The 72,089-nt window shown below is 41.6% G+C and overlaps 2 protein-coding genes across 3 annotated transcripts; both read left to right on the top strand.

The window, feature by feature from the left end:
- Positions 1-370: 370 nt before the first annotated feature.
- LOC106605028 (glial fibrillary acidic protein) lies at positions 371-7,905 on the top strand. 2 transcript variants are annotated; one of them, XM_014200252.2, is made up of 11 exons: positions 371-679; positions 3,514-3,673; positions 4,180-4,329; positions 4,566-4,685; positions 4,784-4,879; positions 5,753-5,887; positions 5,985-6,095; positions 6,273-6,383; positions 6,554-6,678; positions 6,830-7,384; positions 7,571-7,905. In XM_014200252.2, the coding sequence occupies exons 1-11, from the start codon at positions 459-461 to the stop codon at positions 7,662-7,664; spliced, it is 1,878 nt and encodes a 625-aa protein (XP_014055727.2). In that variant the 5' UTR covers positions 371-458; the 3' UTR covers positions 7,665-7,905. The 2 variants fall into 2 exon arrangements, with proteins under 2 accessions (XP_014055727.2, XP_014055728.2); XM_014200253.2 differs by having other exon boundaries at positions 7,576-7,905.
- A 9,465-nt stretch (positions 7,906-17,370) lies between these two features.
- Positions 17,371-24,107, top strand: LOC106605027 (PR domain zinc finger protein 13-like). Its single transcript, XM_014200251.2, has 4 exons — positions 17,371-17,789; positions 19,404-19,535; positions 19,647-19,767; positions 21,890-24,107. Exons 1-4 carry the CDS (start codon positions 17,616-17,618, stop codon positions 23,356-23,358), a joined length of 1,896 nt encoding a protein of 631 aa, XP_014055726.1. The 5' UTR covers positions 17,371-17,615; the 3' UTR covers positions 23,359-24,107.
- The last annotated feature ends 47,982 nt before the right edge of the window (positions 24,108-72,089 follow it).

Below are 72,089 nucleotides of genomic sequence, written 5' to 3' on the forward strand. Positions count from 1 at the left end.
GCCCCTTGTCCTGTCCCTCTGAAGCCAGCCTGACCTCATCGGGTCACCCCCCTGTGCTCTGCGTGCAATTAAAGCCCCCTGCCCCATCAGAGCAGATTACATCAGTGACTGCTGCTGCACGCGCCTACTGCCTAATGGGCCCTGCTAGTGCTGCCTCTGTTCTATCTGCCTTTCTGTTCCATAGCCCCTATTCAGATCCTCGCAGGTTGCTGGCAGATGTCTGAATGTCATGGCAGGTCTGGCCCAGTGTGGTGCTGAGGTTAGAGATTCCAGAGTTCTTGGCTCATGAGTTGGGTTGGGCCAGGCCATGTCTTTGGGTTGGGCTAAGCCAGGCCGTGTGGAGTATAAAGAGCCTCGGCGATGGAGCTAGTGTACAACAAAAGCAGCAGAGGTCCCATAGGTGAAGACTGACCACCTCCAGAGAACCCAGACATAGGCAAACCCGAGCAGCCGCCAACATGAGTCGCAGCCCTGAGAGGATTTCGTCCTACCGACGCCGCTTTGAGGACATCAGCAGCTCATCCTCCTACCAGGTTAGGGTGTCCAGCCCAACCCCAACCCTGAGAGTTAACCGCCACCAGTCAGCCAACTACTCGCGCAATGCCGGAGCCAGCAGAACGCAGGCCCAGACCATAGGTAGAAGGACCGTCTCCACCTCACGCAACGCCCACATGGCTGGGTAAGACGCTCACTCCACCCTGTACACCTAGTACACTAACAGCCTTTTCACACAACTAAGCCAAGCTGAGCTGTACTGAGCTGGCCTGGTTCTGCATCCACCATAGTTGCAAGGGCTATACCAAAGATCTTTATAACTAACCCAAGATAGACCAGAGCCTGCCGTTTCCAATGGGAGCAAATTAATCATAGTGGACAGAACAAGCATGAGCTAGCGAGATCCTACTGGTGCATTTTAGCATTTATTTCAGTTGGGGAACGCCTACTCTCTGAAGTCCCTATGTGTAATAACTCAAATGGCCCTTGCACTCCTTCTAAACAATGCAATTCTTAGAACCTTTGGCAAAGGATAAAGTCTACCAAACGTGGTCCACTCTGTTTGTTACAGATTCTAGTTTTGGAAACAGAAAACTATATTAAGATCAAATGTTTCATCAAGGAGAAAATTAGCGGAATGTCTGCCAAAATCCATCTCTCCATCTTCTCCCAGGTAGCCTAGTGGTTAGAGTGTTGGGCCAGTAACGGAAAGGTTGCTGGACCGAATCCCCGAGCTGACAAGGTAAAAATCTGTCGTTCTGCCCCTGAGCAAGGCAGTTAACCCACTGTTCCCTGGGCGCCAAAGACGTAGATGTCGATTAAGGCAGCCCCCCACACCTCTCTGATTCAATGGGGTTGGGTTAAATGCAGAAGACACATTCAGTTGTACAACTGACAAGGTTTCCCTTTCATCACCACATTTGGAAGTGAGTGGAAACGCCAACTGGATGCTACACATTTATACATCCAGTGAAATATCTGGTTCATTGTTCCATCTGTGGCTATACTCAAATGTTCAAGCCCAGTATGGTTCGGTTTGGCATAGTAGTGGGTAATAGAGGTTATATAGATACAGTTGATAAAATATAGGTAACATCTTAAATAGACAATGTGAGATTACACACTGCTGATACACAAGCATTGTATTTGTGAATTTACAGAAAACTACACATTACATTACCACCAAAATACATGCAATTATTACAGTACAAGATAGATGATATGTTGCTGTAAACAGTGTATGTACCTCCCCTGCCCTTACCGCTCTTCTGAGGCTATAGGCCAATTTGTCTCCTTACTGGCAGATGACTCAAAGACTTGCCACAATTCTTCCTGACAGACAAAACAAGTCGAATTCTCCTTCACTCTGTGAAATAGATTTTCCCATCTCATTGCACTAGAGATGAGCATGGCTTTCAGAGCTGATAGGCTACCTTTATTGTAATCAAGCATTAATAACACCCTCAAGCAAATTAACTCTTAGATAGTGGAAACACAGACAATTTATAATCCACCACCTCCCCGTCTCTTACACAAACCACAGTTTTAATTGTTTCTTATTGTGCAGCTTTAGCCTATTTCTAAATGTATTTTGATGCAATTCGAAGGCATCAATTGATTAAAACGAATAGAGAAACTATTAGTTGTCAAAAAAAGTAAGGCCTATGTCAATTTTCCACATAAAGCTTAGCCTACAGGCCTAGCATCTAAATAATTTACAACTCTTTATATTATTGTGAATTTTAGGTTTTAGGTATCAATAAATACATAAGTAGGTAGGCCTAAACATTGTAAGAGACTAAATTTGATACATTTCAAAAACTGCAAAATAGCAAATAGCTCATATCCATGAGAACAACATTCATTTTATTAAAATGTATTATTTTAATTTGTAACAGCTGTAGGCCATAGCTGTGGGATTTATAGGTGCTGAAAAGTTAGAATTAACAAAAATATATATATATAAATTATGCTTTGTAAAAAAAAAAAAGAGGGTCATATAATTAAGAACAGTATTTTGAAGGATTCAAACAGTTGGAATTGTAAGAGTTGTTGCCCTTTCCCTTTCTCTGCGATTTGTCATTCTAATGGAATCAATAAAGAACAAAACCCTGTCCTCAAACACTTACATCAAAAGGTGCAAAGTTATGGGCAAAGGCACAAAACATCCACATCAAATAAAATATTTTTCTTGGTCATATAACATGGAAAACAACCACTTTTTGAGAAGTATTAAATTACCATCCTTACAAACCAGTTTATGTCAATGTACATTACTGTATTGGCTGGTCATCTAGGTTTGTACCTGTAGATTTTCCATCACCACAAAGGAAAACAATGCACAATACAGTAATTGAGTACATTGAGACATCAAGTGGTTTGTGATGATGAGGCTCAGTTGGTACAGCATGTTCTTGCAACGCTAGGGTTGTGGGTTTGATTTCCACGGGGGACCAATACAAAAAAGTATGAATAGGTATGCACTCACTATAGTAAGTTGCTCTGGATAAGCGTGACTAGTAAAATTAATGAATAGACCATTTCAATTTTCACATAGAATTAAGTTACATTTGCAAAGTATTTCAAGAAACTGCAAACCATACTTTATATCAAGCAAGTATTAGGCTATCAGATTAATTGTCAGATAATTATCAGACTCAAGTTACACATGCTATTAAACACTCAAATACATATACATTTAGTTTTTTTTAAATCACAGAAGTAGTGCACTGGGCCTTTACTAGTACTGTATTAGCGGACGGATATAGATTTCTTCAGCGCAGCCAAAACCTTATTTTGCATCTGACATCAGAGTAGGAACAAATGTGGCACCTGGAAATTAATAAAATATTATTTGACAGGCCATCGATCAACCATGTGGCTGTGATATGACATGCAACTGACAATAACCTTTAAAACATTTCATGTTTACGTTATGTCTTGATATTCACAGAATAACAAAGTGATGTCAGTTATCTCTAGGTCAAGCGGTGAGTGTTGAACTGTCTGTCATTTTAGCGGGAATGTGGGAACCATGGCATGTGTGGGCTATGGCAATGGGGCCCCGGTGGACCTGGACGCATCTGCTGCCGAGAACAAAGAATTCCTCAGCACGCGCAGTGGTGAGCGGCAGGAAATGGTCGTATTGAACGACAGACTTGCTGTTTACATTGAGAAGGTAAGCACTCACCAGGCTTGCTCACACACAAGGCGCCAAGGCTAGTGCACACGAACAGCTTATTGGATAGGTGTGCGTGCACAGACTACTTCACACAACATATGGGGATGAGCTTGTTGTTTTGTGCCTTTTCATATTAGAGAGAGCCAACTTTCTAGTAAGCTATAGCCTATACATAGCTGTTCTTCACACATGCATGTGCTATTGTGTGTAGATTCTGGCCGGATACATTGCCTCAGTGCCACTGCCAATATTCTTTAACATCTGTGCGATATTCTGCCGCCCTTAACGTAGAGGAACAATGTTTATTTGATGGAATTTGTCTGATTAGACTACGCATGCTTGAGTGTGCCATACAGGCCTGAAGTGGAGAAACGCGCCTTCTGGCTGTGGAGACTGAGGCGCTCATTATTCTCACTTATTTGGGCAGCGAGCATATTCAAGTGGGGGGGCCCTGGCGAACTTGATGATAATTCATACCCTGCCATTGTCATTCTCTTAAAAAGGTTCGGTCCCTGGAGCAGCAGAACAAGCTGTTGGAGATGGAGATTGACGGCATCCAGAACCGGTTCGTGAAGCCGTCGGGCCTGCGCAAACTCTATGAGGATCAGCTGAGAGATCTGAAGAGGATTGCAGATCAGATGAGAAGGCAGCGGGTGAGACGGAATGGCTTAATCCACACGTCATCACTATCCCCGTTTTTCTTGTTTACCTCGCAGAAAACAGAAATCACACACACACACACACACACAGGAGGAGAGGGAGAAAGAATGAAAGAGAGCGAGAATTAGAATGTGTCCAATATGGTGACACGGCTGACACAGCCTATAATTTATTATCGGCTTGTTACCTTTATACCCCAATAAAGGTTAATCTGTGTTTTGGTTTACAGGACCAAGCCTTAGCCGGTAAAGAGGCTATGGCCGGTCAACTGGAGATAACCAAAGTCAAATACGAGGAGGCAGTTGAGCTGAGGAGGCGTGCCGAGATGGAGATAGAAGCATTCCGTCCGGTGAGAGGTTGTTTAATCACTATATAGTCTTAGCCAAAATTGCCTAATAAACATTAAAGTGCCATTGACGCCATTGTGTGCCGCTATGTGGTTTTCAGGATGTGGACAGAGCCACCTCTCAGCGCATCGCCCTGGAGAAACAGCTCGAGCAGTTGGAAGTGGAGTTAGAATTCCTTCAGAGGGTGCACAAAGCGGTAGGTCCCGTATAGCGTGCACTGATTGATTTGGACCGACCTGTACCAACACTAGCTAATGGACGAAATGCTAAACAGTAAATCAAGGATTGTTGTAATCACAGTGTTAAACATTTTTTGGGTTAAATTCACTCTTAGGAGTTATCTTAACCCTCAAGAGAGTGATATGCTTCCTGTGTTGATAACTGGAGTTCATTGGGATGGAGTACTTTTAACTCCATTAAGAGTAACCAGAGACAGGCAGTTAAATCTATGGAGTTATCCACAGATGTGGGAGGGGCCTCTGTCATATTTCCCAGCATGCTATGTTGCAGGTAGATTTTTTATATTGTTTCAATATGTGTTTTTGCATGTACATTGATTGTTTTTTATCTTATGCTACACAAAGATAACAAACGTAAATTTATCTTAACAAATCCAATCTGTAAGTGGTTGGATTTATAGCAACTGTTAGTGAGATAGTTGTTATAGTTTACATGGTGTAGGTAGTCTTCATGTAATGTGTTTTCTTTCCTACTTTGACAAGCATTTTAAATGCAAGTTGTGAGTGATGTAAAAGTGCTGGATATATTCCTGCAAATTGGCTTCCAACAGAGATTGGATATCATATTGCAAACCACCATAATGTGACACATTAAGAAATATTCAAGGGAATTGATTAAAAAAAAAACATCACTGAAAAGGGTAAAATGGCAATTGGAATTTAATTTAAGCAACTCTGAGATTTTGATATTTACTCCATATAGTGTCGTTTTAACTCCAAAAATATAAACACCATGACCAGAGTAGTTTTAAAACAAACTGGTGGTGGGACCATATAAACCCCAAAATAGTACTACATTGGACTTAATTGAACCTTTTTTTCTTTCTCAGGAAATTGAAGAGCTACTGAAAATGATATATGCTGCCCATTCCTCAGCCCAGAGCGCTTATGACCTCCCCGACCTCTCAGGCGCACTCAAACAAATCCAAGCTCAGTATGACGAAATTGCGGCAAATAATCTACAGGTAGGCCTAGGCCTATTTATAATTAACTGGAGTGTATACATACAGCAGTCATTAAATTCAAGGTGTGAATGCGTTTCATGGCCCCTATATGTTCTAGGAAATGGATTCCTGGTATAAAAGTAAATTTGAAGACCTGAACAACAAAACGACAAAACATGTGGATATGGTTCGAAGTGTCAGGGAAGAAGTTGCTGGCGCCAAGAAGGATGTAAGTTAGGCTATTTGATAAAGATATTACTACATGGTTGTAAAATGTGACACATTAACTATTATTATCGAGGCTATATCTAAATAAGAGTTGGAGCCTATGGCAATGGAAATTTTTCGTCAATCAAAATATGAATGAAAAATTCATTTTTATTGTATTTTTCCTAACCTTTTGAAGATCCTAAACAAAGAGCGTGGCCTGGAAGCTCTGAAGACCAAGAATGAGGCTCTGGAGGCACAAATTCGTGAAGCACAGGAAAAGTACAAGAAAGAGCTGGACGACCTTCAGGTGAGCATGTTAGATCAGTCCGGTTTTCTACAGAACGCAACCATTAAATATATCTGAATTGATTGTACACAGTTCAAATCCAAGTAGGCTGCATATGTAAGGTTGGTGTTGAACCTTTCACCTGTAGCCTACTAAGGTGCAAACTCAAGCTGGTTCTTTTGACGTCACAGGCAAGAATTGAGGCCCTGAAGGAAGAGCTGAAATCCACCAAGTCGAAAATCGCTCTGCACCTGCGTGAATACCAGGACCTTCTGAACATGAAGATGGCTCTGGAGATTGAGATCACAACTTACAGGTGAGGTACCACTCAGGTGGTGCCAGGTTTAGTGCAATAGATTTAGATAGGATCATATAGAGCATGTAAATAACCTTTAGAAGAGTGAATTTGTGGTAATGTCATATTCTTGATTCTGATCCATTGATACGGCTTTTCTCTGTTTCCATAGGAAGCTGATTGAGGGCGAGGACATGCGACTCACAACCATGGTTGGGACCATGTCCATAATGAGTAGCAGCTCGAGCTCCATGAGCGCTGGGATGAGTGTGGGCATGGCTAGAGGCATCGGACCTGGAGGCAGTGGTGGAGGAATGGGTGGAGCTGGAGGGATGGGTGCAGGAGGGGTGGGTGCAGGAGGCATAGGAGCTGGAGGCATGGGTGCCGGAAGCAATGGCCCTGGAGGCAGGGGTGGAGCTGGAATCATGGGTGGTGGAGGAATGGGAGCTGGAGGAATTGGAGCCAAAGGCGTGGGTGCTGGAGGCCTAGGAGCTGGAAGCACAGGTGCTGGAGGAATGGGTGGAGGCATGGATGGTGGAGGAATTGGTGCTATAGGCAATGGTGCTATAGACATGGGTGCTGGAGCCATGGGTCCTGGAGGCAATGTTGGAGGCATGGGCGGAGGCATGGGAAAAGGTGCAGGTGAATATGGGTACGGCGCCTCCATGGACTACTCCCACGAGGAGCAGGCGGTGGAGATGACTGAGAGGAGGACGGTGCTCATCAGGTAAAAGTAACCTGCACTTAAACAATAATGAGAGTAATGTAGGCTTATCATTGACCATTGTTAGGACACAACATTGTTAGGTCAGAATGTTTAACACAGTTTAACACAGAGGAGAAAACATTTTCTTCACATTGTGTCTTTGTAAAGAAACTTATTCAACCAGTTAATTTTTAAAAACTCCCTTAGAACAGTTAAATCAGAGAATGAGACACTGGAAAGCGACACAACGGAGCAAACCTACATAATCTCTGGCGCTGCCGATGACTCGGACGAGGAATAGGCATGAATGACCATGTGACCTCCTCTCACCCCTTAACCCCTCACGCCCCTGGAGCTTTGCACTGACGGCTCATGTCTGGTCTCTGACCTTTGACCAAGACATGAGACCATGAATGACCCTGCCACCTAGTCAAGTAGTACCCTTTTTGCTCTAGTGATGTGCCTTTGAACCACATATTCAGAACCTCTGTGTGCATTACACAGCTACTCAACAAGCAGCAAATAAAGCTCTCAGCAATCAATTCCTGCTGTGTCTGCTGTTTCATTCATTACATTATGTCTAGTTTGGTTTAGTTATTAGGCTACATAATGTTTTTGTGCACGATGAATCATAGAAGATGTTATCCTGAAACGCATTTCTATGTAAGCTTTTGTGACATCCCCCTAAGGCACAATGAAAACCACAATCAATATGGTACCATGGAGAGGTTAAATTACACACATTCCATGTTACACAAATTCACACTCGTTCTCCCACTCACATTCAATATATGAGGTGGTCCTTGCTCTGCACACTAGGCCTACAGGTTGTACGAGCGTGTGGAGAGGTAGGGTGCAATAGAGCAAAAAGAGAGTGAAGGAGAGGTAAAGTGAGGATTGAGTGAAGAAAGAGAGTCACCTGAGGGGTCCTTCACCCTGACATCCTCTCGAGGGGCCATCATACAGCTTCAGTCTTGCAGCGAAGCGATGGCACACAGGCGTTCCATGTCCCCATTCCATCCATATCCACACCTTTTCTATCTACCACTGATCGGGAGTGATTGGGTCTCGTCAGCACATGCCAAACACAGTCCGCGTCCCATGATGGAGAGGACCAACAGCACAGAGGACATGAGGCAGATCAGAGCATCTAAAGGTCATGCAACACTAATCCACTCAAATACAACACAACTGAGATTAGAATACCGGTAGTACTATATCAGAATAGTATCATGATTCTAGTCATATATGCGAATGCACCTGCGCTCTTGTGTTATTGAATTGAATTGTAGCATCAGTGGATCTGGAAGACCTCACTCACCTACTATTAGTTGTGTTCAAGATAAACTGAGACCCATTGCTGGTTTGGCTACAGGCCTACATTGACAGGGAGTGTTTTGACATTGCCATTCCCTGAAGCCTATAAAATATAAATGTGGGAGTGAATGAAAAGAAACACTTGCTGCTGTTTGTGGACAATAAAGAGTATTTTGCCATGAATTTAGGTCAAATACAAAAGAGAAATATAAGTAAAATGTTGAGGAAGATTTTTGAGAAGGTGAAAAGGTTTTCAGGCCTATGGGTATAGAAGACAACCTATAATATATGGTGTTTACCTCTCAATGCATCTCTCTCATTCTGTTTCTCTAATGTGATGTATTTTATGACACCGTTTGTGAATGTAGTGACTTGTAATCATGAACGAAAATATGTAGCATTTTTGGATCACTTAGGGGAGCGTCTAATTGTATTTATATTTTTGTAAATACAATTTCAGAGTTGGGGGTATGTTACTTAATATGTAGTCAAGCGCAACAACAAAAAACCTGCTGGGTCTACAGTAAGATGCAAATGCATTTGTAAAATACGAATGTATGTTATGTGTAGGCTATAGGTTCCAATTCAGCTCAAATCATTTTAATGCAGCAATTATCCGGATGATTCAGGAGCATACACGAGATAATGTAGGCATATATTGAATTAATCAATAGCCGCCATTGTCCCTGGGTCATCATTTCCACAAGCTCATCCCATCGAAACACAGGCGCAATTAATATCCAGTATACAGGACTCTCACTCTCTTGCTGTTTCTCGTTAGAAGCGCACAGGAGATTATTTGAACCTAGAACTGTCAATCCCGCGCTCTAATGAGGAAGAGCCAGACTGACGTTCTCTCGACTTTGATTGGCCTTGATTCATGTCATTAGATTATATTTTGTTCGCTACTTAATGTGCATCCAACCTAAAGGAGACTCGGATCTTGTAGGACTACTTGCGAAATAGAAAAACAGCGAACAATAGCCTTCATCTAAATGATGGGATGCAGTGTATTATCAATATAATTAAGACATAAGAAAGAGCCAGAGGCCTGCGAGTGACCTCTGCGTCGAGATGCGTTGATGTGGCGTAGGCATAACCCGGAGCTAGCCGTGTTTCTGTCAAGCACATTCCATCGTCTGCTGGAAATCGAACATATTAAACAGGCAGAATATATATTGAACAAAAATATAAAATATATATATCAGCATTCCTGCAGTCCACCAGAGTTGTTGCCAGAGAATTGAATGTTAATTTCTCTACCATAAGCCAATGTCGTTTTAGAGAATTTAGCAGTACATCTAACCCGCCTCACAACCACTAATCACGTGTATGGCGACGTGTGGGAGAGCGGTTTGATGACGTCAAAGTCGGTGGGGATATGGTATGGGCAGGCATAAACTACGGACAACGAACACAATTGCATTGTGTCGATGGCAATTTGAATGCACAGAGATACCCTGACGAGATCCCAATGTCGTGCCATTCATCCATCTCCATCACCTCATATGTTTCACCATGATAATGCACGGCGGCATGGTGCAAGGATCTGAACACAATTCCTCGAAGCTGAAAATGTCCCAGTTCTTCCATGGCCTGCATACTCACCAGGCAGGACACCCATTGAGCATGTTTGAGAAGCTCTGGATTGACGTTTAAGACAACCTGTTCCAGTGCCCGCCAATATGCAGCAACTTCGCACAGCTATTGAAGAGGAATTTGACAACATTCCACAGGCAATAATCAACAACTTGATCAACTCTATGCGAAGGAGCTGTGTAGCACTGCATGAGGCAAATGGTGGTCACACTAGATACTGACTGGTTTTCTGATCCACGCCCCTACCTTTTTTAAGGTTTCTGTGACCATACAGATCCTTATCTGTATTCCCATTCATGTGAAATCCATAGATTAATTAAGGCCTAATGAATTAAGTTAAACTGACTGATTTCCTTATATGAACTGTAACTCAGTAAAATCTTTTAAATTGTTGCATGTTGCTTTTATAGCTTTGTTCAGTATAAATAGCACAAAAACAAATATTAGTCCACTAACAACCAGTTATTGTGTAGAATGGCAATGAAAACGTAGAACTAAATCTAGTCAATTGAAGTAGCCTATACGTATGCAGAGTTCCTGCACTAACTTTGTTATAGGCCTATAAATCATGCTCTTGGAATAAAGCCCCCCAAATTTGACCTGCTTTGAGAAATGTCTGAAAAATAGAAAAATAAAAGCAAAAGCACTTTGACATTTATCGAATTTCTCTGAAGTAGACAAAATACTTGAAGTATCCTAAAATTAGGCCTTGTTACATCCCTTATATTGACACATGCATGTTCAACTGAAATATATAATATTCCATGTAGGCCTAATGCATTTAATAGAGAAAAGGTCAGCTATTGACGTTTATCAAAATGTAGCCGAGTTGTTACTCGAGCATGGAAGATCATCCTCATTGTGAATGAAAAATAAAGATCCCACTTATATTTGTGTAAATACTCATATTTCTCCCTAAATGATGCCTTAACAATTGACTTCATGGATTTTCCATTGATTAATTAATTTAGACTAAAAGCTTGACAAGACACAACATGAAAACGGTTGTTAATAGTTCTGTACGATAAATTAAGAAATGAATGTCAGTCAAATCAGTCAAATGTAGGCCTATGGAAACTAAACTAACAATTAGGCCTATGAGAATACAATAATAACATATAATACCTGTAGGCTACTGAAACGCACGTTCCTTGTTGATTTACAATTCCAAGAATATATGATACTATTTTGACTTCCTCTATACCTTCATTGAGAGCCTTTAGTATTTCCTCAATAAGAAAATCTTGAAAATATATACATGGAAACATTTTATTTTCCTAATATAATTTGTGGTGTGATTTTTTAAATTAGCAGACATTCATTTATTAAGGTGTTTTAGTCCTACCTTTGATAAGCAGCCAATGTCTAATTCAAATGATTTACATATAGTGCATACGAGAAGCAAGAAAGCTAAAACACACATTACTCATCATGCATCCAGCGAAAAACGTGCATACGCAACATAGGCAATTCCACACAAAACATTTAAAAATGCCATCAAATATTTCATAATTATTGCCTAAACATAAAGCTCTGAGTGTGCTGGAAGGACAAAAGTTTGACTTATTTGAAACCTGTGAATGTCTGTCATTTTTTTATGTTTTAAGTGCCTTAATCCCAATTAGGGGCGGCTGATACGCCGCGCTATTCATCTCGAGCGGACCCTGAATACATTTGCCTAGGAATGAACTTCACAAATAGAGCTCGTGCTAAATGCGCTCGACAGCAGAGAAAATCGAATAGAGTGACAGTTTCATTCTGAGGCGGTCGAGTGAGAAAAGGTATGAATTTATGAGGTACACCGAAACAAATTTTCAATTCAAACAACTTTACACCCCATTATCCGGGTCTCCTCAACCGAGGCAAGTGAGTTAAAGTCAGGGAAATGTGGTTCAAAACCCGGCGCAAACTTCGTTGAGGATTTTGAATGCTGAAATGGAGCAGCCCTTCTCTAAAAAGGGAGCGTTTAAAAATGAGAGCACGCATGAACAGCGTCGAATCAGTTGCCACTTATTTCGCCACTCTTTAATGCGATTTTGAATATTAGTCTGGGTTAACATCCGAATCAGTATGTCCCGCATCACCTACCTGCAAAGCAACTGGTCCAGCCTTTGTGCAGCATATATTTTCCACGTTTTAGGTGGAAAAGCAAATTTAAATAAAGCCTGTGGAATTTCCTAAAAGTGAAAAACATAATCATGGTAATATTATCATTAAAAGGGATAGGCTATGTCCGAAGTGTGAAGTTATTAATGGAAAATACGTTGCTCTTTGGGTCTCATTCTTTAAAGCATGCTCTTTATGAAAATTCACTTGTTCCCCCAGTGGACCTGGCTATAGTCCATGCCAGAGGTGTCCTGCCCATAGGGGCACGTGCCCCCTCAGATTTGTCCTGTTTAAACATTACAAATAAATAAATGAATATATATATATATATTGGTACTGTAATAAGTTTGGACACAACTACTCATTCAAGGGTTTTTCTTTATTTTTACTATTTTCTACATTGTAAAATAATAGTAAAGACATCAAAACTATAAAATAACACATATGGAATCATATAGCAACCAAAAAAGTGTTAAACAAATCAAAATATATTTTAGATTATTCAAAGTAGCCACCCTTTGACTTGATGATAGCTTTGCACACTCTTGGCATTCTCTCAACCAGCTTCGCCTGGAATGCTTTTCCAACAGTCGTGAAGGAGTTCCCACATATGCGGAGCACTTGTTGGCTGCTTTTCCTTCACTCTGCGGTTCAACTCATCCCAAACCATCTCCATTTTTGTTGAGGTCAGGTGATTGTGGAGGCCAGGTCATGTGATGCAGCATTCCATCACTCCCCTGCTTGGTATAATAGCCCTTACACCGTCTGGAGGTGTGTTGGGTCATTGTCCAGTTGAAAAACAAATGATAGTCCCACTAACCAGATGGGATGGCGTATCACTGCAGAATGCTGTGGTAGCCATGCTGGTTAAGTGTGCCTTGAATTCTAAATAAATCGCTGACAGTGTCACCAGTAAAGCACCCCCATATCATCACACCTCCTCCATGCTTCACGTTGGGAACCACACATGCGGAGATTATCTGTTTACCTACTCTGCGTCTCACAAAGACACGGCGGTTGGAACCAAAAATCTCAAATTTGGACTCATCAGACTAAAGGACAGATTTCCACCGGCCTAATGTCCATTGCTCGTGTTTCTTGGCCCAAGCAAGTCTCTTCTTCTTGTTGGTGTCCTTTAGTAGTGGTTTCTTTGCAGCACTTCGACCATGAAGGCCTGATTCACGCAGTCCCCTCTGAACAGTTGATGTTGAGATGTTTCTGTTACTTGAACTCTGTGAAGCATTTATTTGGGCTGCAATTTCTGAGGCTGGTAACTCTAATGAACTTATCCTCTGCAGCAGAGGTAACTCTGAGTATTTCTTTCCTGTGGCGGTGCTCATTAGAGACGCTTTCATTATAGCGCTTGATTGTTTTTGCGACTGCACATGAAGAAACTTTCAAAGTTCTTGAAACTTTCCATATTGAATGACCTTTATGTCTAAAAGTAATGATTGACTGTCATTTCTCTTTGCTTATTTGAGCTGTTCTTGCCATAATATGGACTTGGTATTTTACCAAATAGGGCTATCTTCTGTATACCAACCCTACCTTGTCACTACACAACTGATTTGCTCAAACACATTAAGAACAAAACAAAGTCCACTATTTAACTTATAACAAGGCACACCTGTTAATTGAAATGCATTCCAGGTGACTACCTCAAGAAGCTAGTTGAGAGAATACCAAGAGCGTGCAAAGCTGTCATCAAGGCAAGAGGTGACTACTTTGAACAATCTGAAATATAAAATATATTTTGATTTGTTTAACACTTTTTTTGGTTATCTACATGATCCCATATGTGTCATTTAATAGTTTTGATGTCTTCAGTATTATTCTACAATGTAGAAAGTAGTAAAAATAAAGAAAAACTCTAGAATGATTGATACTGTATATATGTAATACTACTAGCCACCTAGAATTTTTATGAAGTTGGCCTTAGCTAGCCCAGATAGGTTCCCAAGGTTGGAAGACTTTGCTAAAGCAACCAATTACTAAATGTTCTGATTAAACAAGTTGTTAATTGAAAGCTAATTGAAAGCTGTTAATTGAAAGCTGTTTAGCAGATTTCAATATTTTACCCAGATTTTTAGCAGAGATGCAGATAACCATATTTTGTTTCTCAAGAGGTATGCTTAGATATGAAGAAGAATTAAGCATAACTATTATGGCTCTAGATTGCAGGAAAATGTGTTTCAGGTGTTTGAAAATGCAAAAATCTCCACTTTATGGACGGGGCCTAGCCCCCCTTCGAACCACCCCCCAGCCATCCTCACATACTTAAATTGTGCCCCCTCAGATTTTTGTCGTGCGTGACACTCCTGGTCCATGCTACACAAAAAAATGAAGTGGGGAAAAGTATCAGAATGACACGATATTTCACAAAATGTCATTATGTCAGTTATCGGAACATGGGGCCAATAATGTGACACTGCTGATGGTATGAAGTATGACACTTTGTCTTGTCTTTGCACTTTATCACACTGAACATGCTAAAGTAAAAACAATAAGCATCAAAGAGACAATCTAAATGAAGGTTAAATAACAAAATATAATAATCATTGTGCATAAGATGCAATGCTACCCCCTCTACCCAACACATGATTATACATGGGGAAAAAATGACCTACCAGGCTAAGTTAAAATGGAACAATGATTTGGTCATTTGAAAAGGCCTGAGCAAAGTTTATGGTCTACTTATTTTTCCTGGGAGCCTGGTGGGACTGAAATGGTATTGTAACCGGTCCAGAAGAATGTGTGTTGAACCCTTGGCACTCTCGGGTAGTTAAGGAGCATGAATTGAGTTCCCTGGTGGGGCATTGGTCCCCGTAACTGCGCTGCTTTACACACTGGTTGTCCCTCTACATGCATGGCTCATTAAGGGCCAACCTGTTAAATCAAAACCCCACATTACGATGGGATTGTAAAATTGAAGTGCTGGCACTCTAATCTGGAGGTCCCGGGCAAAGCGAAATAGGCCAACTCCTATAAAAACGTCTTCCTCCGCTCAAGTTCCAATTATTCAGTGGTCGTTATTTACAATCATTAAAGAGATGCGAAGTTCGTTAAGAGAGTAAGGTTTTGTGGAATATTGTGATTGACTCCGCAATACTGTTCTCGAATAAAGCTGAGACCATGTAATTAATGTGTCGTTTAAAAAGAGGAGGACAATACCGCCTGTCAAGCTATTTAATTTCATTTAATTTTCCATCCCATTTGTTTCGAACACTGCTTTCACTTCTGACACCTCGCCTTTGACTATTCACTGTGCTTCAGTGCGCGCATTGGAATGGGATTCACCCTTACTTTTCGAGGGTTAGCAAACGTTCCCCCTCTGAGAATAATTAATTTCACTTTGAGAACTTCGACGTTGAGCCACAGGATGCGAATGAGAATCGGCCCGACTGGTGTGAGAGTTTTGGAGGCCGGACCCGTTATTCCCTGGGTGGATGGGAACCAGTCACAAATGGCAACATTAATAAATAACCCTCCGCACAGCCGGACTTTGCATACGCCTATTGATGAAATTGTTCGCGTGTCGTTCACGCTCGTTGACTCGTGAAGCTGGGAGAAGAGAAGCCTTACAGAATGGAGCAGTGGGATACCTTTACGTGGCTAGAGAGAGACCCCATCTCCACCCCCCTCAATTATGGCGCAGTGTCATCCCAGAGTCGCCAGGGCAGAGGTTAGCAGGACATGTTCATGGCCTGAATTTATCGCCCACAGGTTATTGTTCTCACTATCTCGCCCTCTGTTGAGACTTCCACGACAGATGATCAAGGGATCAATCGCAGTTTTAAAACCTGCGGTGAAAAAGCGACTGGAGGTTTATTTCACTTTTTTTGAGATCACATGACTTTGTGAAATTAAGTAGGCCTAATAATGATAGGCCTATAAATATCGTCTATGGAATTTAGACTGTACAAAATACTGAGTAGGCCTATACTCAGCCTAGTATACTAGTATTTCATAATATAGGCATGCCTATTGTAGCTTATAAGTAGAACTAGTGAAGTTTTCCCACGTAAAACAATGAAAGTTCATTCAGAGGATTTGAGCATCCAAAAGCCAGTAATCTACTACAAATAGTAGCCTAAGAAAAACACAGCATAAATAAATGGTTTATTGCCTAATGTATTGATTCGTATTTGAATGTATCAATAAAAAGAAAACAAAATGGAAGTTTATAACAAACATATACATTATGATATAATAATGTAAAATATAAAATATGCCCTTAAAATATCAGGGCTCACTTGAAAAAGAGATACCAGTCTCAACGTAATTACCCTGCTTAAATAAAGGATGAATAAAAAAATAAAAAAATAAAAAACTTCTTAAAATAAGATTTATTTCAAATAAATAATTGGATGACATTTAAATGATCAAACTCAAAACTGTGGCCACTTAAAGTCAAAGTTATGAAGGTCTGTGTTGTGCCATGTCACATCTGAATTAAAACGTCTGGAGTGAATTCGTGACAAGAAAACCACAAGTGTGAAATGATAAGATGGTGGTTATTTTGAAAGCTGTTGCTATTTTTCTGGTGGTTCTGGTACCTGCCCGATCTCAACCCGGCACACGCCGGGAGTCAATAGAAGTTAACAAGTCTTCCAAGCATTCCTGCTCCTTTTGTTAAACTAGGGACACACAATGCAGCCAAACGGAGATAATGAAGTGCTTTGAAGTATATAAACCCAAAATAACGCAGCCAAGTAGATTTAAAGTAGTGACTGATTTCCAAAAACTGGTTTGTAAAGGAACAATAAAAAGGGGAGAATTTATGGAGAAATTATACAGTGGATTTGTCAGTTAAAATATCGGAGCTGTCTGGGGTACAAAGCCACATGCTGAGGATTAATGGTAGCTCCAGACCTTTGATTCTGCACTCTTTTTTTCTTTGCCCTTGACAAATTGGATTTTGGGGATGGGAAGGTCGCCTGGCCCATTGTCTCCTGGCGGTTTTGCAGCAATTCATTATTTGCAAGGGTGAGGGAAAGTCTCCATGTGACCATCTCAGCCCGTTTTCTCCCCACAGCTGCCGAAAGAGGGAAACTCTCTCACACCGCGCGCATACTGCTCGCCCTTGCGCGTTAATGTGTCGAGGGGGTACCTTGCTGCTCCATTAGAAAAGCCGGATCACATACGCCACCGCATCACTTTGCGGGCGGAGATTGGCCTGTCCTCATCTCTCTGACTCCTTCTTGTCTCAATCAGTCATTGCGTGGTCTTCATGGTTCTCAAACCACTGCACGCAGAGCCAGCCATGCAAGCAACTCGGGCATCAACTATCAGTGTGTTTGCAGACTGCAGCATCCCGGCCGGCCTGCGGATAGGACCGGTGCAGGGTATCTTCAAACTAGGGAAATACTTTACTGATCGCAAAGAGGTCGTAACCAAGAAAAAGGTAAGCACAGTTTTTATTATGGCATGAAATAGGATTTATTCCTAATTATTTCTATCTGCAAAAATTCATTTTTTACAATTCTACTTTTTGTAGGATGATACAGTATAGGCCTGATGATGCTGCTTACTGGAATTGGCATTTTGTGAGTTCCATCATTGCACAGTTAAGTGACTGTCCAAACCTTAGCGTCCAGCTATTATAATCAATTTCTGTGGAAAGGTTGTAGTCCGATATTTTCACAGTTGACAAATGTGCATCCCCAGAGGATACATTTCAATTCCGGGGTCATTTGAGGGTTTTATTTACATTAAAAGTTAAATGGTCTTGTTAACTAATTTCGTTAATACTCATATTAATATAGGCCTAAAGGCTGATATGAATAATGGATGCATTTCGAAAACATTATTTTCTTTATATAGAACCTACATTTAATTATCAGGGCAGGTAAAGGGGACACAGTGATCTTTTTTTAAACATTTTTGAACCAGACCTGTCAAAGTTCATTGGGCCTTCGGTTATTAATTGGTTCGTGCTGTCAGGTTGGAAATAATTGAGTTATATTAGTGGGACGACTTGTCACTCTGTGCCTTTACTTAACCGCCCTAATAGGGCGACCTGGGGTGCTATGAGAGATTTCATTTCCTCGCCTACTTTAAATTTCACAGGCTAGTAGGCAAGTTATTCAAATGAACAATTTAATTTTAATGCACTCCGGCCATGGAAAGATGCTAAGTCATAGAACACAGCCTCGAGTTATAAAATAAGAACATGGATAAGAAATACTAAAATATAGCCTATAGAAATGTATTGAACATCTAAAATAACATTATTGCAACATATCGTTATTAATACAATATGGAACTACCAGAAATGGATGCTATTTCTATTTTAATGTAATGTTTTATCATTGATTTAACATAATTGTTTTATATAGGCTAATTGTTTATTGGTGAATTTATGGTCCTTAACAAACCAATAGATAAGTACCCTACATTATAACTGCATTTTAAGATAGGAAAAGGCCTACACCCTGCTGTCGTAGTTTGTGATTGATGCGGCTAAATGCATCGCCCTGGGCTTCATGTGATGCATCAGGTGCAATCTCCGTGTCAAATGTCACGCTTCATTCTTTAATTTGCTTGAACAGTTTAGAAACCCGTTGACACTTCTCAAATTCGTTTCCCATATCAACTCAATTATGTGTCATTCTCCCTGGTAAATGATCACCGCTGGTTAACATCGCGGATAAAAGACGCATTAAACGTATTGGCACACCTCAAGGTACGCTGTAGCCTATCATTTACCCATTGGGCATAATAACAATCATATTTAGAAACTATTAATTCAATATTTAATAAACCAACATTTCTAAAACTAAATCCTTGAATATTTACATATGTTAAACCTATACGAAAAGAAACACCCAAGTTTTTGTATTGCTCCAATTGCAGTCAAGCGTGATGTCGCAATGTCAAATATGCAACTCTGTTTATGATTTATTCATAAACTATTATAAACTGCGGCTGCCGGCCTTTTAGTGAGCTGTGATTTTATCGAATGTTAGGCCTCATTAGCATCATTTCTAACGTTGAACCGTCCATGTTGTGGATCTAGATTCGGCTGCTGAGGGGGGAAATCGTGGATGAATCAGGTTGTCCTGTGCCAGACTGGATTGGGTGTATCCGGGCAGCCAGAAACAGTCAAGAACAGAACTTGGAGGCTGTCTCAGATCTACCTGGTGGGCAGGTCAGTACTGTGTTTTATTTAAAATGCATAAAGCTCAAGTCATTTGATTTAAAAAAAAACTCAAGCTGAAACAGTTAGTTGAATGTATCTAACGTTGACCTTTTACATTAGATTTTCTATCGTGTGCTGACGGAGATCCCAGCAGGCGAGGAGCTGAGTGTGTGGTACTCCAACACTCTGGCCCAGTGGTACGACATCCCTACCACTGCCACTCCAACACACGACGAGAAAGGTACGAAAACTGTAGAATGATCCTGTAATATAACCATACAAAACGATGAGAAAAGTAGCCAAAAATAGATGATGGATATTTGTTTGCCGGCTGGTTCAACACGCTTATGCACGATCGAAATCCACATGTGGTATTGTCCAAACAAAAGTTTTAATAGAAATGGATTAGGCTACAGTATAGGCCTGATGATGCTGCTTACTGGAATTGACATTTTGTGAGTTCCATCATTGCACAGTTAAGTGACTGTCCAAACCTTAGCGTCCAGCTATTATAATCAATTTCTGTGGAAAGGTTGTAGTCCGATATTTTCACAGTTGACAAATGTGCATCCCCAGAGCATACATTTCAATTCCGGGGTCATTTGAGGGTTTTATTTACATTAAAAGTTAAATGGTCTTGTTAACTAAATAGGCTTGACAGAATTTCATGTTAAACAATTCAATAATACAATTAAAATGTGTAAAACAGCCAGCAATAGGTCTAACCACCACCTACTAGGCTTCGTTGTGCTAGTGTAATAAACAGAAAATAACAATAATAATCCCCCCCCCAAAAAAAAGATTATCTGGATAATTAAACAGTTGCATCGATGCCATGGGTTTATAGGCTTGTCAAATTTAAGCCTAATCATATGATCACCAGCTAAATAATACGATTTTAATCAGATTACACCTAACGGATACCGCCTACTCAGGAAAATACAATAACTGTGTTCAGATTAAATTATAATGCCTAGACTATATTAGAGTAGCTGCTGCTTTTGCAACGGCTAATTGAGATCCTAATAAAATACCAAATACCAATACCGATCTATTACTGCACTCTTAGGAAAAAAAAGGTTCTGGATAGAACGAAAAAGGGTTCTATGGTTGTTGCATATATGGTACCCCTTAAGGGATTCTATATAGAACCTTTAAGGGTGCCATCTATGAACCCTATTTGGTTCTATCTATAATATGTTTGTGTGTGTAATTACTCTGTCTGAGAAAAATAGGGCATGAGAAAGGGAAGGCCTGACAATCATTTTCAAGATATAGCCTACCAAAATTATATTCGACTGTTACACTAATTACAGTGACAGGCACATGGAATAAACCCGCAATTTAAAAACAGGGATAGGCGTGTTTTAACAACCTCAAAGCAGACGATAGTAATTCATGGTGGGACAGAGGTTAACAAATGTCATCGCCTCATTAATATTAATGTATTCAAAAGAAAATCAATTCAAAAAAGGTACTTTACGGTAAATTAGCTGGCTACATAAGGTATTGTTGCCTAATGAATGCTAACTTTTATGTGGGATGTATATTGCCCTGATTTGTGGCGAAGCACTTTCTGCTGCTCTCTGGCCAATACACCGGGCGCTCCTTGACATACGCGTCCTATTATTTGGCGTTAACAGATGGGCCAGCCTTATTGTCTATGGCGATTTGCGATTTCAAGCAACAGCTGCTGTCACTTCTACGGGAAAGAGCACAGAGAAAGTCCCCCTATTCAACGCATTGGTTTCGGAGCGACAGATTGGACGGGGCGTTTGCTCTTTTGATGGCGATGATAAACAACAGCCCTATAAGGATTACAAAATCATTACATCTATATAATTGACCCCCTATTGTTCAACGTGTGTCATTGCTCACTTTGATGAGGTGGATAGGGTTAATATACTCTGTCGCCTATTCAAAACCTGAATCCCATTGGAAACGTGTAGATTCATCTCAAGGGATTTATCCATAACATTTAAATAGGAAACGGAAAAGATTTGCATGTGGCACAAAATAACAGTACAGTTTGAGGTTACTCTAATAGGCCACTGGGAGCATCTGCAAATGGGAGCATCTGCAAATACCCTGATGAAGACAGCTTCGCTGTCTAAACGTTGGTGATTACATTTTTGCATCTGAGCTCTTAGAGTGTGCGGCTTTCCTTTATTTTTTAGCATCTGCAAATGGAACATCAGTCATAAAGCACCCAATAATAGGCTTCTACACTCACAAAGCAATAGATAGAAATGTGTTGTAACACAAATGTTCAAGATTGAACGGGCTTTATTGACAGAAGTGGGGAGAATAACGAATACCGAGACCCATCGATATTAACATCATGTCTCTCTGCTTCTCTACAGGTGAAGAACGCTACATTTGCTGGTACTGCTGGAGAATATTTAAATATCCAAACACACTCAAGGCCCACGTCCATTTCCACTGCGCTTTGAGCAACGGGCGGGGCTTTGTGAACAGCGAGCAGGCCAGGAGCACAGACAGCTTCAGCAGGTCACCCAAATCCGGGGACATTCCCAACACCTCGGCCTCGCCCAGGAACGGCCACAACACCTCCATCTCAGACTCTGTCAGACGGATCGTGTCTTCCTCACCCTTCCTCAACAAAGCGGGGGTAGCAAAGAAACCCAGCTCTGAGGAGCAGGACAGAGCACTTGACATGAGCTTCACCTCAGCCAGAAACCACGGACATCTCATGGGCCTTGGCGCAACGTCTTCAATGTTGAGCAACATGGGGTTCCACCCAGGCGTGCGCTCTGCATTCAAGCCCATGGGCCAATCCAAGGTCCCCGCGGCTGACGTCTACAGAGAGGAAACTAATGGGAAGCATAATGGACTAGGCTTCAGCAAACTCCCGGGGAACATGAAATCGACGCGAGCCTTGAATGAACCTTTAACCGGAAGCCATCCCTCCAAGTTCGTCCATCCATTAGATTCCACATCTCCCGTGGTCCCGTGCGCAAACGCCATCAGGGGTTTTCCGTTAATACCTAATTTCGAGGAGACATCGGCTTTCAAGCACGTGGAGAGCAGGATGCACTCTGGACTGTCCCCCTCGCGTTTCTCTCAGATGTCCTCTGGATTCCAGATTGAGAGGTTTTCTCTGCCTCAGTTCGATGGCGTCAAGCCATATAATGGAGATTGCAATATCCCCCTCATGCCATTCACCGTGTACAATGGCGAGCTGCTTTATAGTTCACCCTACTACCCACTGAAATTCCATTTTAGCAATCTCCTAAAATACCCGGAGTCTATGTCCTACTTTGGCTCACCTGCACTCAACCAAGACCTGGGTTCAATAACCAACATTGACAGGGAGATAGCCATGCACACTCAACAGTTGTCTGAAATAGCCGTCGAAAAGAACCGAGCCAGGCTCGACTCTATGCCCACTGCTAACACAGGCTCAGGGAAGCCCAAAAAGGGACACTTATGTCTTTACTGTGGTAAACTGTACTCTCGGAAATACGGACTCAAGATCCACATGAGAACTCATACAGGGTACAAACCACTGAAGTGCAAAGTTTGTTTTCGGCCTTTCGGTGACCCCAGCAACCTGAATAAGCACATCCGTCTGCACGCGGAGGGGAACACCCCGTACAGGTGCGAGTTCTGTGGCAAGGTGCTGGTGCGCCGGAGGGATTTGGAGCGTCATGTCAAATCAAGGCACCCTGGACAAACAATAAAAAAAGCTGAGGACAAAACCGAGGGCATATTCGAAGATCAAGAGCAAAAGAGCGACAATGACAGCGACGTTGATGTATGCTTCACCGATGATCAGAGCGACCAAGAATCCAGTAAAATAGATGATTAATTGAGATTTTGACACATACAGGGGCTATGGCAAAGACGGCACAATGTTTTATGAAATGGTTACAGGTTACCTGTACAGATTTCTGTGTAATTTATTTAAGGAACGAAAGTTATTTATGTATCTTTTAAAGCTATTGAAAATGTAATTGTTTTTTATTTTAAAAAATCTGATTAGGACTAGACAAGTTTCAAATGACAGCTTTTTCTTTTACAACAATGTCTATTCGTTTCAGATGGAACAAAGTATAGGCAGTATGATTTCAGAATTGTATAATATCACAGCTGATGATAATGCATTTCTTTTTTTATATGCTAATTGGTAGCCAATTTGTTCCCCAAATAGAGGTCGGCTGCACTTTAAAACAGTTATGAACAACTCATTATCAAGCCATGTAGGTCAAGTGTTTAAACACTGAATATCACACTTACTGCTATATTTTTTTCATTCATTTGAATTACAATAACTTAAATGTTGCACTTTCTGGCGAGGGCATTTCATTGTTTTAGGACAAAGTTGAGAAGGACAGGAAATATTTATAGCAGTTAGTACCAATCCATTATTTAAGGCTCTTGTTTATAGTAGAAAATAACATCTGATTTAAAAAGCATCATGTATAAATGTAAGAATATGATATTTCACTGTTCAGTGAAAAAGTGTTGTACGTTTGTTCATAAGTGATATTGTATATTGACAATATTTTCCTCTTGTTCACTGAGTTGTTCCTTTTTAATAAATGTAATTTAAAACTTTGAAATTGTTTGTAACTTGCTTGATTCAAATATATAGTCTACTCTAAAGCCTACTTGTTTATTAGGCTATCTAATGCACCAACGCATGCACAGAAACAAAATTCCCCTCACTTTTAACTGCCATGGTTAGTGCACTAATGAATAATTCGATATTCCACTTGTAGGCCTACATTGTAGACAGGGTTATCATCAGGATGTTAGTCTCTATATTTCCTGTTTTTCAAATGGGGTGTCCTCTGAATTCCTCTGAGGAAGCAATCGCACCCAGACGAAACGCTTGGCTGTGCGCATTACTGTAAACCTGCAATATATTACATTTGGTTAAAGAGGTTATCATCATCATCATCGTTATCATCAAAATGGTCTTCAACCAATTGTCTGATCAAACAAGTAAGAGATTCAACAAAATCCATGTTAAATTGAAAACAAACAAAAACATGTGCGGTCTGCAACAAGTAGGCTTCTAGATACATACGCGATACATTTTATTCAAATTTTTTAAAAAAAATCGGAATTTAATTAGGAAAATAAATAAACATGGTCAGTTTCCAACACATTCATGAATGTATACGAATGTGTGCTGAAATGCCTGGCTGGAAATTAAATTAAATTAAATCAACCTCAATCTTGATAGAGAGCCTAAACCTTCGACAACACGCACTATTCACGAAATAAAGTCAACTTTTCGTTATAGAGATAACGAACAGTTTTAACCGTGCAGTGAAAATGCTTCCTTCCTACATTGTGCGTAAAAGTGCATTTCGGAACGTGTCTTGTTCCATGGAAAGAGCGGATATAATCTTAAAATAACAGGTCAGATTTATGGCCTGTTGTAAAAGGAACATTTAAACGAGTAAAAGACGTTTATTTGGGTAAAAGGTGAGATCCAGAAAAGGTTTAGAACAAAAATATTGATGCATTTGAGAAGCAGATAGTTCTAAAATAGTATAAAGTTAATAACACCCATTAAAAAATCTATTTAAAAAAACCCTCTTATTTGGTTTTCCCATTTTGAAACAAAAGCCTATCAGACTTTTTAACGACTCCCGCTGTTTACTTTTTCTTTTGCTAAAGGGCTCTGGGTCTCGTTTCCTAGTTGCGATGTAATTTAAGCATTATGATGATCGTACCAGATTAATAACTATTTACAGACAACCTTTTAAGTGTTTCCCAAACAAGCATGCAGAGAGAAGGTTCGCCAAGTGCGTCGCTAGACCATGTGTCTATACTGATAGAATTGAAAGAAAAGCAGCGCTGTTATCAAATCAGCTTTCTCCATTGAAACCTAAACATTATAATTATTCCACAATACTGACGACGGATCAGCTCCTAGAGAGAGATTACCACCTTTGGCTGCAAATAGGCTATTGAGGTGCTTATCATTGTCATATCTGGTGTAGGCCTAATTCTCCTGTCTTATCTGGTGTCCTGTGTTATCTTAGGTATGCTCCCTCTAAATCTCCCATCTCTCTCTCTCTCTCGCGCCCCCCCTCTCTCTCGGAAGACCTTTAGCCCTTGGACCATGCCTCAGGACTACCTGGCCTGATGACTCCTGGCTGTGCTAGAAGGGTGCAATTGCTGCCAGCTATTCAGGGCGTTTCTGCATGTGGGCATTCCTGCATCTACAGGAATGTATGCTTCTATTGGTCTAGCAAGGACAGGTGGGGGCACTCCAGTACAGTAGGTGACGTTAATGCACAATAATGTTGGATGCCAGCCGCTGATAAACCCCACAGAAGAAGGGGCGGTGGTGATCATGGTAGCTAGCTAGCTTTACACCGGTAGACAGTGTCCTTTGTCTCTGCCTGTCGGCACTGTTTTCCCGCAGTTCTGTTAACGATGGCAAGGGCAGGTTTTTGGCAGGAGAGAGCGAAGGACATTGTGCTAGCTTAGTCAGCAAGTCCGGTACACAGTAGGCGGGAGGCGACACTGTGTGCTAGCTAGCTAACTAACCTGCTAGCTAGCACAGGGTGTCCCTAACTAACAAGCTAGCTAGTTAGCTAACACACAATTTCGCCCCAGCCCGGGTGACCGGTAGACATTGTCCTTCACCTCCTCCTGTCAGGCACGGTTTTCTCCAGCACACAGCAGGCGGGGGCGACACAGTGTCGGTAACAACTCTAGCTAGCCAGCTAGCACCTGGTGTCGCTCCAGCCTCCTGCCTGCTGTGCTAGCGGGAGGTGGGGGAAACCGGAAGACAGTGTCCTTTTCCCCCCCAGGGAAGAGGTGTTCCTGCAGATGTTCCTGCAGATGCAGGAATTCCCACATGCAGGAACGCCCCGAATTGTGGGCTGAAGTTGCACACTATTGGGTCATGCTGCTGATCCAGTTTCTGCGGTTCTGCCTGTGGTTATGAAACCCTGACCTGTTCACCGGACATGCTACCTTGTTGTGCTGCTGATCCAGTTTCTACTGTTCTGCCTGCGGGTATGGAACCCTGATCTGGTCACCGGTCGTGCTACCCTGTCCCGGACTTGCTGTTTGTCCCTCGCTCATCTGCTGTCTCGACCTCTAAATACTCGGCTATGAAAAGCCAACTGATATTTACTCCTGAGGTGCTGACCTGTTGCACCCACTATAACCATTGTAATTATTATTTGACCCTGTTGGTCATCGATCAACGTTTGAACATCTCGAAGAACGATCTGGCCTTAAAGGCCATGTACTCTTATCTCCACCAGGCACAGCCAGAAGAGGACTGGCCACCCCTCAGAGCCTGGTTCCTCTCTAGGTTTCTTCCAAGGTTTCAGCCTTTCTAGGGAGTTTTTCCTAGCCGCCATGCCTCTAGATCTGCATTTCTTGCTCTCTGAGGTTTTAGGCTCGGTTTCTGTATGAGCACTTTTTGCGAAATGATGATGTAAAAAGGACTTTATAAATACATTTGATTGATTGATTGATTATGCCTACCCAATAATAATGTACTGAATAACAGATTGGGCACATCATTGCGCACGTTGTCACACATCATGAAACACAAAAAATTGACAGTAGCCTAGTCACAAAATAGAACTCAATTGATTGAACATGAAATTGATTTCAATATGATTTAAATAGCCTATATAGGCCATGTAGCCTATGTATATTTTAATGCAGTCATCTCGGTTTTCATTTGAAACATAATTTTATCCTTCATTTGTTTGTACAATTGCAAATACTTTGGCAACTTTGTATTTGTAGGCCTAGTGAACTTCGTTCTGAAGTTATCAGCAGTCAGTCAGACCGATAGCCTACCTGCGTTGAGCATCCAAAGTGCATCATTAGATTATTTTTGGCCCTTCCGCTTCACTTTATTCACAGAAGATCTCTACTAAACAGCCTAAACATCTTGATTCTATGTTTAGCAGAGATCTTCTGTGAATGAAGTGAAGCAGAATGGCCAAAAATAATCTAATGATGCACTTTGGCTGCTCAACGCAGGTAGGCTAACTTCAGAACGAAGTTGACGACAAATACAAAGTTGCCAAAGTACTTGCAATGATGCACCCAATTTGTGATTTAGTGCATTATTATTGGATATGCATAATAAGCCACCTCAATATTTGCAGCCAAAGGTGGTTGTATCTCTTTAGGAGCTGATCCGTTGTCACTATTGTGGAATAATTATAATGCTAAGTTAAGATATGAGTGATGGCCAATCCGAGATCGGCATTGCTTTTCTTTTGATCCTATCTGTATCGACACATGGTCTAACGAAGTACTTAGCAAACGTTCTCTCTACATGCTTGTCTGGGAAACACTCTTAAAAAGTTGGCTCATAAATAGTGATGCAACTGGTACGATTATCGTAATGCTTATGTTCCATCACAACTGGGAAATTAGGCCCTTAGCTATACTGAAGCCAATTATGACGAGGCTCTCTGCTGGTTCCGTTTCTCTGTGATGGATGACGTTTGACTCCCGATCGAGCGCGAGCCTGTGGGAGGAAGCAACTGGATACGAAGTACATTAAGACTGCTCAGACGTCAGCGGCCCTCTCCTGAAGATGAACCACTGCGACCTGTATGCTCTAGTCGGCTCACCCTCGCTACATATTCGTCGCCAGACCCACTGGCTCCAGGTCATTGTCACGAGAATTTTCTATCTCAATGGTTGAATTCAACTACTACTCAAAGCTTTGTCTATTTCCCAGAGGTTGTAAGGCTCTGGTTAATGAAGAATTAGACAAAGTCTCAGTCTGCAATAGATCAATACTTTATTCAGAGAGCGCTCTGTCTTCAAAATGAGAACACAATCTTTTTATAGCATGGCACTTTGAGATTTTTATTTTAAACTGCAAAACCCTTACACACCACTACACTTTGTATACCAGGGTTGGCTGTCCTTCTCTAGTCACTCGTAGGCTCAGTCACTGGTATACTTTTATTTACAAAGTCATTTTGGGTTTACTACCTTTTTATTTGGGGCATTTTTATTGTTCAGAAATGTGGTGGGTACTCTCTTCGTTTGCTGGACTTTATCCTGCTAACTGTTCCAAATGTCCGAACTGAATTTGGTAAAAGGGCTTTTATGTACTCTACGCCATCGTCTTGGAACGCCTTACAAAATACTTTTAAACTGGAAGAACTTGTCCCGATTGGTATTTTTAAATCACTGATGAATGATCTTGAGTCTGATTCCCTGACCTGTCAATGTTTTTAATTTGCTGTTTTTGATTTTGTTATACTCTTGTGAATTCTATGGTTTTTACTAGATTACTTGTAGTTTTTCATGTTGTTTGACTGTAATTTTTGTAATGACTTGGTGCTGCCTATCTTGGCCAGGACGCTCTTGAAAAATAGATTTTAAATCTCAATGAGCCCTTCCTGGTTAAATAAAGGTTAAATAAAAAAATACAAATAAAATAGCACACACACACACACACACACAAATGAACTCACATCAGTAGAAACTCCACCTCTCTTTAGGTGGGCTGTATTTTTTCCAAAGTTCACATACATTATTTATCACCCTTCTGCAACATGTTTCATCATCTTCTGCAAGCCTAGCCGTTTCTAACAGTGCTTTTTCCTCCCTAGGGTGGGGAGGCCTCTTTCCAGTTATTAGTTTCACCATTATCACAAGTCAACAGTTCAGTTGTCCTTGAATGTCTCAACTATACCCTGCTCATATTGCGAAATAGTAACACAATGGCCTAGTCACACTCATTATTGGATTATGACTCTAACACATTTCATACAATTATATGGTTTCAGGGTGGAATACTTTAGTCATTATCTTAAACATACAAATTATTCTATCAGTCATCTATAAGTCTATGCTAGGTAAAGCTCCGCCTTATTTCAGCTCACTGGTCATGATAACAACACCCGCCCGTAACACGCGCTCCAGCAGGTATATCTCACTGGTCATCCCCAAAGCCAACACCTACTTTGGCCACCTTTCCTTCCAGTTCTCTGCTGCCAATGACTGGAACAAATTGCAAAAATTGCTGAAGATGGAGACTTATATTTCTTTCAATAACTTTAAACATCAGCTATCGGAGCAGCTAACTGATCGCTGCAGCTGTACATAGCCCATCTGTAAATAGCCCACCCAATCTACCTACCTCATCCCCATAGTTTTTATTGACTTTTCTGCTCTTTTGCACACCAGTATTTTACTTGCACATCACCATCTGTTCATCTATCACTCCAGTGTTAATTTGCTAAATTGTAATTACTTCGCTACTATGGCCTATTTATTGCCTTACCTACTCACGCCACTTGCACACACTGTATATAGACTTTTTTTCTATTGTGTTATTGACTGTCCATTGTTTATTCCATGTGTAACTCTGTGTTGTTGTTTGTGTCGCACTGATTTGCTCTATCTTGGCCAGGTCGCAGTTGTAAATGAGAACTTGTTCTCAACTAGCTTAGCTGGTTAAATAAAGGTGAAATATATATATATATTTTTAAAGATAGGCACCACAATAATTGAACAGGGACTCGTTTCCCAGAGCCTTCGTAGCTGGTGATGGGAAACAGAGGCTTTCTGAAGCCTTTGGGTCTTCCACCAATTGTTCCTGAAAACCGTTTCATTACTCTGAGCTTTTAACACATTGAAAATTAGTGATATCCATGGGTCAGCAATGAAAAGCAGGGTTTGATGTTCATATAGAAGTTTATTGCACAACATATCATATATCCGTGGCGCGTTGGTTAGTCGCCTATTTTCAGTTAGCTACTGTTACAGGTTCGCACCTTTAATCGTGCTTCTCTTTTTTGAAGTGAATACCGTTTTTTTGCTGTCAGAAATTGTGAATCTATGACATTATTTAGGATAGAAGCTTATACTTTACTAAATAAAACAAATTGTTTGAACAACAATGTGCATAAAGTGTGGTGTACTATTTTCTAAATAAAATGCCTTCGGCAGGATTCAACCTCATTCACTGTGGTCTGAGAGTGTTCTTGTCCTTGTCCCCAACTCTACCTGCTAAACTACCAATCAGGTGACACTATATGAAAAAATCCTAAGTACATTGTAAATACGATGTCAAGTAGAGGTCGGCATTTGAAAGCAGCTTAGAATTGAAGAAAGCACCAGAACCATGGCAAAATCAGTGGGATCTCACATTTTACAACATAAAGTTTCAAAAACCATGTGATCAAACGAAGCTTCATATGTCATTGATCACGTGATAATGTTACTTTGAAACGCCATGGCTTTCACTGTTAGAGAGTTTGTCCCACCTCAATTAAGGTGTTTTAAATAACAAAGAATTGTCACGCCATGATCTGTTTCACCTGTTCCTGTTATTGTCTCCACCCCCTCCAGGTGTAGCTTATTTTCCCCAGTGTATTTATCCCTGTGTTTCCTGTCTCCCTGTGCCAGTTTGTCTTGTATGTTTCCAAGTCAACCAGCGTTTCCCTGTTCTCCTGCTTTTTGCATTCTCATTTTTCTAGTCCTCCCGGTTTTGACCCTTGCCTGTTTCAGGACTTTGTACCCACCTGCCTTGACCATGAGCCTGTCTGCCACTTTGTACCTCCTGGACTCTGATCTGGTTTTGACCTTTTTGCCTGTCCACGACCATTCTCTTTGGATTAATAAACATTGTAAGACTCCAACCATCTGCCTCCTGTGTCTGCATTTGGGTCTTGCCTTGTGCCTTGATAGAATGGGACATGTAGCGGCTCTGTGCAAAGGATAGAAAAGATGTGCCAAGTATGGATGGGAACATGATTATGGTGAATGTGGGAACAATGTCAGGGTTAAATGTTGTCATTTTGGGGGGAACACAGTGCAGTATTTGGTGCATGCGAGGTGCAGAAAGAGGCAAGAGGCCCAAAGATATAAACTCACTCATATTGTCTCTTATGCAGAGGCTGCAAGATAGATTGGTGGAACTATTAGGCAGAATGATGGAGATAATAGGGTTACTACTAGAATTAGTAGACCTACTGTAGTAAATGTTGCTTATGTTGGTCCAGACACGGATAGAAGACCTGCTCAGAAATATTGCTCTCACAAATGTGTTGTTTCAAAGGACATCTTAATAGTTAATCAGATTGACTTTATAGCCTTCATTGGAAAGGTTACCAATCTGACTGTGTTTGTGGAAGGAAGAACTGCCAAGTTGAAGATCATTGTGGAAGCAACAACAGAGTTTTTAGGAGTAATAGATGTTACTGTCGCCATGATTGTAGATATGATGACGCCTAATAATACTAATGATGGAATGTCTCAGTATGATGATAATCAGAGTTAGGGTTTTTGTTATCCTTCAGTGGAATGCCAGAAGCCTTATTGCTAACGGTGAGGAGTTTAAGAATACTTAAACTCCTGAACGTTTAAGTATCAAACCTGATGTGATATGTGTTCAAGAAACATGGCTTAGACCACATCTTGATTTTATTATTCCTGGTTATTGCTCAATTCGATCTGATAGATCAACTGGACAGGGTGGTGGGTGTGCTACGTTCATACGTGAAGGTCTTATATATAGTAATATACCTGTCTCATCTGAATATCAGTGTGTGATGGTGGAAATCTACAGTGCAGGTAGGAATATTAAGTTACAAAATTTTTACAAGCCTTGTCATCAACTATCTGTAGAGATATTTGATGAAATATCAGGGGAATTGGGCTCTTGAGAGATATGGTGCGGAGACAATAATGCACATAGTAGTTTATTGGGAACCAAACATACAGATGCTAATGGTACTATTGTGGAAGATATGATGGAAACAATAGCATTAGTATTTCTTAACAATGGATGTTTTACAAGAGTTAATGTTGTTAGATGGGTTACATCCTGCCTGGACTGGCTTCTAACTCTATTGCATCAACTGTATGTGTGAATGGAATGGAATGAATGATTCTACTGTTGGAAGGGATCATTCCTGGATTTCGTGTACCATGAACTATGATGCTACTATTCCAGATAGAGTACCATTCAGAAGATGGGGCTTTCATGAAGCAGACTGGGAAAAGTGTTGTGTTCATTGCTTAAAGTCTGTTTGACAGTTGTCTTTAGAGAGGCCGGTTGATGTATGTGCTGCCTCTGTGACCTCTCTGATTTTGAGTGCTGCAAATATGTACCAGTGAGTGAAGTGGGTGAGAAAAGGAAGGTGGCGCCATGATGGACTGACGAGTGCACTGCGGCTATTCGAGAAAGAAATAGGGATTACAGAGAGTTGCGTCGGAATATGACTCCCGATAATCTACTTGATTTCCAAAGAAAGAGCTTTAGTACGCAGAGTCAATAATATAAAAAAAATGAATGGAGACAGTTCTGCTCTACAAAAGACAGGGGTACTGAGCTGGGGGATGTATGATCTATGTTGAAGAAGATGACTGGAAGAAGGAAGTTCACTCGAATTCCTGTTTTGATTGTGGGTCAAAAAACTGATAAAGAAAAAGCTGACTTGTTGGGGGAAGACATTTGCTAGGGTACATAGTGGTGTTACTTTGGATAAAGTATATAAGCAACGCAGGTGTGCGATTTGAAATGCTCATGTCAATGTGTATAAGAAAAGGGATAACGTTAACTCTTCTTTGGATGCTGTTTTTACCATACATGAGAAGCGTTCAGCCTTAATAGGCTGTGGATATACAGCCCCCGGTCATGATCAGTTGTGCTATGCATCATTTAAGCATCTACCTGATGAGATCATACATGTTCTCCTTGGATTATTTAATGCGATTTGGAGTGAGGGGGTTATACCTTCTGGTTGGAAACGTGCGGTAATATTACCTTTTGTAAAGCCTGGTAAGGACCCTTCATGTGCTGATAGTTATAGACCAATAGAACTGACCTCTAACTTGTGTAAACTGATGGAAAAGATGATTGTCATATTTCCTGGAACATTTATTTCACCTTTATTTAACCAGGTAGGCAAGTTGAGAACAAGTTCTCATTTACAATTGCGACCTGGCCAAGATAAAGCAAAGCAGTTCGACAATATACAAAAACACAGAGTTACACATGGAGTAAAACAACATACAATCAATGATGCAGTAGATAAAAAAATAAGACTATATACAATGTGAGCAAATGATGTGAGATAAGGGAGGTAAAGGCAAAAAAATGCCATGGTGGCAAAGTAAAGAAAGTATAGCAAGAAAAACACTGGAATGGTAGATATGTAGTTTGAAGAAAGTTCAAAGTTAAAATATAAATGATATGGTGCAAAGGAGCAAAATAAATAAAATAAATAAATACAGTAGGGGAAGAGGTAGTAGTTTGGGCTAAATTATAGATGGGCTATGTACAGGTGCAGTGATCTGTGAGCTGCTCTGACAGCTGGTGCTTAAAGCTAGTGAGGGAGATAAGTGTTTCCAGTTTCAGAGATTTTTGTAGTTCGTTCCAGTCATTGGCAGCAGAGAACTGGAAGGAGAGACGACCAAAGGAGGAGTTGGCTTTAGGGGTGACCAGAGAGATATACCTGCTGGAGCGCGTGCTACAGGTGGGTGCTGCTATGGTGACCAGTGAGCGGAGATAAGGGGGGACTTTACCTAGCAGGGTCTTGTAGATGACCTGGAGCCAATGTGTTTGGCGACGATTATGACATAGAGGTTTATTGAGTCAATGTCAAAGTGGATTCCATAAAGATAGATATACTTTGGATGCATTAGTAAAGGTGAACAATGAAGTTGAGAAAACTCTGGTCATGAAAGAAGTAATGGCTACTGTCTTTTTTTACATTGAAAAGGCTTATGACACTATGTGGAGCAAAGGCCTACTGATTTAGATGGAAATAATTGGTAGTGGTGGGAGATTATATAACTGGGATTTGGCTTTCTTATATAATCGCTCAAGTTAAAATAGGATCCATTTTATCTGATGCCTATGGGGTTGACAATGGTATTCCTCAAGGCAGTGCTATCAGTCCTACTTTGTTCAACTTTATGATTAACAATTATTTTGGGGGGTATTGGGGCTTTCCTAAATGCTGATGATGGAGCTATTTGGAAGAGGGGGAGGAATGTCTCTTGTGATCAAAATAATTCAACAACTATAGTGGAGGTTGAAAGATGGTCGATTGACTGGGGTTTTAAATAGTCAGTGGCGAAGTCTTGTTGTATGTTTTTCTCAAAGAAGAAAGTTGCTGATATTATACAGTTGTTTCTGTATGGACAGCCTATGGGGAGGGTTTATAAGTACAAATATTTGGGTCTATGTTTCAATGAGCAATATGCATGGAAAGATCATGTCATAAATGTTGAAACAACTTGTAAGAAGGCGGTGAATCTTATGCTTATGAATGGGGTGCTGACAGACAATTGTTGATGGATATTTATAGAGCTCTGATCAGGACAACAATTGATTACGGGTGTATAGTTTAAGGAACAGTGGTGAAGACTTGGCTTCAGAAGCTGGACAGAATCCCATATATATAGTGCATTTGGAAAGTATTCAGACCGCTTGACTTTTTGCACATTTTATTACATTACAGCCTTATTCTAAAATATATTAAATTAATGTTTTTCCTTATCAATCTACACACAATACCCCATAATGACAAAGCGAAAACAGGAAAAACCCTGTTTCCATTGATCATCTTTGAGATGTTTCTAGAACTTGATTGGAGTCCACCTATGCTAAATTCAATTGATTGGACATGATTTGGAAAGGCACACATTGGAAGAGAAGGGCTTTGGTCAGGGAGGTGACCAAGAACCCGATGGCCAGTCTGACAGAGCTCCAGAGTTCCTCTTTGGAGATGGGATAACCTTCCAGAAGGAAGCACTCCACCAATCAGGGCTTTATGGTACAGTGGCCAGAAGGAAGCCAATCCTCAGTAAAAGGCACATGACAGCCCGCTTGAGTTTGCCAAAAGGAACCTAATGGACTCTCAGACATGAGAAACAAGATTCTCTGGTCTGATGAAACCAAGATTGAACTCTTTGGCCTGATAGCCAAACGTTGCGCTCACCACCTGGCCAATTTCATCCATACGGTGAAGCACAGTGGTGGCTGTGGGGATGTTTTTCAGCGGCAGAGACTGGGAGACTAGTCAGGATCGAGGGAAAGATGAACAGAGCAAAGTACAGAGAGATCCTTGATGAAAACCTGCTCCAGAGTGCTCAGGATCACAGACTGGGGTGAAGGTTCACCTTCCAACTAAACAAGGACCCTAAGCACACAGCCAAGACAATGCTTGAGTAGTTTTGGGACAAGTCTCTGAATGTAATTGAGTGACCCAGCCAGAGTCCGGACATGAACTTGATTTAACATCTCTGGAGAGACCTGAAAATAGCTGTGCAGCGACGCTCCCCATCCAACCTGACAGAACTTGAGAGGATCTGCAGAGAAGAATGGGAGAAACTCCCCAAATACAGGTGTGCCAAGCTTGTAGCGTCATACCCAAATAGACAGCTCTAATCGCTGCCTAACGTGTTGCAACAAAGTACTGAGTAAAGGGTCTGAATACTTATGTAAATGTTATATTTCCTTTTTTATTTTTAATACATTTGCAAAAATGTCTAAAAACCTGTTTTTGATAAGGGAAAAAACGATTTAATCAATTTTAGAATAAGGCTGTAGCATAATAAAATGTGAAAAAAGTCAAGGGGTCTGAATACTTTAAGGATATGTATTGGTGAATCAACATCTGGTGAATTAACATCTGTATGTGTCTTAATAGTGGAGGCAGGTGGGATGCCTTTGGATATACAGCGTAAAAAAAATCATTAGCTTATTGGGTTAGGTTGAAAAGCTGTGAGGTTGAGCAGCCCACTGCTACAGTTCTAGATGACTGTTGGGAATACTTGTAGATAAGGCAGTGGTTTTGGTTGGACAGTTGGAAAGCTTGCTGATGAGAGTGGTTTGAAGGAGATGAAGGTTGGCCCTTTTGTGATGATAGGGAATGTTCCTCCATGGTTACTCCTAGATCTTGTTCTTGAGCTAACCTTGATAGTGAAAAGGAAAGATTGGTCAGATGTCAGTGATATAGGTAAACTGGTTGACAATTACATTGGTTGAAGTTTTTATGCTTTTTTTACCACTTTCACAGATGGATCCAAGCACCCAGATAGTGGGCGCACAGAGGCAGGTGTTTACGTTTCTGAATTTGATGTGAAGATATGTAGAAGACTAACAGATGAACTGCCAGTATACTCAGTTGAATTGTTGGTGATAGTAGTTGCCCTACAGTGGGTGGAGGACATACAACCTGTTATAATTATAACAAACTGTTAGAATCTGAGCAATTATAATATGCTCAGATTCTCTGTCTGTATTGAATCTGGTAACTCTAACAGGAGTGACCTACTATTGGAGGTAGTCATGTTATTATGGAGAATTGAGAGAATGTGTGTTGTAACTAGATTTCCAGCACATTCTGGTGTGGAAGGGAATACAATTGTAGACCAGTTAGCCAAAAGAGCTTTGAAATTAGATATAATTGATATTAATGTTCAACTCGGTAAAGGTGAGGCCAAATGTAAGACTAGAGACATTTTGATAGATGTTTTGCAGAAGAGATGGGACTCTGAGCCCATTTATATGCCCTCAAAATACATTTGTATTTAACTTGGCAATTCTGTAAAGAACAAATTCTTATTTTACAATGGCAGCCTTCCCTGGACGACGGCCTTCCCCGGACGACACTGGGCCAATAGTGCACTGCCATATGGGACTCCCGATCACAGCCAGTTGCAATACAGCCCGGGATTGAACCAGGGTCTGTAGTGACTCCTCTAGCACTGAGATGCAGTGCCTTAGACCACTGTGCCACTCGGAAGCCTTAAAAGAAATGTCGGTGGACCAAAATTCAAAGGTCAGATTAGGAAGGAAGAGGTGGTGTTTGCTCGATTGCGCTTAGGACATTGTACATTGAACTCGTCATTACATCTGGTTGGTAAGCATGTGAATTGTTCGTGACTGGAGTATATGGTTAACCTGTTGGGGGTAGGGGGCAGTATTGACACGGCCGGATAAAAAACGTACCCGATTTAATCTGGTTACTACTCCTGCCTAGTAACTAGAATATGCATATAATTATTGGCTTTGGATAGAAAACACCCTAAAGTTTCTAAAACTGTTTGAATGGTGTCTGTGAGTATAACAGAACTCATATGGCAGGCAAAAACCTGAGAAGATTCCTTACAGGAAGTGCCCTCTCTGACAAGATCTTGTTCTTCTTGTCTCTGTTTATTGAAGACTGAGGATCTTTGCTGTAACGTGACACTTCCTACGGCTCCCATAGGCTCTCAGAGCCCGGGAAAAAGTTGAATGATATCGAGGCAGCTCCAGGCTGAAACACATTTGCGCGTTTGGCAAGTGGCCGATCAGAGGACAATGGGCTTAGGCGCGTGCACGAGTCGACCCCGTGCTTTATTTTCTTTCGTCTTTTTACCTAAACGCAGATTCCCGGTCGGAATATTATCGCTTTTTTACGAGAAAAATGGCATAAAAATTGATTTTAAACAGCGGTTGACATGCTTCGAAGTACGGTAATGGAATATTTCGAAATTTTTTGTCACGAAATGCGCCGTGCTCGTCACCCTTCTTTACCATTCGGATAGTGTCTTGAACGCACAAACAAAACGCCGCTATTTGGATATAACAATGGATTATTTGGGACCAAACCAACATTTGTTATTGAAGTAGAAGTCCTGGGAGTGCATTTTGACGAAGAACACCAAAGGTAATAACATTTTTCTTATAGTAAATCTGACTTTGGTGAGCGCTAAACTTGCTGGGTGTCTAAATAGCTAGCCCTGTGATGCCGGGCTATCTACTGAGAATATTGCAAAATGTGCTTTCACCGAAAAGCTATTTTAAAATCGGACATATCGAGTGCATAGAGGAGTTCTGTATCTATAATTCTTAAAATAATTGTTATGCTTTTTGTGAACGTTTATCGTGAGTAATTTAGTAAATTTTTAGTAAATTCACCGGAAGTTTGGCTTTGGATAGAAAACACCCTAAAGTTTCTAAAACTGTTTGAATGGTGTCTGTGAGTATAACAGAACTCATATGGCAGGCAAAAACCTGAGAAGATTCCTTACAGGAAGTGCCCTCTCTGACAAGATCTTGTTCTTCTTGTCTCTGTTTATTGAAGACTGAGGATCTTTGCTGTAACGTGACACTTCCTACGGCTCCCATAGGCTCTCAGAGCCCGGGAAAAAGTTGAATGATATCGAGGCAGCTCCAGGCTGAAACACATTTGCGCATTTGGCAAGTGGCCGATCAGAGGACAATGGCTCGATTGCGTATGCTAGTTCTGAACGTCACATGCTAATGTAAAAAGCTGGTTTTTTGATATAAATATGAACTTGATTGAACAAAACATGCATGTATTGTATAACATAATGTCCTAGGTGTGTCATCTGATGAAGATCATCAAAGGTTAGTTCTGCATTTAGCTGTCTTCTGGGTTTTTGTGACATTATATGCTAGCTTGAAAAATGGGTGTCTGATTATTTCTGGCTGGGTACTCTGCTGACATAATCTAATGTTTTGCTTTCGTTGTAAAGCCTTTTTGAAATCGGACAGTGTGGTTAGATTAACGAGAGTCTTGTCTTTAAAATTGTGTAAAATAGTCATATGTTTGAGAAATTGAAGTAATAGCATTTCTAAGGTATTTGAATAACGCGCCACAGGATTCCACTGGCTGTTACGTAGGTGGGACGATTTCGTCCCGCCGACCCTAGAGAGGTTAATGAAAAGGTGGAGCATGTGTTATATTGTTTTTAGTATGTTGAAGAGAGGGAAAGATTGAAGTTTAGGGTCATTGAGGTTGGGGGGGTTTGAAAGGTATTTTGGGAATGGGGGAGGGTCTATTAGAAGTTGGTAGGGCTCTTTTTTATTTTCTTAGAAGTACTGAGTTAGGTAGGAGGATTTGACCACACACTCCAGCACAGTAGGTGGTGGAATGCACCTTTAACATTGGTTTGCGGACAGCCATTATATCATAGAAGAAGTAGAAGTTACTTTGAAACGAGCATGGTACGTTGTGTTGGGTCAAGCCAAAATCATACGAAAAGTGTATTTTACACACATTAACACACTGGAATTAGAATGAACGGTAGTGAATGAGAGAGAACAGAGGGGTCGTGGCCTCCCGAGTGTCGCAGCGGTCTAAGGCACTGCATCTCAGTGCTTGAGGCGTCACTACATACCCGGGTTCAATCCCAGGCAGTGTCATAACCAACCGTGACCGGGAGTCCCGTAGGGCAGCGCACAATTGACCCAGCATCGTTAGGGGAGGGTTTGGCCAGGGGGGCTTAATTGGCTTGTCGCACTCTAGCGACTCCTTGTGGCGGCCGGGCGCCTGCAGGCTGACTCTGGTCGTCAATTGAACGGTGTTTCCTCTGACACATTGGTGCAGCTGGCTTCCGGGTTAAGGTGTGTCAACAACATCATAGCTGTAAAGTTAGAAGGCAAGTCTATGTTTCTCACTTCTACGCAAAGCAATGCTGGTGAACTTAGCAGATAAATTCCCAGACAATAGACTGTTTATACATTGTTAAGTCTGGAATTGTGACATGTATAGTTAAAAGGTGTCTATTTAGTTTTGATAATAATAATACTGCCAGTGCCAATAATACATATTTGAAAACAATAACATTATGCCTACCTTGATTTGATTTCGATCACAGGCATACAGCCTAGGCAGGCTACGGCTGGGAAACTCGAGGAACTTCTTTATGAAGTGCTCAGGTGTATTAGCTACAACTGTCCTCACGTTCGTGAGCTAACGTAACAACTGTTCAGAGCAGGCAGATATGGTGGCTCCAGTAGGACTTATAAGGAGAGTTCAAGAGGAACACACAACAATAATTAAGGGCAGTGTATGTGAATTGTTCTCTGCTCTTGCGTGCTCATTTTGATGCCATTGACGTCTCTCCATATGATTTGTGCTTCCATGTTGCGTCTTAGTGCTATTCTTAGCGTTAAGATTATCGTTAGAAACTTCTTACGATGTATCTTTAGTAGCTGAGGTGTTTCAACAGCCTTCGTTAGAAACATGGCTCTTAAAGAGCGACTGCGTTTAAAAATCTCCGAAACAGACTAGCTATACTGAAAAAAAAAGTCCAAAATCCAACATGTTTCATAATTTATTTAAAATGTTGTGCACAAATGTGTTTACATCCATGTTATTTAGCATTTCTCCTTTGCCTAGATAATCCATCCACCTGACAGGTGTGGCATATCAAGCAGCTGATTAAAAAGCATGATCATTACACAGGTGGACCTGATGTGGACAATAAAGGGCCACTGCAAAGTGTGCAGTTTTGTCACACAACACAATGCCACAGATGACTCAAGTTTTGAGGGAGTGTGCATTTGGTATGCTGATTACAGGAATGTCCACCAGTGCTGTTGCCAGATAATTGAATGTTCATTTCTCTACCATAAGCCACATCTGACGTCATTTTAGAGAATTTGGCAGTAAGTCCAACCAGCCTCACAACCGCAGACCACATGTAACCACGCCAGCCTAGGATCTTCACCTGCGGGATCATTTGAGACCAGCCACCCAGACAGCTGATGAAACTGGGTTTACACAACCAAATAATTTCTGCACAAGCTGTCAGAAACTATCTCAGGGAAGCTCAGCTGCGTCCTCAACAGGATCTTGACCTGACTGTATTTCGGCATCGTAACCAACTTCAGTGGACAAATGCTCTCCTTTGATGGCCACTGGCACACCGAAGAAGTGTGCTCTTCATGGATGAATCCGGTTTCAACAGTACCAGGCAGATGGTGTCGTGTGGGCGAGTGGTTTGCTGATGTTGTGATACCGTGACGACATCCTGAGGGAGGCCCATTGTCGTTCCATTCATCCACTGCCATCACCTCACGTTTCAGCATGATAATGCATAGCCCCATGTCGCAAGGATCTGTACTCAATTCCTGGAAGCTAAAAATGTCCCAGTTCTTCCATGGTCTGAATTCTCACCAGACTTGTCACCCATTGAGCATGTTTGGATTGCTCTGGATCGACGTGTATGACAGCGTCTTCCAGTTCCTGCCAATATCCAACAAATTTGCACAGCCATTGTAGAGCAGTGGGACAACATTCGACAGACCACAATTAACAGCCTGATCAACTCTATACGAAGGAGATGTGTCGTACTGCTTGAGGCAAATTGTGGTCACACCAGATACTGACTAGTTTTCTGATCCACGTCCCTACATGTTTTTTTTAAAGGTATCTGTGACCAACAGATGCTTATCTGTATTCCCAGTCATGTGAAATACATAGATTAGGGCCTAATTTATTTATTTAAATTGACTGATTTCCTTATATGAACTGTAACTCAGTAAAATCTTTGAAATTGTTGCGTGTTGCATTTATGTTTTTGTTCAGTGTACATGAGTCAGAAACAGTTATTCTAGTGTCAAAACGTACTACAAAGTGTAAATAGGATAAAGTCAGTCTCGTCTAAAAACAGAGTTTGGAACGTCTGTGTGTCAGAATTGGTTAATGAAGGTTGGGTTTTGATTTGACAATGTTCATTTTCCCACTAACATGGGGCAAACAGCTGTGGTGACTCCTCCTCTATCCAATAGCATAGACAATGAGACAGACCTGCCCAGCAGCTCCGACTTTGTTTACAGAAGACAACACGTCGCACATTTCTTTACTTGAGAAACTGCACCAAACACCTTAGATGAAAAACTGTGCAACTAAACATCCTCGGCAAAAGTGCCAAAACGAATTACAGATTTATTGAGTTAGATTCATTCTGGGGATTTTGAGAAAGTGAAATAGGATTCTCATGGTGAACAAACATCATTAACCAAACACAAAATTGGTCAGGAAACACACCTCCGAGACTGAAATCTTGTTTTTCTAACGAGCAACAGAAAAATACACGTGCCAATATGCATGTTCAGTGGATCCTTAAAAACCTTCTCAACCTTATGAAAACGCATCTACAAGTGATCCAGATCTGGATACCCAGCCTAAACATCCTGATTCTGTTTAGCAGAAATCTTTTATGAATAAAGTTACGCGGAATGGCAAAAACATTTTACATTACATTTTAGTCATTTAGCAGACGCTCTTATCCAGAGCGACTTACATTTCATAATTTTTTTTCTTTCCATTCTGGCCCCCCGTGGGAATCGAACCCACAACCCTGGCGTTGCAAACACCATGCATTGCAAACACCATGCTCTACCAACTGAGCTACAGGGAAGGAAAAAACCATCTAACGATTCACTTTGGCTACTTTACGAGTGGTCTGGATCACCCAGGTTGTCATCCCTCATAGATGTGCTAAGGTTTTTAAGAGTAACGTTACTAACGAAGGCTCTGGGGAAAAAGATTGGCTACTAAAGCTACATTTTAAGATGGTTCTAAATGATCTTAACCCTACGAAGGCTCTGGGAAACGAGGCCCAGTGCGGTGTCTGACGGTTTTCTCCTGAATCTGGCGTATTGCCTGCAATCACAAAACTGGAAATAAAATAAGAACATGATGGCCATTCAGACTAGAGGCAATTTACAGTATGCACCATTATTGGCCATTTTGACTTGTATGGTCTTAGTCATGATATTGTGTGCTCTGTGTTTTACAAGACCTCCTCTTACATATACTGCAGTTGCATTGCTGTCACGTCCTGACCAGTAAAAGGGTTATTTGTTATTGTAGTTTGGTCAGGACGTGGCAGGGGGTGTTTGTTTAGAGTGTTTTGGGGTTTGTTGGGCTATGTTATTATGTAAGAGGGGTGTTTGTTTAGAGTGTTCCGGGGTTTTTGGTCTATGTTCTAGGTTAGTGTTTTTCTATGTTCAGTCTAGTTTTCTACTTCTATGTTTAGGGTTTGTTGATTGACCTTCAATTGGAGGCAGCTGTTCCTCGTTGCCTCTGAAGGTCCTATGTATAGGGGTGTTTGTGCTATGGGGGTTTGTGGGTAGTTGTCTCCTGTTTTGTGTTTGTGCACCTGACAGGACTGTTTAGTGTCGTTTGTTGTTTTGTATATGTGTTTTTTTTTTTTTTTCCTTCTTTTAATAAAAATAAAGAAGATCAGTATACACGTTCCCGCTGCACCTTGGTCCAACCCTTATGACGCCCATTACAATTGCAGTCTTTACAAAGCAATAACCTACCCACAAAACACATATGTCATAGTAATTTGACTATAGGCAAAATTGACTATTTTACAGGAAATCTAAAGTTTTAGAAATATTTAGCCTGGAAATCTAAGACTTTCAATTCCTTTAGTGCTTTTCCCGAAGTCATTTGTTAACTCATTTACTCATCTCAGCGCATTATGTATAGAAAAGGACTGGTGTGGTTTTGATGTGGCCTACTGACTGATTCTCAGTCTGAACACCCTGGCTCTGTCTATCTGTCTTTGGCTGGCCTGGCACACAAACACAGTGTCTTTAGTCTCCTTCAGTCCTCTGTTGTTACCAGTCAAATTTAGCAGGTTGTCATGGCAGTGACATGTGAAACACTTGGGCTACACCATAGCCACGGCCATTCTATTTCTATGGGCAACACTTTCTAGTGGTGGTTTCAAATGACTGTGATCGACGGTATTTTCTTTTGTAGGTGGAATGCTTATTTTTCTGTCTGCGTGTGCATATGCATGTGTTGCATTCCAGTATTATATAGGGCATCGGTGTGCATTTCTTTGTTTGAGTGTTTGCCTGTGTACACCTGATCTCTTTGTGTGCCTGTGAGGTGGTGCATGTTGGAGAGTGCCTCTGTATCTATTTCCATTCCTGTTTATTCATATGCAAACATGCTCTCTGTACACTAGTAAGCTCGCCTTTTGTTCTATAGCTGTGCTATATATTCTGGTATAATGTTTCACTGAGTTCACAATACTGTATGTTTTCCCATCTCTCTCTGTGCTGTGGGCCACATCAGTCTGGGATGAGGCTAGAGACCATATTCACCCTCCCAGTCCAACACCCTGCTAACACCCACCCCCTCCCACCAGCGTTCTAATCGATTAGTGTCGTTCATTAGTGAGGACACTAGAACGAGTTTCATTGAGAGAATTTGACACTCGGCCTTGGAACTACAGCCAAAATCCAAATCCATGTGGCTGTCCATTCCAACCAAACAACCAGACCACCATCGAATCTGAAAAACAACGCCCTGTGAAACCAGTCAGAGAAAATTCTATGTTTTGGACTTTTTTAAAGGCTGGTACGTACATAGGAATATAATGACATTGGTAGGCACAATTGAAAAACTCTCGGAGAAAGATGTGCATTCGATCAATGCCATGTCTTCAGTTCATCCGAGGAAGACATATTGTCATGAAGGAGAAAGAAGGAGGAGAATGGAGAAAGAGGAGAAAGTACAGGTACAGAAAAGAAGACCCACTCAGGTGGAACCATGGGAAAACACTGAGGGCCAACAGTTCATACTGTGAATAGGAGAACCGTGTATATAGGATGAAATAGTACGGGTCGTAGGTGTTATCCACACAGGAAGATACAGAATATAAATAGCACTTCACGGTCCCACAGGGCTTGTGCAGCCATAACAAAAAAAACTATTACTCATTTGTTGCTGATAGAACAAGAGCACTTGGTGGACTATCTTCAGAATTTTTAGTGGAAGGCTAAAGTGCTTGATCAAATTTAAGACCCTTTAATATCAGTTATTTAAAGGTATTTGAAGGTACTTAAGTTTCTCCCAGTTGGGGTTGTCTCTTAACAATTTTACTAGAAACCAAGTGTGTTCCAATGCATTTAAAAAATCTGTATATATATGCTTTATAGGACATTAATTAATAAACTCTTCATAAGCATTGCATAAATGCTTCACAAATGTGTGTGTGTGTGACAGGCAGTATGTAATAAGCAGCAACTCTCCTCCCTTGTCAGAGACTGATCTTTCTCATTGAATCCGCTATACAACCACCACCGATGCACTTGCAAGCATCAGTGCTTAAATCTAGTATCAACATTTAAAAAAATCTTGATTATGTTGAAAATCTCTCGTTCACCCACTAAGTCTGTCAAAAATAAGTTGATTAAATTCTCTCAATTTGCTAATTCCTGGAGTCACACAAACCAGGCACACAAAAAGGCCACGCACAATACAGTCAACATATTTTTTGGATAATTAAATCAGATAAGAATAATTGCAAAGAAAAGTAACAGGCCAAACAGACCTAAATTAATAATTGCAATTCTAATTTGTGAAGCAACCTTGAGCTTAGAGTGAGACAAAGCTCAGGGGAATCAAAATTAGTTTTTTGTATTGACATGTTCTTCTCTTTCATTTGATTTCTCTGTAAGATGCAATCACATTGGCTTTGTTGAACTGCTCCTACTGAGGGAATCTGATGGAGAAAGAGAAAGTAACAGTGTGAGAGCATAAGAAATACTCCGCAACAGCACAAGACCCCAGGCATCTGTGTGCGTGTGAAAGTGCGCATATGTGCACAAGAATGTGTGTGTGTGTGTGTGTGTGTGTGTGTGTGTTGTATGCATGCATGTGTGCATATTGCTTCAAATCTGTCCATGGATGACACAATTTGATAGTGATGCTCTGCGATGCCAGCTAACACAACTGCCTGTACTTTGGTTGAAGACATGTCTCGTTTCTAGGGCAACTGGGAAGTCAGCACCTATCAGAGTATATACTCCAAACTCCTCAGGAGGGGATGTGAATTACACGTCTTTATGCTTCAAGGGGATTAATCTTACTATTTCATTTGAGTAGGATACAGCTACAGTAGTGTATTACCTGCTTCTAGAGGGGTCACAGCACATCAGGCCTTTCTAATCGACCTGGCTCGGGTATCCTGGAAGGATGTTGACCTCATTCCAGTAGAGGATGCCTGGTTATTCTTTAAAAGTGCTTTAGTCACCATCTTAAATAAGCATGCCCCATTCAAAAAATGTAGAACCAGGAACAGATACAGCCCTTGGTTCACTCCAGACCTGACTGCCCTTGACCAGCACAAAAACATCCTGTGGAGTACTGCATTAGCAGCGAATAGCCCCCACGATATGCAACCCTTCAGGGAAGTTAGGAACCAATATACACAGGCAGTTAAGAAAGCAAAGGCTAGCTTTTCCAAACAGAAATGTGCATTCTGTAGCACAAACTCTAAAAGGTTCTGGGACACTGTAAAGTCCATGGAGAATAAGAGCACCTCCTCCCAGCTGCCCACTGCACTGAGGCTAGGAAACACTGTCACCACCGATAAATCCATGATAATTGAGAACTTCAATAAGCATTTTTCTACGGCTTGCCATACTTTCCACCTGGCTACTCCTACCCAGGTCAACAGCCCTCCAACAGCCCACAGCAATTGCCAAAACCTCCCACCATTTCTCCTTCCCCCAAATCCAGATAGCTGATTTTCTGATAGAGTTGCGAAATCTGGACCCCTACAAATCAGCTGGGCTAGACAATGTGGACCCTCTCTTTCTAAAATGATCTGCCGCAATTGTTGCAACCCCTATTACTAGCCTGTTCAACCTTTCTTTCGTATCGTCTGAGATCCCCAAACATTGGAAAGCTGCCGAGGTCATCCCGTCTTCAAAGGGGGAGACACTCTAGACCCAAACTGTTACAGACCTATATCTATCCTACCCTGCCTTTCTAAGGTCTTCGAAAGCCAAGTTAACAAACAGATCACCGACCATTTCGAATCCCACTGTACCTTCTCCTGTATACAATCTGGTTTCCGAGCTGGTCATGGGTGCACCTCAGCCACGCTCAAGGTCCTAAAAAATATCAAAACCGCCATCAATAAAAGACAATACTATGCAGCCATATTCATCGACCTGGCCAAGGCTTTCAACTCTGTCAATTACCACATTCTTATCGGCAGACTCAACAGCCTTGGTTTCTCAAATGACTGCCTCGTCTGGTTCACCAACTACTTCTCAGACAGAGTTCAGTGTGTCAAATCGGAGGGCCTGTTGTCCGGACCTCTGGCAGTCTCTATAGGTGTGCCACAGGGTTCAATTCTTGGGCCGACTCTTTTCTCTGTATACATCAATGATGTCGCTCTTGCTGCTGGTGATTCTCTGATCCACCCCTACGCAGACGACACCATTCTGTATACTTCTGGCTCTTCGTTGGACACTGTGTTAACTAACCACCAGACGAGCGTCAATGCCATACAACTCTCCTTCCATGGCCTCCAACTGCTCTTAAATGCAAGAAAAACTAAATGCATGCTCTTCAACCGATCGCTGCCCGCACCTGCCCGCCCGTCCAGCATAACTACTCTGGACGGTTGTGAATATGTAGACAATTACAAATACCTAGGTGTCTGGTTAGACTGTAAACTCTCCTTCCAGACTCACATTAAGCATCTCCAATCCAAAATTAAATCTAGAATCGGCTTCCTATGTCGCAACAAAGCATCCTTCACTCATTCTGCCAAACATACCCTCGTAAAACTGACTATCCTACCGATCCTTGACTTCGGTGATGTCATTTATAAAATAGCCTCCAACACTCTACTCAGCAAATTGGATGCAGTCTATCACAGTGCCATCCGTTTTGTCCCCAAAGCCCCATGTACTACCCACCACTGCGACCTGTATGCTCTCGTTGGCTGGCCCTCGCTTCATATTCGTCGCCAAACCCACTGGCTCCAGGTCATCTATAAGTCTTTGCTAGGTAAAGCTGAGCCTTATCTCAGCTCACTGGTCACCATAGCAGCACCCACCCGTAGCATGCGCTCCAGAAGGTATATTTCACTGGTCACCCCCAAAGCCTATTCCTCCTTTGGCCGCCTTTCCTTCCAGTTCTCTGCTGCAAATGACTGGAACGAATTGCAAAAATCACTGATGCTGGAGACTCATATCTCCGTCACTAATTTCAAACATCAGCTGTCAGAGCAGCTCACAGATCACTGCACCTGTACATAGCCCATCTGTAAATAGCCCATCCGTAATTAGCCCATCCAACTACCTCATCCCCATATTGTTATTTTATTTTTATCTTTTTGCTCCTTTGCACCCCAGTATCTCTACTTGCACATTCATCTTCTGCACATCTATCACTCTAGTGTTTCATTGCTAAATTGTAATTACTTCGCCACTACAGCCTTTTTATTGCCTTACCTCCCTAATCTTAACTAATTTGCACACACTGTATATAGATTTTTTTCCTATTGTGTTATTGACTGTACGTTTGTTTATTCCATGTGTACCTCTGTGTTGTTGTTTGTGTCGCACTGCTTTGCTTTATCTTGGCCAGGTCACAGTTATAAATGAAAACTTGTTCTCAACTGGCCTACCTGGTTAAATCAAAGTGAAATAAATAAAATAAAAGAAATCTGCCCTAATGAGAAGTTTATCAACAAGCTCCATTAACAGGTTAGTGGATCTTAATCTCTAAGCCACAGAGATTGGCTACATATGGGCAGACAGCGATGTATCTAGATGTGCATAGAATTGTGCTTGAAAGGAGAGATGTACATCCCTAGTACAACATAATGTGACTGGTGAAGGGGCCAATCGATATTAACCTCACGGATGAATTTATCTCGAGATCATATTTGGCAAAGTATCTCTCTTCACTGCAGTTGTTGATGTGTGGTGGGCATTATGCATCACACAGGTACAGATTTGCTATTTTAATTTGATCACTCTGTTGGCGCAGGGAATTCTCCTGTGCAGCAGTAAATGCAAATTGTAGTGTATTCAAGGTTTAAAGGATCCACAGTTTTTTCTCAATTTTCGCCTAAAATGACATACCCAAATCTAACTGCCTGTAGCTCAGGACCCGAAGGAAGGATATGCATATTCTTGATACCATTTGAAAGGAAACACTTTGAAGTTTGTGGAAATGTGAAAATAATGTTGGAGAATATAACACATCAAATTTTTGAAAAAGCTGTTGCGCAGCAACTCGCTGCCTTCCTGAAGACAAACAATGTACACGAAACGCTTCAGTCTGGTTTTAGACCCCATCATAGCACTGAGACTGCACTTGTGAAGGTGGTAAATTACCTTTTAATGACGTCAGACCGAGGTTCTGCGTCTGTCCTCATGCTCCTAGATCTTAGTGCTGCTTTTGATACCATCGATCACCACATTCTTTTGGAGAGATTGGAAACCCAAATTGGTCTACATGGACAAGTTCTGGCCTGGTTTAGGTCTTATCTGTCGGAAAGATATCAGTTTGTCTCTGTGAATGGATTGTCCTCTGACAAATCAACTGTAAATTTCGGTGTTCCTCAAGGTTCCGTTTTAGGACCACTATTGTTTTCACTATATATTTTACCTCTTGGGGATGTCATTCGAAAACATAATGTTAAATTTCACTGCTATGCGGATGACACACAGCTGTACATTTCAACGAAACATGGTGAAGCCCCAAAATTGCCCTCGCTAGAAGCCTGTGTCTCAGACATAAGGAAGTGGATGGCTGCAAACTTTCTACTCTTAAACACGGACAAAACAGAGATGCTTGTTCTAGGTCCCAAGAAACAAAGAGATCTTCTGTTGAATCTGACAATTAATCTGGATGCGACCTGAGACAGTCGTCTCAAATAAAACTGTGAAGGACCTCGGCGTTACTCTGGACCCTGATCTCTCTTTTGAAGAACATATCAAGACTGTTTCAAGGACAGCTTTTTTCCATCTACATAACATTGCAAAAATCAGAAACTTTCTGTCCAAAAATGACGCAGAAAAATTAATCCATGCCTTTGTTACTTCTAGGTTGGACTACTGCAATGCTCTACTTTCCGGCTACCCGGATAAAGCACTAAATAAACTTAAGTTAGTGCTAAATACGGCTGCTAGAATCCTGACTAGAACCAAAAAATTTGATCATATTACTCCAGTGCTAGCCTCCCTACACTGGCTTCCTGTTAAGGCAAGGACTGATTTCAAGGTTTTACTGCTAACCTACAAAGCATTACATGGGCTTGCTCCTACCTATCTTTCCGATTTGGTCCTGCCGTACATACCTACACGTACGCTACGGTCACAAGACGCGGGCCTCCTAATTGTTCCTAGAATTTCTAAGCAAACAGCTGGAGGCAGGGCTTTCTCCTATAGAGTTCCATTTTTATGGAATAGTCTGCCTTCCCATGTGAGAGACGCAGACTCAGTCTCAACCTTTAAGTCTTTACTGAAGACATATCTCTTCAGTAGGTCCTATGATTAAGTGTAGTCTGGCCCAGGGGTGTGAAGGTGAACGGAAAGGCTGGCCAGTTTCCCCTCTTCCCAGTGGGATTCTCTGCCTCTACCCCTATTACGGGGGCTGAGTCACTGGCTTACTGGTGTTCTTCCATGCCGTCCCTGGGAGGGGTGCGTCACTTGAGTGGGTTGAGTCACTGACGTGGTCTTCCTGTCTGGGTTGGCGCCCCCCCTTGGGCTGTGCCGTGGCGGAGATCTTTGCGAGCTATACTCGTCCTTGTCCCGGGATGGTATGTTGGTGGTTGGAGATATCCCTCCAGTGGTGTGGAGGCTGTGCTTTGGCAAAGTGGGTGGGGTTATATCCTACCTGTTTGGCCCTGTCCGGGGGTTTCATTGGATGGGGCCACAGTGTCTCCTGACCCCTCCTGTCTCAGCCCCAGTATTTATGCTGCAGTAGTTTATGTGTCGGGGGCTAGGGTCAGTCTGTCACATCTGGAGTATTTCTCTTGTCTTTTCCAGTGTCCTGTGTGAATTTAAATATGCTCTCTCTAATTCTCTCTTTTTCTTTCTTTCTTACTCTCTCCCGGAGGACCTGAGCCCTAGGACCATGCCTCAGGACTACCTGGCTTGATGACTCCTTGCTGTCCCCAGTTCACCTGGCCGTGCTGCTGCTCCAGTTCCAATTGTTCTGCCTGCAGCTATGGAACCCTGACCTGTTCACCGGACGTGCTACCTGTCCCAGACCTGTTGTCCCAGACCTGCTGGAACCCTGACCTATTCACCGGACGTGCTACCTGTCCCAGACCTGCTGTTTTCAACTCTCTAGAGACAGCAGGAGCAAAGATCGGCTATGAAAAAGCCAACTGACACTTACTCTTGTGTTACTGACTTGTTGCACCCTCGACAACTACTATGATTATTATTATTTGACAATGCTGGTCATTTATGAACATTTGAACATCTAGGCCATGTGCTGTTATAATCTCCACCCGGCACAGCCAGAAGAGGACTGGCCACCCCTCATAGCCTGGTTCCTCTCTAGGTTTCTTCCTAGGTTTTGGCCTTTCTAGGGAGTTTTTCCTAGCCACCGTGCTTCTACACCTGCATTGCTTGCTGTTTGGGGTTTTAGGCTGGGTTTCTGTACAACACTTTGTGATATCAGCTGATGTAAGAAGGGCTATATAAATACATTTGATTTGATTTGATCTGGTAAAAGATAATACAAAGAATATTTTTTTATTTTGTACCATCATTGAAATGCAAGAGAAAGGCCATACTGTATTATTCCAGCCCAGGCGCAATTTAGACATTGGCCACTAGATGGCAGCAGTGTATGGGCAAAGTTTTAGACTGATCCAATGAACCATTGCATTTCTGTTCAAAATGTTCTATCAAGATTGCCCAAATGTGCCTAATTGGTTTATTCAAACATTTTCAAGTTCATAATTGTGCACTCTCCTCAAACAGTAGCATGAGATTATTTTCACTGTAATAGCTATTGTTAATTTGACAGTGCTGTTAGAGTAATAAGAATTGAAGCTTTCTGCCCATATCAGATATGTCTATGTCCTGGGATTCTTTTTTGTTTCTTACAACCTCATGCTAATCACATTAGCCTACGTTAGCTCAACCGTCCCACGCGGGGACACCGATCCTCTAGAGGTTAAAAATGCTTCTAAAGTTTGTAATTTCCAATTAAAAACGTCAGACTTGATTTCAAATAACGAAGACTGCATCAACCCCAACAAAATGTCCATTAATTATAATCCATATAATAATTCACATTTCCTGTTCCTGCAGGATTATTTTCCTGCTGTGAGAAGCACGGTCAAATTAAGATAGTATATCTGTAGGAGGGTGCCATTACACATTGGTGATGGGCGACACACCAGAAAGGAGGCGCTACATATAGCAAATGCAATCCACCATCGTCCATGATGATCAACGTTGAACTACAACCTCAGCACATCCTCAGCGTCTCTCATCCACAACATCCTGATCTTGGGTTATATTCACTAGGCACGGGACACAAGAAAATGGTCTGAAATTGAAGAAAACATGGAAGTACTACCAGAACTTGTCCAATGAGAAACTGCTTTATTCGTTTTCTGTTGCGCAACGTTTTGAAACTAATGAACATGACCCTAAAAACATTCTATGAACACAGAGCAAAATTCTGTTTAATTATTGCACACATGTACAGTGGCCGTCAACAGATTCAAGCTACTTGAAAGACGAAGGCGAGGTGTGATACTGCACCTACCTCACCACACACAAGCACGCACGCACGCACACACACAAACATAGGCTGTGGTGGAGACAAACACAATTGGCAGGGAGAAAGGGACATGTTGTTGCAAAGACAGAAGAGCAAGGACAAGAGAGCACAAAGATAACTCTGCACTGGCACAGAGTCAGAGACAATCTCCTTCAGAGGCATTCAGTATCACCAGTATTGGTCCCCTCTCAGTCAAACCAGGAAGGCCAACCTTACCTGCTGCTGTATGAACCAAATTTTTACTCTAAAATAAGGAAGGACACAGTTTCTCTCAGGAAAGAACACTGATACTACACTGGTGGAACTAACTGCGCGGTTCTGCATGTGTGGGTAGATCTGCATTTATTTGATATAAAAAAACTACTTTTTTATTTGTATTTGTGGTTTAACTGTCTTTTCCAAGCTGATGTCTCAGGGTGAACCACAGAGATAGATATAGGACTCATCTTTGCATCTGTGCTATTAAGGCATCTGTGATAGCAGACCAAAAAGATCATCAAGGACAACAGCCACCCGAGCCACTGCCTGTTCACCCCACTACGATCCAGAAGGCGAGGTCAGTACAGGTGCATCAAAGCTGGGACCGAGAGACTGAAAAACAGCTTCTATCTTAAGGCCATCAGACTGTTAAACAGCCATCACAAACACAGAGAGGCTGCAGCCTCACTTTAATAAATGGATCATTAGTCACTTTAATAATGTCTACATATCTTGCATTACTCATCTCATATGCATATACTGTATTTTGCTACACTCGAAACAACATCTGCTAACCATGTGTATGTGACCAATAAAATTTGATTGCCGTACTCTCCATTTTAAAGTACTACATTTTCTTATTTTATGTTTGAAAAAAGCATAAAGCTAATATTGGTGATTTACTGCACCCGCAATGCTGGAGTCCTAAACCAAATGTTGTGTGTCATTAATTTTATTGTGGCCACTAGATGGTGGTGATATAGTTTAAAGCCATTTACAAACCATAGGCAACCAAATTTAAAGGAGAAGACAATGCTCTGATCATGGGCCGATCACTCCAAACCTATAGGAATCCCCACCCAGTTGACTACATTAAAATGGTGGAAGCCCTCGATGGCAATGTCCATGCTAAAACGGCTTATATCCATCTAGAGTCCTCTATCTCTATGGGGTGAATCTGTCCCTCTCAGTGGAGCAGTGAGCTCTCAGGCCAGTGTTCTGTCTATCTGAGGTCAGAGAGATAGGATGTGACGTGACTGCTCTCCTGCTGCTGCTGACAGACTGGCTTTCCTGGAGCAGGTAAAACAGAAGAGTAGTGCAGGTAGAGTAAACACACAATGCTGGTCAAACACATACACTGGATAGTGAGGGTCTGAGGGTCTATGGGCACGCACACACACACAGTAGTCAACAGTGAACACACCTTTACATGTTGTTTTCCTCTTCCGATTCAGTCTAAAATTATTTTATTACCATACTGTTTGTGCTTCTCATAGAACACATGCCAAGCACACCTGCCCAATCCTCACTCACATCAGAATAACTAATGTCACTCATGTCACTCATTGTACCTCAGTGTAACCCTAAACCTGCCACCCAGACTGATAGTGATCCACCTTGGCATCTCGAGTGGCACAGCAGTAAAAGCACTGCATCTCAGTGCTAGAGGCGTCACTGAAGACCCTGGTTTGATCACGGGCTGTATCACAACCGGCCGTGATCGGGAGTCCCATAGGGTGGCGCACAATTGCCCCAGCGTTGTCCGGGATAGGGGAAGGTTTGGCCGGGGTAGGCCGTCATTGTAAATAAGAATTTGTTCTTAACTGACTTTGCTAGTTAAATAAAGGTTAAATAAAAATAAACGGTATGGAGGTGACAGCTAGTTTGTGTTAAGGTCATCCCAAGTCAGACCTGATGCACCAGCAGGTAGGGGTGCGGCACACACCAGCTGTGGCTCACTGGTACCCTCTCCTCCTCTATCCCACGGCCGCATCCACAAATAAACACATGCTAAACAGAGCTCCATCCCCACTGCCTCCCACATTCAGCTGCAAATGAGCCGGCATATGGGCCTCACTACCCCTGTTTGATGTGGGGAATAATGTGAATGCATTCGCATTCGTCCAGGCCTGAAAACGCTAATGTGCATTGTGTGTCCCTCACACAAAGCGTGATCTAGTCCATACAGATACAGAATAAGCAAGTAGACAGACAGACACACACAAACACACACACACAAGCAGGTCCCCCCTTTCCCCCCCAGTATTTGGAGAATCCATCTCATAGAAACATCTGTCCCTTATGTCAGTGTTGTGTCTATCTGAGGTCAGAGAGATAGGATGTGATGTGACTGCTCTCCTGCTGTTGCTGATGCTGACAGACTGGCTATCCTGGAGCAGGTAAAACAGGAGAGCGCAGGTAGAGTAAACATACACAACTGGTCACCCACTAGATACACTGCATACACACTCACATAGACTCAAAAGTAAGGGCTACATTTTCCTCAACACAAAAGAGCACTGAATTGTGCAAAGAATACGCAGTGTTCAGAACCATCCTTGGATGTACCGTTCCATCTAATTTGATGGTTACATTAACTTGGCACACTGCAAATGCTTTTCTCTTGAATCGTTTCCCTTTTTCATTTGGTATATTGTATTGGATAGGACAGGAAAGATAGAGGAGAGAGTGTGCTGAAACAGCATTGTGCCAGATTCAAACTTTTTCACTCAGGCCCCCCTCCAGCATTGGGGAACATCCCACCCCTCCAGCAGGGTGTGAAGGAATGTGAATGTACAGTTGAAGTCGGAAGTTTACATACACCTTAGCCAAATACATTTAAACTCACATACATTTTCACAATTCCTGACATTTAATCCTAGTAGAAATTCCCTGTCTTAGGATCACCACTTTATTTTAAGTGAAATGTCAGAATAATAGTAGAGAGAATGATTTATTTCAGCTTTTATTTCTTTTATCACATTCGCAGTGGGTCAGAAGTTTACATACACTCAATTAGTGTTTGGCAACATTGCCTTTAAATTGTTTAACTTGAGTCAAATGTATTAGGTAGCCTTCCACAAGCTTCCCACAATAAGTTGGGTGAATTTTGGCCCATTCCTCCTGACAGAGCTGGTGTAACAGTCAGGTTTGTAGGCCTCCTTGCTCGCACATGCTTTTTCAGTTCTGCCCACAAATTTTCTATAGGATTTAGGTCAGGGCTTTGTGATGGCCGCTCCAATATCTTGATTTTGTTGTCCTTAAGCCATTTTGCCACAACTTAGGAAGCAGGCTTGGGGTCAATGTCCATTTGGAAGACCCATTTGCAACCAGCTTTAACTTCCTGCCTGATGTCTTGAGATGTTGCTTCAATATATCCACGTAATTTTCTCCTCATGATGCCATCTATGTTGTGAAGTGCACTAGTCCCTCCTGCAGCAAAGCACCCCCACAACATGATGCTGCCACCCCCGTGCTTCACAGTTGGTGTGTTTCGGCTTGCAAGCCTCCCCCTTTTTCCTCCAAATATAACAATGGTCGTTATGGCCAAACAGTTATATTTTTGTTTCATCAGACCAGAGGATATTTCTCCAAAAAGTACAATCTTTGTCCCCATGTGCAGTTGCAAACCGTAGTCTGGCTTTTTTATGGCGGTTTTGGAGCAGTGGCTTCTTCCTTGCTGAGTGGCCTTTCAGGTAATGTCGATATAGGACTCGTTTTACTGTGATATAGATACTTTTGTACCTATTTCCTTCAGCGTCTTTACAAGGTCCTTTGCTGTTGTTCTGGGATTGATTTGCACTTTTTGCACCAAAGTATGTTCATCTCTAGGAGATAGAACGTGTCTGCTTCCTGAGCGGTATTAAAGCTGCGTGGTTTGTGAAATTTGTGGAGCGGTTGAAAAACTAGTTTTAATGACTCCAACCTAAGTGTATGTATTCTTCCAACTTCAACTGCATATAGCACGCAGCATAACAGCTGCACCAACGCATAGGTACTCACACCACCAACAGACATGGGAACAATTATCAACAAAGACTGAGGGAACAGAGGGCACATATATAACATACTAATCAGGGGAAATGGGAACTAGGTGTGTGTAATCAGATAAGACAGTCCGGGGTTGATGATAATGCATCCTCTTCAGTGAAGCCTAGAAAGCCAGTGGCGTATACCTCCGGAACTGGTGAACAGAATGAGCTTCAGTACCGGGGGGATCCGTGAAACATCCTCCTCAGTGAATTTCATAAAACTACAATTTTAAAACATTTAAACATTTATCATTTTTTAGATAAAACTATACTAAAACACAATATTTTGCAATGAAGGTCTACAGTAGCCTCAACAACAGTCTGACGAGTAGCACCATGGTGTAGCTGGAGGACAGCTAGCCTCTTTTGGGTACATTGACTTCAATACAAAACCTAGGAGGTTCATAGTATTCACCCCTTCCATAAACTTACACAGTAATTATGACAACTTCCGGAGGACGTCCTCCAACCTGTCAGAGCTCTTGCAGCATGAACTGACATGTTGTCGATCCAATTAAAGGATCAGAGAATGAATCTAGTACTGCAAGCATAAGCTACAGCTAGCTAGCACTGCAGTACATAAATGTGGTGAGTAGTTGACTGAAAGCGAAAGACAATAGTTAAAGAGAGAGATTGTCATTTTTTTTTCAGTTTCAGTTTCACTTACTTAGCAGGCAAATGCAGCTAGCTAGTTTAACCTACTCAAACACCCTGCTCAAACAGTGGGATGCTATGTTAGCTAGCTGGCTATGACTATCCAACACAACACTAAACTCTTCCAAGTCAAAGTAAGCTTTTGGTTTGACTAATTTATTGCCATGGGGGCCCGCCGGAGTAAGTGCTAAACTGCTTACTGACTGTACACTGTAACGTTACTGCAAAAGTGTAGTGGGTTTACTAACGTGTTAGTTCTATAGTTCTAGATCTATTAGCTATGTTGACTATGACATTACTTTAGCTAATATGGTGACAATTATGTAGGCTGTGTGTAGTGGTTATGATATGGTTTGGCTTGGAAAGTATTTTTTGCCTGGTCACATACAGCTGATGAGTTGTGCATTGAAGTCCACAACCGAAGGGAAAAAGTGAGAGGAGGAGAGCACATAAACGCAAGAAGGAATACAAAGTGGCCGCTATGAAAGTGAACTGTGTTTACGTGTGATCAGGGGTGTATTCATTCCGCCGATACTGTTGAAAAACGTTTCCTAAACGGAAGCAAATGGAACAAAACGGTATAAACATACCTGAATTCGTCCAATAGAAACTCATGTTTGCAACTGTTGGACTAATGATTACAACCTATATCAGCTAGATGCAGGCAAGGGTGTGCAGGGTCTTGAATGTGTCACTGTCTGTCACCTCAAATTTCTCTCAAGACCTGTGTGCTCCTGCAGTGGCAAGAAAAAGTATGTGAACCCTTTGGACTTAGATGGATTTCTGCATAAATTAGTCATACAATTTGATTTGACCATTATCTAAGTCACAACAATAGACAAACACAACGTGCTTAAACTAATGGCACACAAACAATTATACGTTTTAATGTCTTTATTGAACACACCGTGTAAACATTCACAGTGCAGGGTGGGAAAGGTATGTGAACCCTTGGATTTAATAACTGGTTGACCCTCCTTCAGCAGAAATAACCTCAACCAAACGTTTTCTGTAGTAATTTTGGACCATTCCTCTTTACAAAACTGTTTCAGTTCAGCAATATTTCTGGGATGTCTGCTTAAATTGCTTAAATTGGCGGACAGATAGCCTTACATTCTCCTGCAAAATGTCTTGATAAACTTGGGAATACATTTTTAGCAAGCTGTTCAGGCCCTGAGGCAGCAAAGCAGCCCCAAACCATGATGCTCCATCCACCATACTTTACAGTTGGGATAAGGTTTTCATGTTGGTGTGCAGTGCCTTTTTTTCTCCACACATAGTGTTGTGTGTTCCTTCCAAAAATCTCAATTTTAGTTTAATCTGTCCACAGAATATTTTGCCAGTAGCACTGTGGAACATCCAGGTGCTCTTTTTGCGAACTTCAGTCGTGCAGCAATGTTTTTTTGGACAGCAGTAGCTTTGTCTGTGATGTCCTCCCATCAACACCATTCTTGTTTAGTGTTTTACGTATCGTAGACTCATCAACAGAGATGTTCCAGAGATTTCTGTAAGTCTTTAGCTGACACTCTAGGATTCTTCTTAACCTCATTGAGGTTGCAGTCATCTTTTCAGGATGGCAACTCCTAGGGAGAGTAGCAACAGTGCTGAAATTTCTCCATTTATAGACAATTTGTCTTACCGTGCACTGATGAACATCAAGGCTTTTAGAGATACTTTTTTTTAACCCTTTCCAGCTTTATGCAAGTTAGCAATTCTTAATCTTAGGTCTTCTGAGATCTCTTTTGTTTGAGGTAGGGTTCACATCAGGCACTGCTTCTTGTGAATAGCAAACTCACATTTTGTGAGTGTTTTTTATAGGGCAGGACAGCTTTATCCAACATCTCCAGTCTCGTCTCATTGATTGGACTCCAGGTTAGCTGACTCCTCACTCCAATTAGCTTTTGGAGAAGTCATTAGCCTAGGGGTTCACATACTTTTTCCAACCTACACGTTGTATGTTTAAATGATTTATTCAATATAGGCAAGAAAAATACAATAATGTGTGTTTTTAGTTTAAGCACACTGTGTTTGTCTATTGTTGTCAATTAGATGAAGATCAGATCACATTTTATGATAAATTTATGCAGAAATCCAGGTAATTCCAAAGGGTTCACATACATTTCTTGCCACTGTACATTTACATTTACATTTAAGTCATTTAGCAGACGCTCTTATCCAGAGCGACTTACAAATTGGTGCATTCACCTTATAATATCCAGTGTAACAAGCACTTACAATAGTGCATCTAAATCTTTTAAGGGGGTGGGCAGGGGGGGTGGGGGGGTCGGGGGGGTCGGGGGGGGTTAGAAGGATAACTTTTGATTTGTTTAACACTTTTTTGGTTACCACATGATTCCATATGTGTTATTTCATAGTTTTGATGTGTTCACTATTATTCTACAATGTAGAAAACAGTCAAATAAAGAAAAACCCTTGAATAAGTAGGTGTTCTTGAACTTTTGACCGATAGTGTATTTGCACATAAGTATCAAATCAAATGCACCAAATACAATTGGTGTAGACTTTACAGTGAAATACTTGCTTACGAACCTTTCCCGAAGATGCAGAGTTAAAAAATTATAATAATAATAAAGAAATACACAAGAATGGAGCTCTATACAGGAAGTACCAGTACCAGATCAATGTGGAGCTATATACAGGGAGTACCAGTACCAGATCAATGTGGAGCTATATACAGGGAGTACCAGTACTAGATAAATGTGGAGCTATATACAGGGAGTACCAGTACTAGATCAATGTGGAGCTATATACAGGGAGTACCAGTACCAGATCAATGTGGAGCTATATACAGGGAGTACCAGTACTAGATAAATGTGGAGCTATATACAGGGAGTACCAGTACCAGATCAATGTGGAGCTATATACAGGGAGTACCAGTACCAGATCAATGTGGAGCTATATACAGGGAGTACCAGTACCAGATCAATGTGGAGCTATATACAGGGAGTACCAGTACCAGATCAATGTGGAGCTATATACAGGGAGTACCAGTACCAGATCAATGTGGAGCTATATACAGGGAGTACCAGTACCAGATCAATGTGGAGCTATATACAGGGAGTACCAGTAACAGATCAATGTGGAGATATATACAGGGAGTACCAGTACCAGATCAATGTGGAGCTATATACAGGGAGTACCAGTACCAGACTAATGTGGAGCTATATACAGGGTGTACCAGTACCAGATCAATGTGGAGTTATATACAGAGAGTACAAGATCAATGTGGAGCTATATACAGGGAGTACCAGTACCAGATCAATGTGGAGTTATATACAGGGAGTACCAGTACCAGATCAATGTGGAGCTATATACATGGAGTACCAGTACCAGATCAATGTGGAGCTATATACAGGGAGTACCAGTACTAGATCAATGTGGAGCTATATACAGGGAGTACCAGTACCAGATCAATGTGGAGCTATATACAGGGAGTACCAGTACCAGATCAATGTGAGGCTATATACAGGGTGGACCAGTACCAGATCAATGTGGAGCTATATACAGGGAGTACCAGTACTAGATAAATGTGGAGCTATATACAGGGAGTACCAGTACTAGATAAATGTGGAGCTATATACAGGGAGAACCAGTACCAGATCAATATGCAGAGGTTGGAGATATTTGGTGTAGTGATAACATTGTATCGTGAGGTCAGTTCCCAGCCCTAGTTTGGTTTTATGAGTCAGATAGTCAGGCTATATCCCAAATCACACCCTATTCCCTACACACCATATATAGGGTACCAGATTTTAGGATGCAGATGGTACACACAGCGACATGACGCCCACAGGAGACAGGCTTCACCAAGTCCACAAGTTACATTGGCATTTGGAAAGTTACTGCACTTTCAGAGATGACATGGGATACTGTACGTTGTAAACTTTCATTCATAGGCTTAGTTGTAGCAACCTCATGATGGGTATAGGGAAATTAAAGTGTTATGTACTGTAGTAGCCTAAACCTATGGCTGTTATATTGAACTGGGTGAAATAAGACCATGATCACAAACAAAGAAAAATCATACTCCCTCATCCTAAAACGGCACAGGCTGCCACTGGTCCATATGTCTGTGTGTGTGTGTGTGTGTGTGTGTGTGTGTGTGTGTGTGTGTGTGTGTGTGTGTGTGTGTGTGTGTGTGTGTGTGTGTGTGTGTGTGTGTGTGTGTGTGTGTGTGTGTGTGTGTGTGTGTGTTGGAGTGTCAGTGTAGTATGTGTGGGTATGTGGTTAGAGTCCAGTGAGTGTACATCGAGCCTGTGCAAGAGAGTAAGTGCAAAAGATAAGAATAGATAGAACAATGCAAATAGTCAGGGTAGTCATTTGACTACCTGGTCAGCACACTTATTGCTTGGGGGTAGATTCTGTTAACCTTTTCACGCATACCAACAAACTAACAAACGGGTGTGATCATTCTACAGTGGTCCCTGCAGCATACGCTCGAACCGATGTGATTAGAACGCTTATTTAGAACGTCCAGTTTCGATTGACGCAACAGTCAGTATTTGAACTGGCCAGACTGCTGGCCACACTGAAACATTTTGCACAAACACAGCCCATACAAAGTTAAGTCCAGAATGTGACCAGTTTATGCAATGTTGGGACATTAAAAACTTATGGCTAGGGGGCAGTATTTTCACGGACGGATAAAAAACGTACCCGATTTAATCTGATTAGTACTCCTGCCCAGAAACTAGAATATGCATATAATTATTAGCTTTGGATAGAAAACACTCCAAAGTTTCTAAAACTGTTTGAATGGTGTCTGTGAGTATAACAGAACTCATTTGGCAGGCCAAAACCTGAGAAGATTCTGTACAGGAAGTACCCTGTCTGACTATTTCTTGGCCTTGTTGATTATCTCTATCTATTACAGGGGATCTCTGCTCTTACGTGACACTTTCTACGGCTCACATAGGCTCTCAGAAGGCGGCAAAATGCTGAATCGTGGCTTTGCAGGCTCTGGCTGAAACAAAGTAGCGCGTTTGGGTAGTGGCTGGTTACAGTACTGTGAGACTCAGGCTCGTGCCCGTGTCGACCGAAAGCTTTGTTTTCTTTCCTCTGTTTAGCTAAATGGAGATTCCCGGTCGGAATATTATCGCTTTTTTACGAGAAAAATGGCATAAAAATAGATTTTAAACAGCGGTTGACATGCTTCGAAGTACGGTAATGGAATATTTAGAAATCTTTTGTCACAAATTGCGCCATGCTCGTAACCCTGATTTACCATTTCGGATAGTGTCTTGAACGCACAAACAAAACGCCGCTGTTTGGATATAACTATGGATTATTTGGGACCAAACCAACATTTGTTATTGAAGACGTTCCGCTAGCGGAACACCTGCTCCAATATCCAATGATGGGCGTGGCGCGAAATACAAACTCCTCTAAAATCCAAAAACTTCAATTTTTCAAACATATGACTATTTTACACCATTTTAAAGACAAGACTCTCCTTTATCTAACCACACTGTCCGATTTCAAAAAGGCTTTACAGCGAAAGCAAAACATTAGATTATGTCAGCAGAGTACCCAGCCAGAAATAATCAGACACCCATTTTTCAAGCTAGCATATAATGTCACAAAAAACAAAACCACAGCTAAATGCAGCACTAACCTTTGATGATCTTCATCAGATGACAACCCTAGGACATTATGTTATACAATGCATGCATGTTTTGTTCAATCAAGTTCATATTTATATCAAAAACCAGCTTTTTTACATTAGCATGTGACGTTCAGAACTAGCATACCCCCCGCAAACATCCGGTGAATTTACTAAATTACTCACGATAAACGTTCACAAAAAAACATAACAATTATTTTAAGAATTATAGATACAGAACTCCTCTATGCACTCGATATGTCCGATTTTAAAATAGCTTTTCGGTGAAAGCACATTTTGCAATATTCTCAGTAGATAGCCCAGCCATCACGGCTAGCCATTTAGACACCGACCAAGTTTAGCCCTGACCAAAGTCAGATTTACTATAAGAAAAATGTTATTACCTTTGCTGTCTTCGTCAGAATGCCCTCCCAGGACTTCTACTTCAATAACAAATGTTGGTTTGGTCCCAAATAATCCATAGTTATATCCAAACAGCGGCGTTTTGTTTGTGCGTTCAAGACACTATCCGAATGGTAAAGAAGGGTTACGAGCACGACGCATTTCGTGACAAAAAAATTCTAAATATTCCATTACCGTACTTCGAAGCATGTCAACCACTGTTTAAAATCAACCGACCGGGAGTCGTTGTATCCGTTCAAAGACGATAGAATAAAAACATGGTGTCGTCTCGTGCACGAGCATGAGTCCCATTGTCCGCTGACAGACCACTTAACAAATGCGCTAAAGCTTTTCAGCCAGGGCTTGGAATTACATCATTCAGCTTTATCCCAGGTTCTGAGAGCCTATGGGAGCCGTAGGAAGTGTCACGTCATGCCAGAGATCCCCTGTTTTGGTTAGAGATGATCAAGGAGGGAAAGAAATGGTCAGAGAGGGCGCTTCCTGTTTGGAATCTTCTCAGGTTTTGGCCTGCCAAATGAGTTCTGTTATACTCACAGACACCATTCAAACAGTTTTAGAAACTTTGGAGTGTTTTCTATCCAAAGCTAATAATTATATGCATATTCTAGTTTCTGGGCAGGAGTAATAATCAGATTAAATCGGGTATGTTTTTTTATCCGGCCGTGAAAATACTGCCCCCTAGCCATAAGAGGTTAATGAAACAAACTGTTCACACCCCTCTTGTTGGTGGAGAGAAAATGTTGTAGGTTTAAAGCTTATTTTCTGCAATTCTACACATTTTGTCATGGGGTGCAGAGAACATTTAGCAGTTTTTAAGCTCATTTTCTTGCATTTCTATACATTTTGCTATGTCTCACATATAGTAATTTGATATTTGAGTGACTCAACCATTACAACACGATCTATGGGTTAAAAAACCTGCCAAAAAAACTTTAGCTGACATGGGCTAGTTGATCTGGACATTTCATTTACAATAGCTCTCTAAGGTACACAAAGTCTGACACGACAAGAGGAAAACTGCTGATGCACTACACAATAAAAAAAAAATTGCACCTTGTGCATTCTAGCATTACAACTTTCAAGAGTAAGTTGAAAGCCGGACTGAGTACCTTGGTTGGATCACTCGAAACAAAGCTGGTTACCAACATGTACTGACCAACCTGTTTACGGGGGAAGAAGGGGAAAAAACAAACAAGTGAAAGGCACTCAAAGTACCAGGTTGGGTTCGGATCGACTAACGGGTGGGTCAAAGTTTGGACTCAATTGGAGCCTGCCGGCAGCTACAGGCTGCTATCGACTGTCTGGTTGCAGTTGACCACATGACTGTAGACGAGTGTAACATCTCATCACTGTGCTTAATCTATGAGCAATACATTTATGGCTAGGGTATGTTCTAGGGCCATTACGGCCACTACTATGGTACTAACTTAGAGGAAGAATTCAATATGAGGCCCATAGGTTTGAGGGACTACTGTCTGCTTTTATGCTTTGCTGTGTGTGTGTGTGTGTGTGTGTGTGTGTGTGTGTGTGTGTGTGTGTGTGTGTGTGTGTTTGCGTGTTTGCGTGTGTTTGCGTGTTTGCGTGTGTGTGTGCGTGGGCATGGCTAAAGATGCGTAAATGCGGCCCATTGATTTCCTCATTACCCTCAGCCTATTAAACAGCCAGGCTACTCTGCTAATGCACTGTGAATCAACACACACTCAGTGGACTCCCTCCCCTCCCTGAAGTGAAAGAACACTATCATTATCTGTGGTTTTTGATGAAGTCAAGGCTCATCGATAACTTATTTTAAAAGGCAAGGTATGCTATTATATTTAGTTCAACGTGCTTTTACTAGGACAGCAGCTATTTTCAAAGGTAGTCATCCTTAAACTGGTATTAACAGTCAGATGTTTAAATAATACACAAATATGGCCCAGCCAACTCCATTACAGATTGAGAAGCCCAAACTCCAGTGGTTACGCACTGTCTTGCCATTATGGGCACCACTTGGCATTATATTTCCATGGCAATTTCCAACCGTCCACTTGGGGCAACGCAAGTGCCTTTTACGAGAGCCCTGCATGCCACATGGGCATGAAATTGAAGCCAGAGCCCTAACCATGCCCATGACGTTCAGGCCCTACCCTACCCGGGCCCCCTTTGCTTCTGCCAAATTTAAGGCCCAGCCGTGCACGAACCCGAAATCAGAAATAACTTCCTCTGCTACTATATCCATTCCATTAGCTGCTCGTCTCTATCTGTCCCCTGCTCCCTGCACTAACCCCGCTTCATGCGCTCTCTGCATGTGTGAGTATCCATAGCAACGGCCCTGCTTTGGGCTGCTCATTGACAAAACGTGAGAGACCTCTTAGCTGTTAGCTAGCTACTTTTTGTCACTCTTAACTCAAACAAAACTCACAGAACATTATTATTTTCTGTCAAATAATCTCTTCAGGCAACTCAGACAATGTTCTGGTCATATATTTGACAAGGTTGAAGCTTCAAAATTAATTGAATAATTCTTGAAAATAATACCAGAGTTCCCTAGTTATGGATGAAAAACCAGGCCCTACCCCAATGTATAGTTTTGGGACCTGTCAGGCTTAGGTCGGGTAGCAGAGCTCTAACTGGTATGCCGATCTGGCTATACTTGTATTTGTAATCGTAAATTGAATGTTGATGATTGGAGTTTGCGACTGAACGGAGTTAAAACTGCGCTCTATCCAATCGTAATTCTAGGATCAACCTACAGCCCGCCCATTTCTTTACAGACAGCAGAACTAGCCCGTTGGTTTATTAAGAGCAATTATTTAGAGAACCTCACACATGTTTGAGTGACATAAGAGAGATGCGGTTAATAACAAAAAAATACTCTGATCATAATCATATCTGGAAAATACCCCATATCCGTTAAGGTGCTCATTTTGTCTCAGTACTCGGCACACCCCTACCTGTTATCATCTAGTAGGCGCACAACAAGCTAGGGCATTGACGAAAGGGCTGAGGATAGGCTTAAAACGGTAACAAACTTCATAATCTAAAGATGGCACCAAAATGTAATTAAAACACACCGTAATCTATGTTGCCTGGAGTAACGAAAAATGTCTCCATTTGCCTTAGAAGGTGCATTGAGATTCAGATTTGAGATAAGCGTGTGCCACTCAGGCATTCACGTAAATCATTAATTGATACCAATGGGAGACTTAAAGGCACAGTAAAGACATTTTGATGTTCTTTCCTTAACAAATGATTTCTGGGTAACAATATTGGCAGATAGTTTGAAATTAAATATTTTTTGATTGGTCTATTCAATCATTCCCTCACATGACATCACATGAGGAGCAAAAACTCTACCCATGCAAAACCTGTTGATTATACAGATTGTATTTTCTAAGTGCAGAGATCTCAGAATACCATCCGCTGTACGTTTTCATTCAAACCATAGTCTTAGATAATGGTTTCTTTTTAACTTCCATTGTTTGGAAGACATCCCAACCTTCACTTTTCTCTTTTAGTCTCTGAAATGTCTGAACATAAGACCTTGAAGTAGATTCAGAATACTGGTAGGCCTATACAGGTTTGGCTTGTTTCCGCTATTTGAATACTTAGCTCAATGTTCACCTTAACTCACTGTTTAGCAATAAACCAATATTGTGAGGATCGACGCTGGAGATGAGAACCAGGTACAGGGAGGGAACATTTAATAAACAATGGACATGAAACAGAACAGGAACAGTGTCTGGACGGGAAAAATAACGACATCAATGCTGACACAGGGAACAAACTGAGGAGCAGTTTGAAGGGCAGCCTGGCACCCTTGAGCGCCAGAGAGGGAGAGCGGGAGCAGGCGTGACAAATATAGAAGGTAAGCTATCCATTTTGTCCGTGATGAACTAAACTATGGACTTATCTGGAAACAGTGCAGAGATGTGTATGCTAACTTTAATTTCAAAACATATACAGTTGGTCCATAATAATGTCCCTAAGTCTGTCTTTCATTCATTTCTGGTATGAGGCATAGGCCTGCTGTTGAGCCAAACAGATAATTTGGGATAATATACTGTTAAAATGTAAACCCTATCCCTGTAGGGCTATACTTCTGCATTAAAGAAGATAAAAGATCAAGAAAGTGAGAAAAATAGAAAGAAGGGAAACAAAGGGCAAGACAGACACAGAGAGCAAAACAGAGTAGAGAGGGAGAAAGAGTGAGACAGAGAGGGAGAGAGAGATAGAGAAGGGTCTCTTTTGGGGTGCAGCGGGGTGTGAGACAGGCCCATTGAGCCAAATCTAAGCACGGTGTCAGACTGTGCATCAGCGCTCTCACCCAGGCAGCAGCAACACTGGCTACAGACATGAAGTTAACCAGTCAACTCCATTACAGTGCAGGGGGCGTGTACAGACCTGCCACACCAAAGAGACCACGCCGGCCAGCCAAGAATATTAATTGCTTTTAAATGAAGTGGAAGTCTCTTTATTGGGTGTCTGGTGTTGGTTTGTTATCGGCCCTCTGAAAAGGAGGCGGCCCTCTTTGGTCTCACCGCCTTTCAAAGTGCTGCTGGCTCTAAATGAGGTCATTGATCAGCAGGAGCTGTATTCTTCCAATGTTTTTTTGGGGGCCCTTCCCCTTTAAACATTCCTATTGTATACTGCCTTTCAGCCCTCAATCATACTGTTTAATGTCTTATCCAACCGCAGCCATATTAGATTCTGTCCAAACCATTTTGACTTCTATTGTTTGGTGCTATTTTCAAAAGTATGTGGTGAGTTTTCTAAATTCTTAGAACAAAACTCCAAACTGGTAACACTTGTAACGCAGCAAGTCTTATCTTCAAAACCTTTTATTGTGCATTCATTTTGTTTGGAGACATCTTTTAACACATAATCATTGATCCAAAATATAAGTTTACTGTGAAATACCATGAGGACATTGATTTAATCATCAAAACACAACATAATAATTCTGTATCTTCTCAATGTAGTTGTTTTAACAACCAGTTAATCCAATAGCAAAAAATGCAAGATACATGTTTTACAATTCCCCTTTGAATGTAATATGCTACAGTATTGCACATTACAGTACATGATACTGTTTTCACATCAGGCAATACACTTGCATGTCACAATCGTCGTAGTAAGTGGACCAAGGCGCAGCGGGTCGAGTGCTCATCTTAACTTTATTAGTGAACACTTAATAAACAAAACACTAACTAACAGTCTTGCAGGCTAAATACAGCAGTGCTAAGAACAACCTCCCACAATTCCCAAAACAAACATACTCCTAATTATAGGACCTTCAATCAGAGGCAACGCTAAACAGCTGCCTCCAACTGAAGGCCCCAATCCCCTAAACAAAGATCTAAACACCCTAGAATAGACATAGAAATATACAAACATAGAACAATGACCAAAACCCCGGAATACATCAATCAAACACCCCTCTACATAAACACACACTCAAAACCATATAAAACAAATACCCCCTGCCACGTCCTGACCAAACTATAATAACAAATAACCCCTTTACTGGTCAGGACGTGACATTGCAATACCCATCAAAATTGACTGAAAATCTAATTTCCATCATTTCTATCCCATGTGTGATTAAAGGTGTGATCATTAAAGACATGTTTCCTTGATGCAAAAAAGTAATGTATTGTTCAGATATAATTACAACATGGGTGTACTGTAATTAAATGAAACAAATTAAATGAATGAAAGAAACATAACGTTTAGCGGGCACTAGTTTGCATCAAGCTTGTCTTGAGAATTTGGCCTAGGTTCTCATCGACATCGCAGTATAATTTATGTCGAATTAATGGAGAATCCAAGTCTGACATACTGTAGATCTGGATTGATGCCATTGCATGCCTCACCCATGGCCTGGAGGAGGGTGGCACGCTCATGGGGAAGGTGATCCTACACGTTCCACCGCTATTGTAGTCATGTATTGTATTTCACAGTATTGTATTGTACTCATGTATTGTAGTGGTCCTGTGTTAGTAAGAGCATGGCACTAGCAACACCAGTTGCGGGTTCGATTCCCACTGAAGTCACATAAAAAATTATGTGGACTCACTGTTGTGGATAAAACGCCTGCACGTAAATGGCATATATTACAGTATTGTATTTGCCAATGCAATTTTAGTAAAGCAGTGTGACCCCCCCTCCCCCCCACTGATCAAAAAGACCCCAGCAATTTCATTTTGTATACATGTTTATTGCAGTCGACGCTCCTCAGAGGAGAAAGGTTGGACCCTCCTACACATAAAAAATCAAATAGTGAAACATTAAAAGTTATCCTTTTTAGATAAAACCATGCTAAATATATTCACGTCACCAAATAACTGATTAAAACACTGTTTGAAACGAAGGTCTACAGTAGCCTCAACAGCACTCTGTCGGGTATCACCACAGTGTAGCCGGAGGACAGCTATTTTCATTGACTTCAATTCAAAACCTAGGAGGCTCATGGTTCTCACCCCCTTCCATAGGCTTACACAGTAATTATGACGACTTCCGTAGGACGTCCTCCTACCTATCAGAGGAATGCTATTTATGTTAGCTAGCTGGCTAAGGTTATCCAATACTATAACTCTTCCAAGTCAAGGTAAGCTTTTGGTTTTATAAATGTATTGTCACCTGTAACTGCTAATAATGGCGTCGGAGGAGATGGCTGCCGTTTTACGGTCCCCTAACCAATTGTGCTATTGTGTGTGTTTTTTTCGTGTTATGTGTTACTTATTTTGTACATAATGTTTCTGCCACTGTCTCTTATGAACAAAAATAGCTTCTAGATATCAGGACAGAGATTACTCACCCTGTACTGGAAGAATATATATTTTTTCTTTAACGAGTCGGACGCAAAGGATTTACTCCAGACACCCGACATGGCCCTCATCCCCGTCACAAGGCTCTCATCCCAATCATTCGCAGGAGAAAGAGACAGAGGATATCGGGGACATAGGTCTGGGTGCCTTGTAAGGATCCGACGGCGAGTGAGTAATCTGCCTCTACCATCGATCCTATTAGCCAACGTACAATCATTGGATAATAAAATAGACAAACTATGAGCACGTATATCCTACCAACGGGACATTCAAAATTGTAATATCTAATGTTTCATCGAGTCGTGGCTGAATAAGAGACATGAATAACATACAGCTGGCTTGGGTGTTTTACGCTTTTTCGTCAGGATAGAAGCGCAGCCTCTGGTAAGACAAGGGCTGGCTGTCGATGTATATTTGTAAACAACAGCTGGTGCACAAAATCTAAGGAAGTCTCAAGGTTTTGCTCGCCTGAGGTAGAGTATTTCATGATAAGCTGTAGAACACACTATTTACCAGGAGAGTTTTCATCTATATTCTTTGTAGCTGTCTAAGACTGCACTCAACGAGCTGTATACGGCCATACGCAAACAGGAAAACGCTCATCCAGAGGCGGCGCTCCTAGTGGCCAGGGACTTTAATGCAGGGAAACTTAAATCCGTTTTACCTAATTTCTACCAGCATGTTAAATGTGCAATCAGAGGGGAAAAAAACTCTAGACCACCTTTACTCCACACACAGAGACACGTACAAAGCTCTCCCTCGCCCTACACTTGGCAAATCTGACCATAATTCTATCCTCCTGATTCATGCTTACAAGCAAAAACTAAAGCAGGAAGCACCAGTGACTCGGTCAATAAAAAAGTGGTCAGATGAAGCAGATGCTAAGCTACAGGACTGTTTTGCTAGCACAGACTGGGATATGTTCCGGGATTCTTCCGATGGCATTGAGGAGTACACCACATCAGTCACTTGCTTCATCAATAAGTGCATCCATGACGCCATCTCCACAGTGACTGTACGTACATAACCCAACCAGAAGCCATGGATTACAGGCAACATCGGCACTGAGCTAAAGAGTAGAGCTGCCGCTTTCAAGGAGTGGGACCTGCAAGCTTAAAATAAATCCCGCAATTCCCTCTGGCATACCATCAAACAGGCAAAGCGTCAATACAGGACTAAGAGTGAATCGTACTACACTGGCTCCGATGCTCATCGGATGTGGCAGGGCTTGCAAACTATTACAGACTACAAAGAAAAGCACAGCCGTAAGCTGCCCAGTGACACAAGCCTACTAGACAAACTTAATTACTTCTATGCTCGCTTCGAGGCAAGTAGCACTGAAACATGCATGAGAGCATCAGCTGTTCTGCATGACTGTGTGATCACGCTCTCCGTAGCCGATGTGAGTAAGACCTTTAAACAGGTCAACATTCACAAGGCCGCAGGGCCAGACGTAATACCGGGACGTGTACTCCAAGCATGCGCTGACCAACTGGCAAGTGTCTTCCCTGACATTTTCAGCCTGTCCCTGACTGGGTCTGTAATACCAACATGTTTCAAGCAGACCACCATAGTCCCTGTGCCCAAGAACACTAAGGTAACCTGCCTAAATGACTACTGATCCATAGCACTCACATCTGTACCCATGAAGTGCTTTGAAAGGCTGGTCATGGCTCACATCAACACCATTATCCCAGAAATCCTAGACCCACTCC

Source organism: Salmo salar, chromosome ssa05 (assembly GCF_905237065.1).
Source record: "Salmo salar chromosome ssa05, Ssal_v3.1, whole genome shotgun sequence".
NCBI classification, from domain to species: Eukaryota; Metazoa; Chordata; class Actinopteri; order Salmoniformes; family Salmonidae; genus Salmo; species Salmo salar.

What these genes read in the sequence shown, in the direction of transcription:
- LOC106605028 (XM_014200252.2), top strand. Translation starts at nt 459, where the DNA reads ATGAGTCGCAGCCCTGAGAGGATTTCGTCCTACCGACGCCGCTTTGAG. An exon ending in TTGCTGGCGCCAAGAAGGAT is followed by an intron (nt 6,096 to 6,272) that starts GTAAGTTAGGCT and finishes AACCTTTTGAAG; the next exon opens with ATCCTAAACAAAGAGCGTGG. An exon ending in ATTGAGATCACAACTTACAG is followed by an intron (nt 6,679 to 6,829) that starts GTGAGGTACCAC and finishes CTGTTTCCATAG; the next exon opens with GAAGCTGATTGAGGGCGAGG.
- LOC106605027 (XM_014200251.2), top strand. Translation starts at nt 17,616, where the DNA reads ATGGTTCTCAAACCACTGCACGCAGAGCCAGCCATGCAAGCAACTCGG. An exon ending in AGGTCGTAACCAAGAAAAAG is followed by an intron (nt 17,790 to 19,403) that starts GTAAGCACAGTT and finishes TTGTGGATCTAG; the next exon opens with ATTCGGCTGCTGAGGGGGGA. An exon ending in CAGATCTACCTGGTGGGCAG is followed by an intron (nt 19,536 to 19,646) that starts GTCAGTACTGTG and finishes CTTTTACATTAG; the next exon opens with ATTTTCTATCGTGTGCTGAC.